At 37.4% G+C, this 72,089-nt stretch overlaps 5 protein-coding genes across 54 annotated transcripts in view; 3 read left to right on the top strand and 2 right to left on the bottom strand.

Annotated features, from left to right (window-relative positions):
• Positions 1-13,391, top strand: part of LOC125075401 (probable serine/threonine-protein kinase clkA) — a 13,677-nt gene extending 286 nt beyond the window's left edge. Inside the window, exons 2-3 of the mRNA XM_047687141.1 lie at positions 11,461-11,491; positions 11,845-13,391. Coding sequence (XP_047543097.1) covers positions 11,880-13,391 — 1,512 coding nt within the window. The 5' untranslated portion in view covers positions 11,461-11,491; positions 11,845-11,879. The remainder of the gene's footprint in view (positions 1-11,460; positions 11,492-11,844) is intronic.
• A 5,991-nt stretch (positions 13,392-19,382) lies between these two features.
• LOC125075206 (nascent polypeptide-associated complex subunit alpha, muscle-specific form-like) lies at positions 19,383-35,435 on the top strand. 50 transcript variants are annotated; one of them, XM_047686879.1, is made up of 40 exons: positions 19,383-19,436; positions 20,158-20,188; positions 21,100-21,132; positions 21,727-21,813; positions 22,257-22,469; positions 23,032-23,387; positions 23,826-24,033; positions 24,248-24,394; positions 24,499-24,579; positions 24,724-24,819; positions 25,045-25,068; positions 25,138-25,293; positions 25,366-25,413; positions 25,459-25,734; positions 25,780-26,256; positions 26,305-26,625; positions 26,698-26,946; positions 26,995-27,114; positions 27,160-27,363; positions 27,436-27,555; positions 27,652-27,771; positions 27,973-28,092; positions 28,342-28,461; positions 29,363-29,482; positions 29,732-29,851; positions 29,897-30,100; positions 30,149-30,364; positions 30,566-30,685; positions 30,911-31,054; positions 31,304-31,543; positions 31,577-31,786; positions 32,317-32,325; positions 32,806-33,009; positions 33,250-33,477; positions 33,550-33,573; positions 33,622-33,741; positions 33,814-34,041; positions 34,186-34,222; positions 34,619-34,809; positions 35,286-35,435. In XM_047686879.1, the coding sequence occupies exons 1-40, from the start codon at positions 19,395-19,397 to the stop codon at positions 35,399-35,401; spliced, it is 6,180 nt and encodes a 2,059-aa protein (XP_047542835.1). In that variant the 5' UTR covers positions 19,383-19,394; the 3' UTR covers positions 35,402-35,435. The 50 variants fall into 50 exon arrangements, with proteins under 50 accessions (XP_047542835.1, XP_047542848.1, XP_047542820.1 ...); XM_047686892.1 differs by lacking the exons at positions 25,138-25,293; positions 25,366-25,413 and adding an exon at positions 25,342-25,365 and having other exon boundaries at positions 24,724-24,795; positions 25,615-25,734; XM_047686864.1 differs by having other exon boundaries at positions 24,724-24,795; positions 24,889-25,293.
• Positions 35,436-37,283: 1,848 nt separating this feature from the next.
• LOC125075212 lies at positions 37,284-39,608 on the bottom strand. The gene is made up of 2 exons (XM_047686902.1): positions 39,564-39,608; positions 37,284-37,817 (listed from the first exon to the last, which is right to left on the bottom strand). The coding sequence occupies exons 1-2, from the start codon at positions 39,565-39,567 to the stop codon at positions 37,324-37,326; spliced, it is 498 nt and encodes a 165-aa protein (XP_047542858.1). The 5' UTR covers positions 39,568-39,608; the 3' UTR covers positions 37,284-37,323.
• A 7,128-nt stretch (positions 39,609-46,736) lies between these two features.
• LOC125075400 lies at positions 46,737-47,519 on the bottom strand. Its single transcript, XM_047687140.1, has one exon. The coding sequence runs from the start codon at positions 47,517-47,519 to the stop codon at positions 46,737-46,739; it is 783 nt and encodes a 260-aa protein (XP_047543096.1).
• A 1,225-nt stretch (positions 47,520-48,744) lies between these two features.
• Positions 48,745-54,524, top strand: LOC125075211 (PBAN-type neuropeptides-like). Its single transcript, XM_047686900.1, has 6 exons — positions 48,745-48,866; positions 51,873-51,973; positions 52,619-52,716; positions 53,318-53,456; positions 53,891-53,997; positions 54,393-54,524. Exons 1-6 carry the CDS (start codon positions 48,783-48,785, stop codon positions 54,458-54,460), a joined length of 597 nt encoding a protein of 198 aa, XP_047542856.1. The 5' UTR covers positions 48,745-48,782; the 3' UTR covers positions 54,461-54,524.
• Positions 54,525-72,089: the final 17,565 nt, after the last annotated feature.

Here is a 72,089-nt window from a genome sequence, read left to right as displayed (position 1 = left end):
TAATTACTTTTAAAATCATCAAATGTTTAAGTCAGTGGCGTAGCTAGGTGAGCAAAGGCTTCGGAGCGTAGAAAAATAATCGGGCCCTCACCCCCTCCTTTCAGACCCTCTTTAACTTATTTGCCCTTTAAAATTATAGATACGAAAAAAAACCTTGTGAACTGGGTCGAGGTTTTCTAACTTCAGGAGCTGGCGAGTTGGCTGACCCGCTCTTTTCAAAGCTTAAGTTACAGGGCCCCCTGAGCTCCGGAGGCCTGGTGCACTGCACCACCTGGCCCTACGATAGCTATGCCACTGGTTCAAGTATGGCTATGGCGTCATACGTATATATAGATCTTGATTAATCTGTGCCTTGTGGAATAAATTATAATGATACTAGCGATCCGCCCCGGCTGCGCTTGGGTGCAATGCTGATACTAAATATACTACAGAATGTCTTTATAAACAACGTTCACAACTTTTTCAGTCAGTTCAGGGCCATATTGATTTATATTAAATGCACAATGTATTAAATAAATATATAAACAATCGCCTTGAATCATTCTATCTATTAAAAAAAAAAGCAACTAAACGAACAAGTTTAACTTGTCAAAACGTCAATTAAAACACCAATGACGTGGCAGATCGAATACATATTAGCCAATCACGGGCGTTTAATTGTTAAATCATAATTTTATTAGCCAATCACAGGCGTTTAATTTGTAAATGATAATTTTGAGTTATGAATTTTTATTGTTTCCTTATTGTTATGTTCTAAATGTGAATGTTACGTCACTTCCTTATCTCTAACGTTTTCTTAAGTATCATATATGTTATGGAGCTCCGTAACCGTGACAAAGGCGAATATCCGAAATAAAAATTTAAATTTATCCAAAACAGTTATCAAATTCGATATATGAATTGTTTATTATGATTTATGTTTTTTTAATAGTTTTACGTCGCCGCGAATATTATTTAGCTGATAATTTTAATTATATTATACTCTAAATAAAATTATTGTGAATGTTAAAATGATTTTGTGGTTAAAATATGCACGGTATTGATTTTATAAGAATTGATTAATCGTGTAAATTAATTGTTAAAATTAATTATTTAGATACTAATTAGATAATGCCACTGCAACTCGGTTTAAATTACTCTTAATTGTTATCATTTAAAATTATTAATTATTTTATAAAAATAATTGTCAAAACCATTTTCTAATACAGTAATTTTATAACATCCGTTTGTTTAATAATGAACTGTTTCTGTTGTTGATGTCCGCCTCTGGTGGGGCGGGCGATTTAATAAAAGCGGGTTGATTTAAGTACGGGAGTCACTTTGCTACCGACTTCGGTAGAGACAACATTGTAAGTAAAACCTATGTTGGTTAAATAAGAAAAAGCTGCGTTCATTAAATAAAACTAACTATTTTGGACTGTTGCTTGTTTTGTTAATACTCACCTTTTTTAAATCAAATAAATGCCGTCGATATCTTAAAGTTGCTTTTCAATATAAACATAAAATTATTATAACTATAGCAGAGCCGATGACCAGAACAAGGTCAGCGGTTCTGCGTATTTTTTTTTTTTAAATAACTGTCTATCATAAATTCGATATGTATGTTATATATAAAAGAGTCGCTTTTTGTTTTGTTTCTGTGTGTATTTTTTGATTTAATTTACAAAATCCACAGGCTCACAGTTGCCAGTGACTTTTTTACATTTTACTGAACACCAGCAGATCTTCGCTGGACTTCGAGCTTGTCGTCTTCTTGGAAGACGTGGCCCACACTGACTTTTTATTTTTTATTTTAAAATAATATATAAACAATCCATAATAAATGATATATGATAATATATAAAAAAATACTGTATATAGTAGTTTTTTTTTATCCTATTTACTACAAACAAATTAAATACTAAAATATATACTACAAGATATGTCGTTTTTTATCTTTGTATAATTTTTTTTATGTTATATGTGGGCTACTTGATGGTAAGTGGTCACCACCGCCCAGAGACATTGACGCTGTAAGAAATAATAACCACTCCCTACATTACACCAATGCGCCACCAACCATGGGAGCTAAGGTGTTATGTCCCTTGTGTCTGTTACACTGGCTCTCGCCCTTCTAACCGGAACACAACAATACTGGCTACTGCTGTTTGTTGGTAGAACATCAGATGAGTGGGTGGTACCTACTCAGACGGGCTAGCACGAAGTTCTACCACCAAGAAACTAATTTCGTATTCGTAACCGTGTCTGAAATCGTTTAAGTATTATCTTAACTTTCTTCTACCTTCCGCCTATTAACCAAGGTTCAGCTTATCACCAAAATAATCTCGTGATATCCTCCACTAAGAATGTAGTAAACGTACTAACTTTAGTTTTCCGTCGAATTTCTTTGTTCGAAGTCAGATTTAGTCTTGAACAATGTCGCGTGTAAAAATTAGTTAACAGTTTGGAAAGCATTACTTATTGTAACAGCAGAAGAAGACCTTTTTTATGAAATAGTCTCACCACCTGATTGTAAGTGGTCACCACCAATAGACAATAGCTGTGATGGAAATAATAAGCATTTCTCACATGGCCAATGCGCTTTGGTAATTAAGTTATTATGCCCCTTGTGCCTGTAGTTACACTGGCTCACTCGCCATTCAAACCGGAACAGAAAATATTGCTGTTGAATATACGATGAGTGCGTGGTACCCAAACAGGCTTGCATCAAGTCATTGTTAGATATGTCGTCACGGCTCGGGGATGAAACCGACTCGTACGTCGTGACGGCAGACGTCATGATGTAATACTATGACGTCACTTCTCACCATCTGCTCTCTACTGTCCTGTGTGTCGCGTGTACTGTGTAAATATGTCGAATCAAAGTATAAAAATCTTTATTAAATATGGAAGTGTTACACTCGCTTATTGACACTCAAAAATCTACCACCGGTTCGGAAATTAACACCTCGGAACTGAGAAGAACCGGCGAAAGAAACTCAATGGTTTTTTTTTTTTATTTCACTTTAACAAGTATTGGTTTCATACAATACAACAACAACAATAATTTTTTGTTATTTGAAGTAGCCTGGACACGAACATCTTATTCCCAAAGTGTGTCCCAATCAACTAAGACTACATATTTAACTATATCCAGATAACTAAACATATAGGTCTTACATTAAAATTGTTAACTCGTCTTCTTGATTGAGGGGCCCATATCTTGTGGAGGCCCAAGAGCTAGCTCCAGTTGCCCTCTCCTAAATCTGGCCCTTGCTATGATTGGAGTAACAAGATAATTATGCTTATTTTATTAATTAAACTTTGATTTTATTAATTCTACTCCATATAAAATTTTTCTCTACGTATTAAACAAAGTCGTTTCAGTCTGTGCGTTTAGATCTTTTAAGCTGCGCAACGGATTTTAATGCGGTTTTCATAAAAACACAGAGCGATTCAAGAAGAAGGTTTATATGTACAATACACGCATATTATACCTAGTTGAGAAAAGCCGAGAATTTAAACTCTGAAGAAACAAGACTTTTGGATTAGGTTTGTTCAATTTAAAAGATGTATTATGACCCTTAATGGCCTCCTGGTGAAGGTACGGGAGGCTATTTAATAATTAATACATTTTAGAATTTTGACATTCACCGGCCATCTTGTGTAGGCCGCCATTTTGTTTAACATAGCACGGAACAAAACGATAATTCTAACAAAATTAAATACCTACTAAATCTTATTCAAGGAAACAACGTGAATTAATGCATTTAATCATAATTTAATAATAATAAAAATAATATTTTCCTTGTAGTTTAAAATAATTTATAAAGTATAACTTTAGTATAATTAATATTGTCATTATTTATTCCGAGCTAGATACTCGTTCCGGCTTTTCATGCTCAGAAGTATATAAAATAAAACTTTTATATCGTGATAAAGCACCGAGATGGCCGAGATGGTCCAGTGGTTAGAACGCGTGCATCGTAACCGATGATTTCGGGTTCAAACCCAGGCAGGCACCACTGAAATTTCATGTGCTTAATTTGTGTTTATAATTCATCTCGTGCTCGGCGGTGAAGGAAAACATCGCGAGGGAACCTGCAAGTGTCTAATTTCAACGAAATTCTGTCACATGTGTATTCCACCAAGCCTCATAGGAGCTGCGTGGGGGAATATGCTTTAAGCCTTCTCCTCAAAGGGAGAGGAGGCCTTAGCCCAGCAGTGGGAAATTTACAGGCTGTTAATGTAAAAAAAATATGTAAAAATTATAAATCACGCATGCGGAGCTGCGTAACCATAATCGAAACTATCAAATATCCGAAATTATAATATATCTGCTATTAACTGATTAAAAAAAATAGTTTAAACACAGTGTTGTACTTAGAGTAGGTAATTGTATTTTAAAGATATTATTGTTACGATTTTTTAATAATGTATACCTGAATTTATCCGAAACCAATTTCGTATCCGTAACCATATTTAAAACAGGTAAAATATTATTAATATATCCGTATTCATAACAAGACTCGGAATTGCATATTGCCTCAACGCGAGAAACCAATCCTAATTTTTTGTACCCCTGTAAGTATGACTAATCAAAGAATGTATCTTGGTACTCGCATCCAATGAATTGTAAAGAATTAGATAGATTTAACTCAGAAATAAGTGAATTAAAAATCAGTTTCCCTAATATATTTGAACCTTAATCGTTTAACTCGCTTTTTAAACGTTCAGTTTTCAATTACTTTTTTATTTAACTGTTATTTGTTTGTATCAATTTGATTGATTTTTGTTTTTCTTGTATTTGGTTTTATTTTATTAAAATGCGATATTATAATTGTTTGTTTCCCAAGTAAATAAATAATCATAACATCCCTGATATCGTAATGATTGAAGTCGTAATAACTTATTCTATTGTTTTAAGACAGACGGACTGTTTGCTTGAAATATAATATACATATCTTTTTTTAATATTAGGCAAGTGGCGCCATCTATTATCGTGTTAAGAAAGTTGATTAAGGAAATTGTTTACTTATTAAATGATAATAAGATAATGTCATTCGAGCGTTGTAAGTTAATTTTATTTACGTTGTTGTTTTATAAAATAATAGTCATATTAATATATTTATATAAAATTAATTTCGATTTGTAAGTAATCTTGCGACAATTTGAATATTAGTAACGCCATCTGTTGAAGATTGTCGGAACCTAAAAGACAATCAGAAGTAAGTTTTTGTTTAAACAAATTACGCTATTATCTTCGACTAGCTGCGCCCGCGATTTCGTGCGAGTTTGAATTTAATAAAAAAACGTGAATTTATTATTATTTTACATATAATTCTAAAATAAAAGTAGCCTAAGTTACTCCTTATTACATCAGCTCAGCCAGTGAAAGTCCCGTCAAAATCGGTCCAGCCGTTCCAGAGATTAGCCAGAACAAACAGACAGACAGACAAGAATTGTAAAAAAATGTTATTCAGGTATATGTACCGTGTATACATACATATGCATTTAGTGAAACGTGGTTATTTTAATATTACAAACAGACACTCCAATTATTATATGTATAGATATTTAAATATCAACATATAGAGATAGAGTGTCGCACTACAAAATAACTAAAACATACCAACCAGCCTTATTATCTATGTGTGCGTGACAGCTAATCTCGACACTCACTGAACGTCATACTATTTTACTAGTGTGCGTGTAAGTCAAATGTTCCGCCTTTTTTTCGACGCGTTCTCAGCTTTAATAGTCAATCATAGTATAAAATAAAGTCGCTTCCCGTGTCTGTCCCTGTGTATGCTTAGATCTTTAAATTACACAAGGGATTTTGATGCGGTTTCTTTCAATAGATAGATTCAAGATAAAGTTTTTTATGTGTGCACTGATAGTTTTAGAGGTTTCTAATGTGATGTCGTAAATAAGTACACTTTTTTCGCCTACATTGCAAAATAATGTACTACAATCTTGTACACCTTAAAAAGGCCTACAAAAAGTCCGCGATGGTATATGTCTATCTCTTAGGGATAACCCACAATAACCATTTTTTATCCTCTACTTTTTACGAGAAATAATGGCTTATTTTCGAAGCGATTTTAAGCAAAACAGCATTAATTCTTATCCAATAAAGTACCTTAAATACATTGTGCATTTAATATAGATCAATATGGCCCTTTACAGCGTGCGATTTAAATGAATATTTTCGAAGATATTACAGATTTAAAACGCAGGGACACAGCGGTTTGTATTGTCTAACGACTGAAAAACTGTGAACGTTGTAAGACATTCTGTAGTATATTTAGTATCAGCGTTGCACGCGTGCGAAGCCGGGGCGGGTCGCTAGTTACCATATAAACGTGCTATGTAACCTTATTCTTTAGCTAGTATTAATTATAGAGTCACGACTTCGAAGACCCCATATAATATTTTCTAGTCGTTTCGCACACGTTTTAAAGGGGGAATTGTTATTTTGTACTAACATACCTTAACAGGCGATTATTAAAAAAGAAGACCGTACGAAATTGATCCGTCAATGCAAGTTGAACGGAATTTATTAAAAAACATCGGTTTCATTTTTAATAAAATAAACAAACTTTTTTTTGTTGTCCGTACTCTTAGTCTTTTCACGCACACTAAGATATATTTTAAGTACGAACGTCACTCGTACTAATGCACGTTAAGTGTCAAATAAAAAACAATTGACAGCGAATTGACGTGATGAAAATATTCCTTTAAATTAAATACTGTATAGGGACCATATCGATCCATATTAAATGCACCATGTATTTAAGGTACTTAATTGGATACGGATGAATACAGTATTGCTTGAAGTAAAGGATAAAAAATGCTCATTGGGGGCTATCCTTAAGAGATAGACATATACCATTGGGGACTTTTTTGAAGACCTTTTCAAGGTGTACAATACTGTAGTACATTTTTTTGATCTATCTTGTACGGTTAGCCAGCGTTTGCAAAGTAAGCGCAAAAAAATGTGTTTATTTACGACATCACATCAGAAACCCCTAAAATTACCAGTGTTTCTCAACTATATTGTGCATGTATTATACACATAAAACTTCCTCTTGAATCAATCTATCTATTAAAAAAAAACCGCATCATAATCCGTTGCGTAATTTTAAAGATCTAAGCATACACAGGGACAGACAGACAGCGGTAAGCGACTTCATTTTATACTATATAACGAAGCTCCATGCTATTTAATCATCTTGTGTTGAATACGCCTTATTTAATAATGTTTTTTTAACGGACGATTTAATTGAATGAATCGGCAAATTTAAAAATACTTCTATAGATCTAACACGCGTGGGCGAAGCCGCGGACGTTGATTAGTACATCAAATGTTATTTATACGTTCAAAGACTTTCATTTAAGTGAACGTATTAACCGCAATGGACTTTCTACTTTACGTAAATCGTCTAATCTCTTCGCCTTCGCAGGAATAATCACATTTGATCACTTCTCTGTTCGATTCTTTTTAATCCAGCGACTCCCTTCCATCCCAAAGAGCGTTGCAAGCTCCTAAGGGAGATTCACAAGCGCACGCTTCGTTCGGATGAGAATTTAATACTCTCCATTCCTCCCCACTTTTCTTATTACTAAGCCCTTTCAAATATAAAAAATCAAAATCAGTTTATCTAAGTAAACTTCACAATGAAGCGTTTTTGAATCGTCGATATTTAAATACTCCAGCGAGAAGAAACGGCAAGAAGCTCGCATAGTTGCTCTTTTCAAATAAACAGATTCACGATGCTGTTTTTTTTACAATAATTAGTGTCCTGTGATGGTACCCGAGCCTAAATCCAGGTGTTTTTTTTCTAAAAAGTATTCTTTTAATGAATAATAAGATTTGTTTATTAATTTAGTCTTAATAAACTTTTTAAATTTAGTAAACGGTAAATTGATTATATTTCCCGGTATTTTATTTTATATGCGTATACCATTGCCCAAATACGTTTTCTGCACCGTATGCAAACGGAAAGTAGGGGATACAAGTTTACTGTTGAAGCTTCTCGACTTCGGAATACGTTACCATTAGCTAAAAGGCGCGCCCAATGATTGTTTAAAGGTTTTGTGGGCAACTTAGGAGGTCCGTGGCAGTACAATAAAACTGATTTGTAGAGAGCAATATTGTTGAATGCAATGAATGAATGAATGATAATGAGTGTTTATTTAGATAAATGTTTCGGGTATATTTACAGAAGTTTCGGTAGCAAAAACGACCCCTTCCAGAGTCTCTAAACTGTTTCAAATACGCAGTTTTTTGGGCATAGATGTGGTATGCGCTAGGAGTAGCCTGTGGAGTTATTTACGACGTAATGGTGGCGTGCAGATGTTTTATACGCTTGGAGTGGCTGCCCTAGTGTGCTGCTACAATTAGCTAGTTTTAAAAACTATCATGGAAGACTTTTATTTGTCGCTTTAATAAAATAAGCAATTGTTTTCGTTGCTTCTTTGTCTTTTTATTTATTTTAGTTTATCGTGTGTGTGTGTGTGTGTGTGTGTGTGTGTATTTATTTATATTTATAGTTATATATGTATTGTTATATTTTATATACAGTATATATAATATCAAAATTATTGCACGCCGAGATGGCCCATGGTTAGAAGGCGTGCATCTTAACTGATGATTTCGGGTTCAAGGGGCAAGCACGACTGATTTTCATGTGCTTAATTTGTGTTTATAATTAATCTCGTGCTCGGCGAAGGAAAACATCGCGAGGAAACTTGCATGTGTCTAATTTCAACGAAACTTTGCCACATGCATTTTATAAACCTTCCTCTTGAATCAATCTATCTATTAAAAAAAAACCGCATCAAAATCCGTTGTGTAATTTTAAAGATCTAAGCATACATAGGGACAGACAGCGGTAAGCGACTTTAAAAGTAATTTAAATGAATATTTTCGAAGATATTACAGATTTAAAACGCACGGGACATAGCGGTTTGTATTGTCTAACGACTGAAAAACTGTGAACGTTGTAAGACAATCTGTAGTATATTTAGTATCAGCATTGCACCCGTGCGACCACAAAAGAGAACCCTATTACTTACTTTTAATCGACTTGATCTAGGCTTCGAACTCAGGACCACAAGTGTAATAATATATTCACTTAGCACACAGTTTAAATAAATAGATTTATCATTAGGGCAGTGGGGCCGTTGGGTTTATTCAGTTGTGGCTGTGAACACAAAGCGGAGCCATGTTCTGTTTGAAGAATATTTGTTATTTTCAAATAATGTTATGCGTATGTATATATTAGAAATTCTAGTTATTATTATTCAAGTATATTGACTAGTGAGCCAGTGGAATTACAGGCATTGGGAATATATACTTAGGGATAGTGATATTTAGTTATTTTAGAAGTATGAACCGAGATGGTCCAGTGATATGCGTGCTTAACAGATGATTTCTGGTTCAAATCCAGTCAAGAACTATAGATTTTTCATGTGTTTAACTTGTGTTTATAATTTAATCTCGTGCTCGGTGAGGAAAATATCGTGAGGTACCTCCAGTTGTCTAATTTCAATGAGATTTTGCAACACGTGTTACCAACTTGCTTAGGAGCCTCGTGGTGAAATAACCTTTTCCTCGAAGAGAGGGGAGGCCTTAGACCAGTATGGGGACAACAAACTGCTTCTCTAAGCTACGTAAAAGTTTTCTTAAGTAGGTAATTTTTATTGGAGACAGTATTTTGATGAGCGATCGTTTGCTAAGGTACTGGTACAGAACAATGCAGACCGTTCTACGGAGAAGTCTTTGGTTTGATGGTGCCAATATGAGCAGGTATTCAATTGTCACAGCTCTTTTTTATGGCATTGGTTGGCGGACGAGCATTTGGCTACTTGATGGTAAGTGCTCACCACCGCCCATAGACAAAGGAGCTGTAAGAAATATTAACCATTCCTTACATCACCTTTGCGTCAGAAACCTTGGGAACTAAGATGTTATGTCCCTTGTGCCTGTGATTACACTGCTCTTCGACTTCGCTCCCGTCACATTCCAGTAGATAACTTTTGGTTTTCTTATGGGTAAAATACCTTCAACTAATTGCAGAAGACACGTACCTTGTAATAAGGGATGGCGTGTGCTTGGAATGTAGCTGATAGAATATCTCTTTAACGGTTACTCAACTATTGCGGAGAGGTGGCATGTAATAGTGTCCTGACATCAGAACCAGCGCAAGTTTTGTACAAATTAGTGAATTGTCTTTAAAAGAACTGATGTTATTAAGTTTAATGTTCTATTTACTATGAGTTCCGCATTTTCTTGAAGAAACAACCCTCTTCAAAATACATGATAAAAACCTAGGTTATATTACAGTATTACTCTGTTACGGTGTGAAGGGTGAGTGTGCCAGTGTAACTACAGGCACGAGAGACATCTTAGTTTCCAAGTTTGGCGTGTTGGCGATGTAAGGAATAGATAGTATTTCTTACAGCGCCACTGTCTATAGGTGGTGGTGATCACTTACCATCAGGTGGCCCATTTGCTCGTCCGCCAATCTATACCATAAATAAATAAGGATAAGCTTATAACACCAAGTATTCGTCTCCAGAAAGTCAATAAATCCTTCTAAGGGCAAGATGTCCTTAAAACCTTACTCTTAAAACTCCTTCCCATACTTCTTCCTTTTTTACTAAATCCTTCTCTGTCCAAGCAGTACGCTTGTGGAACTCCTTGCCCATAAATACAAGACGTGCACAATCCGTTGCTGCTTTTAAGAGGCTTGTAAAACGCTATTATTTGTCATTGTAAATCGTTGTACTTTTATTTATGAAATATAATAATACTTTATATATATATATTGTATTTTTATGTATTTGAATTTATTTATAAAACATATGTATTATTTTGTTTATACACGTATTTATATATTATATATAACATGTATTAATCGTATGTATGTATGTTATGTAGATACTTTATGTTTGTGTATATATGATTTAAAAGGTGTACACCTCCGAACCCCTTTCTTACAGTATTCAATGTCCTCTATCCAAAGGTTGTCTGGAAGAGATCGCTCTTTTAGCGATAAGACCGCCTTTTGTACAGTGTTTTCTATTTTGTTGTGTTGCTTCTTGTATTTTTTTGTTTCGGTGTACAATAAAGTATATTTATCTTATCTTATCTTATGTCCGTTTTTATGATAAAATTCTACAGAGATTTATAGCTTTGCCAAATAGCTGTTATTAATTTTAAGATTAAAATCATACTCTCGGTTCTCATATTATCTAAGGAACCTGCGGTATCAAAGCGACTCTTAATCTGTGGTCACGCAGTTTGCCTACGACGAAGGCGTACTGTTAGACGTTCCACAACAAAATTAAATTGTTGGTGACTTTCTGAAAATATGCAGAACAGTTCGAAACACGTAAACGTCAAACTATTTTGGTCCAAATGGACCATCATGTAATTGTATTCGTTTTGTAATTTTCTTTTTTATTCGACAGGTAATAGGCGCATTTGGATACCCTGCATCAGGTAATTATGTCATTGTAGGCGAAGTTAAAGGGCAATCTAATGTTAAGGGTCCCCTTACATCACCAATGCGCCACCAACCTTGGGAACTAAGATGTTACGTCCCTTGTGCCTGTAGTTGCATTGGAGCACTCTCCCTTCAAACCGGAACACAACAATACGAAGTGTCGCTGCTTGGTGGCAGAATATCTGATGAGTGGGTGGTACCTTCCCTGACGGTCTTGAATCCACCAACAATAAATCCAATAAAAAGGTTTCTTGTTCATTATTTACCTTCTCAACATTATATTACGAAGTTGTTAAATCTAACAATAAAGTATTTAGACCATAGATTAAACAATACATTTTCATTCTAGATCAAGAGACAAGCGAAGAAGATAGTTGTCTACAGATGACCACGGATAATGTAGAGAAAATAAATGATTTAGTCGATAGGATTTCGTCTTTTATAAACAAGATTAGCACGAAGTACGATGACATCGATTTGCGTTTGGTGGAAATCGCTGTTGATAAACATTCATTGGTTGAAAATAAAAAGAGTACTACAGTACATGTTACGATAAGTGATTGCTTAGAGGGTGTAAAGCGCACTGAATACATCGCACGAGATTCTAAATTTGAAGTCAATGATGATAACGATGTCAGTGATAACAAACGAGAAACAAATGAATACAGAGACGCTGCTAAAGGATTTGATGTAGAAGAATTCAGCGAAAGAGATTCTAAATTTGAAAATACTGATGACAATGATTTTAATGATAGCAAACAAGAAACAGATGAATACAGCGACGCTGCTAAAGTATTTGGTGAAGAAGAATACAACGCACGAGATTCGAAATTTGAAATTAATGATGACAACAATGTTAGTGATAGCAGACAAGAAACAAATGAATACAGCGACGCTGATAAAGGATTTGATGAAGAAGAATACAGCAAAAGAGATTCTAAATTTGAAAATAATGATGCGAACGATTTGAATGATAGCAAACAAGAAACAAATGAATACAGCGACGCTGCTAAAGGATTCGATAAAGAAGAATACAACGCACGAGATTCTAAATACGAAAATAATGATGACAATGATTTTAATGATAGCAAACATGAAACAAATGAATACAGCGATGCTGCTAAAGGATTTGATGAAGAAGGATACAACGCACGAGATTCTAAATTTGAAATTGATGATGACAACGATGTTAGTGATAGCAGACAAGAAACAAATGAACACAGCGACGCTGATAAAGGATTTTATGAAGAAGGTAATAAAAATAAATATGAATTTGATTCTGACTCTGTTGATACAGAAACTTATAATGATAAAGACACACTAAGCGATGATTTTAGTTCTTCGGAAGATTTAAAAGCCAGAAAAAATTATGATGACTTAACTGATATTAATGAGAGTATTAACAACGAAAACTTCAATAACGATTCAAAAGATACCGATGAATTCATTAACGAAGACTCTGATCGTTATTCTGGAAATTCTAAAGAGATTTTAGATACTAATGATGATATATTCGATACGTTTGATGATTTTGAAATTATTGGAGATGAAGATGATGATAATGACCCTAAAATAAATAACGATAAAACAATAAATAACAATAACGACTTAATAACTAATGATGAAACTATGAACAACCAAGATTTTGAAAGTAGTGAAGTTGAAACTGAAAATTCAGCAAAAAATAACACTGAAATCATTAAATTCATTAATTTCAACGAAATCAACAACTCAGACAACTGTTTCAAGAAGAGAAATAACACAAACGAAGAAGTTTTGCTTCTAAACGAAGATGATAAAGTCTTTTTTAGGGAAATAGAAAAGATACGCGGTTCGAAGCCGTTCTTTTTATATCAGCGTTTCTTTAACAATACTTTACAATTTTGGTTCGTGTAATGAATTCTAATCGTAATAAATAATTTCATTTCCAGTATTGTTTTATTTAAATTGATTTTTAACACGCTTATATCAGCTTCACTTGTAACTATGTATGTAAGAAAATCTTGGAATCTTAATTCGACCCACTTGCCGGTCTTCGATTAGGATGACATTTTGCACACGCTCCGAGTTCTGATGACAATACACGACTAGCTAAGAAACGTCATTCCGAATCCAATATGGCGGCCTCTCCAAGATGGCGGACTGGCTGTTATATGGATATCAAATGAAAGGGCTTGCTGTCAGGAATACGAAAAAAATAGTCATTTTGTAATTTTTAGTGCGTGCTAATAGCGTGTTTTTTAGTTTTTTAAAGTATTATTTTGTTATCATCAAAATCAAAATATGTATACAAGAAAAACTGATTTTTTAGTTTTGCCCGATTACGAGTTATTCAAAACAAGATTCTAGATGATTAAGAAAGCGTGGAACTAAACTTTTCCACTACCAGGCACGACATATTATGTAGATATGAAACTCTATTTAACTAACATGAATTTGTATTTTGAAAAAGAGTAACTACTGAGTTCCTTGGCGGTTCTACTCGGTGGAATCTACATTCTCATCGGTGATAGCTTCACTTAATATAGTTTGGAAAATGACGATTCAAAAGTGCTCGTGAAAGCGTGCTTGAATAAGGTATATTTTTAATAGTTGTTGAATACTAGTAATGTTCCGGCGATTTCCCTTCCTAAAATCATTTTCAACAGAAATTCTGAAGCAAATCGATGGTCAGCAATTAAGACGGGCGTCTGAGTTCTTATGTCTTAATATGGATAGTATTTGGTAAAGGCTTTTTGGCAACTGATGTTGTAATCAATCAGCCAAGTGGCGGACTATGCCAATCAGAGGCCCGGGGCGGGAAAGTGGAATGAGGCCCCCAGCTTTAAACAAATGTAGCACTTTGCAGTGTTCGTGGTCACGGGCAGAAAGTGCTCGAAACGTCGGGATGTTAAAATAATTAATATACGCGATTAAATCCGTTAAAAACTAGTTTTATTTCAATGTGTAATAATCGCGAAAATCTAAGACAACATTAAGTTTAATAAAATTTGGCATGACGAAAGGAACTCCAATGAAGGACATAGGTTTTTAAGTCTGTGTTTATTTTTTATGGCATTGGTTGGTGGACGAGCATATGGGCCACCTGATGATAAGTGGTCATCACCGCCCATAGACAAAGGCGCTCTAATATTAACCATTCCTTACATCACCTATGAAAAATATAATTAGTATAAAAATAATCTACATAACCTCTTATAGCTTGTATTACCAAGACATGATGTCAGTTGATGTTCCACTGTTGGGCTGAAGCAGACTAACTCTCCCCATTACCGTCTTTACACGGGGCACGTGCCCAGGACCCCCTGAGGGGGCTCGAAGAAAAATTCAGATTCCTTTCATTTAAATCCAGAATTTACGAAAATTACCGCACCGTTTTTTTTAAACTAAAGTTAAGGATGTAATCAATTTATTTCTACATGGTAGACGATTTTTTAAAATTAAAAATTGATATATTAGTAACTTCTAGCAAATGGCCCCAACATAGCTTGAGACGGCTCTGACTCTCCGTTTAAAGCTTTTCTTTTAAAGATTAGTAGCAATACCCCAAATTCATTAAGGAATTACTAATATTATCATTTACCCTTCTAAGCTTATCACTTGTGTTAGGAGGGGGTACGACATACAACAAGGCGATCTATTGACGCTTATAGTCTATTCCAATGGCAGTAGGACAAAAGATAAACAAATCTTAGATTCACGTATTTCATGCGATTTGTTAAAAACTCAGCTATATTGTGCACTACTAAGAGTTTATGATTAATATATCTCTATTTAAAATACAACACTATTACACTTTACCACTTATATCAACTTTAATTTTACTTCCAAAATTCCGATAACTGTTTCGTCGACGTTCGAAACGCCATTTTTTCGTAAGTCCATAGTGAATATCATAGACTAATCAAGCTCTCGACCAATGATATCGCGTCAATTTGCTCTCAAGTGTTGTTTATTTGGCCTTTCTCCTCTTATAGAGTTTATATATATTATTATGTTTTATTACACTGCTGGCCTAACGCCTCCTCCCGTTAAGAAGGTTTGGAGTTTACCACCACGCTGCTCAAATGCTATCATACACACGTAACAGAATTTTATTGAAATTAGACACATGCAACCTCACGATGTTTTCCTTTACCGCGCACGTGATGAATTATCAACGCGAATCGAAAATGAAAATTCTTTTGAAAGTGTGCCGGAGTTTGAACCCGCAATCTATTTCAATATAATTCAATCGCTAAGAATCCTGTTTAACTGCTGAGCCGTCGTGTTTAATTTTTTATTTTTACATTTACATTTCATTAGCAGCCGGTAAATTTCCCACTGCTGCTCTAAGGCCTGCTCTCCCTTTGAGAATAAGGTTTGGAGCATATTTCACCACGCTCCAATGCGGGTTGGTGGAATACACATGTGGCAGAATTTCGTTGAAATTAGACACATTCGCCGCCGAGCATGAGATTAATTATAAACACTAATTAAGCACATGAAAATTCAGTGCTTGCCTGGGTTTGAACCCGAAATCGTCGGTTAAGATGCACGCGTTCTAACCACTGGGCCGTATCGGCATTGAATATTCGTTATGTAACGATAAAAATAACTGTAAATTTCGTTTGTAACATAACATTATTTACGTAAAAACAGTTAATATTTGTACTGTTCGTGCGCAACGGTTAATAAAACAAAAGAAACACGTTATTATAATAAAAGATACGTGTAATTTATTAAACACCTGTTATAATATAATAATTAAATAATAGTTCGTTAAATATTATTTACGGATTGGCTCGAATGTCCGAGAAGCTATCTGGTAACCGATGGCTGGGTATGGGCATGTTATGCGGAGGAATGAGGACCATGTTGTGAGAAAGGTTCTGAGAATGGATGTGGATGGATATAGAGGTAGGGGACGACCCAAGGAACGATGGATGGATTGTGTGAAAGACGATATGGTTAGAAAGAATGTAACTTGTGAGATGACGTCTGACAGAGAAGTATGGAAGAAGACATGCTGCGCCGACCCCAAGTAAAATTTGGGTTAAGGGCAGGAGGATGATGAGGATGATGATGCTGGATTCGAACCCCTTTCATTCATTTAAGGGTTGGTTTAATTTGACGTATTCTACGAGACTGGAATGTTATGTAAATAGTAACAGTTTGAACAAAAGTTCGCTGCAGCGATGAATCTTTATGATGTCATCTAATCTAACGATTGAATTTTGCAGCTCTAGACCGCTTAAAGAGAATATTTTCTCGCGACCGAAACGTCGTAAGCGCCGGGATTTTCATGGCGCATACGCGTTTCGTTCAACGTACACGATACAATATTTCGGCCCATATAGATTTGACGGATTGTCGATTGGCGCCGTCTTTAAATAAATATTATTTGACATTGCAGCGTGACTGTATTTTTATTTTATATATAATTCTAAAATGAAAGTAGCCTTAGTTACTCCTCATTACATCAGCTATCTGCCAGTGGAAGTCCCGTCCAAATCGGTCCAGCCGTTCCAGAGATAAGCCGGAACAAACAGACAGACCGACAAACGAAAATTAAAAAAAAATGTTATTTTGGTATACATACATACTTTTAGTAATAAGCGGTTATTTTAATATTACAAACAAACACTCAAATTTTTATATATTATAGTTTAAAAAAAAAGTATTATAATTCTCATCTCTAAGCATTGATTACGTTTAATTTATATTTTTAATACATATTGTGTTACGTGGTTTCGCACGAGATAATATTTAAATATATTTTTGTTTCCTTCATGTAATACTGTATCTGTTGGATGTCCGGTTGAAATTAAAAAAAAAACTAAAAAGATAACCACCGTGAAGTCTTAACGGACTGTCGAAGTGTCAAACACATCCAATACTGATCAACCACGCGGAGTATCAGTCAAGAGCGATCGATTCTTTACTAAACATATTAAGAGCACTTATTCCAATAAATATATATTTTACGTAGTGGGTAGATACCACCAATACAGATATTCTACCACCAATACAGTACTGGTGTTATTGTGTCTCGGCTGAAGGGTGAGCCAGTATAACATGCACTGAGGACATAACATCTTAGTTCCCAAGGTTGGTTTTACATTGGCCACGCAAGGAATGTCTAACCTAACCTAAACCATAAAAAAAATTGCCTCCTGTCAATTTCTGACGTTTCTATGCGTGTGTGCGTGTTACTGTGTATACATGTATAATCACTACTACAGTCAAGCGAATCGTTATAAAGCATAGTGTTCTTAATTATTTTCTAAAGGCCTCTATTTTCAATTGTATAGAAAATAAAATGACGTACGAATATCATAATAAATTAGTCCGAACGCCCCGACTTCGCACGAGTGCGACGCTGATACTAAATATACTACAGATTGTCTTACAATGTTCACAGTTCTTCAGTCGTTAGACAATACAAACCGCTGTGTCCCTGCGTTTTAAATCTGTAATATCTTCGAAAATATTCATTTAAATTACGCGCAGTAAAGGGCCGTATTGATCTATATTAAATGCACAATGTATTTAAGGTACTTAATTAGATAAAGATTGATGCTGTATTGCTTAAAATCGCTTCGAAAATAAGCCATTATTTCTCGTAAAAAGTAAATGATAAAACATACATATACTAAAACCTATGGCAGGTTTTGTTTTTACTACTAGAGTAACTTGTTTCCGCTTTCTAAAATTAATTATTTGTTAAATCGTAACAATTTAGTAAATCGCAATCAAGAATCCTCTTTAATTTTCTGCACATCTACGGCTGGAGCTTCAAAATGAGACCGTAACTGATTCTTTACGTGCAGCCATCGTCCCATAATCACTGATAAGAACATTTTACCGTCAAAACTTTCAGTCCAACCTTTGTCTGACGCATAAATTGTACAAAAAACGATTAAATACAATAAATTTAAGATACTAAGTTCTTTTTTTTAATTAAACGAAAGTAACAAATGCGAGGTACGAAGTTCTGAACAAACAATAATGAAAAAAAACTACAATTGAATTGAGGAAGTCCGTTTTTTGAAGTATTGTCATCAGAAAAATATATACTTTAAGGCTTTGTGCTAGCCCGTCTGGGTATATTAATCTACATCAGATATTCTACCGCCAAACAGCCAGAGTGACCCAGTATAACTACAGGCACAAGGGACATAACATCTTAGTTCCCAAGGTTGGTGGCGCATTGGCGATGTAAGGAATGGTTAATATTTCTTACAACGCCAAATATGTGGTAATGACAAGTTATCGATTCTATTACGATCCAACTTCGACTGTTTTCGATTCGATTGCGAGGAACTGTCGATTTGTTACAAGAATTGGGATCCTGATCGTTAGCCATAAAAATCTTGTACCTATACGAGTGTGTCATACCTTCCGCGTCTCTCAAACTTCAGCCGGAACTCAATAATACCTACTGAAGTTTGGTGGTAGAATATCCGAAGAGCGAGTGGCACCTAGCTAGACTGGCGAGTGGCACCTAGCCAGGTGGGCTTGCACAAAATCCTACGACCAAGTTACTGGAATCGACGCTCAGCATCACCCGCTGCAAAGTGAGGAGGTCTCGCGCATTGACATCATTCGACACAAACATGGCGTCGAATATATTCCCAATTAAAATTAAAAATTTAAAACATTCGAAAACAATACACAGACTATACAAACGAAGGTTGTCTGAAAAACCAGAAGTTTATTATTTTCTATATAATGGTTATATTTATACAGATGTAATTGATTATTTATTACCCATTATATACATATATTTGTTTTAACGTTAATAATGATGTTTGTACAAGAATCGTTTCGGTATAAAACGGCGGCCGCAGACCCAGGACATCATAGTCTTGTTGGACAATTGGTCTTTTAAGGATATTAAGTCCTAAGACCAAAGATATGATGAAGGCATCGTATCTTTTGCTGCTCTGCGTCATTGGCGTAAGTCCTTTTTTACATTTTGAATATAATTCAGTTTTGCCATAATTTTGCCATCATTATATATTTCCGATTCCCGGCCGAGTCGATGTAGAAAAAGTTTTCTATCTTGTCTTGGGTCTGGGTGTTTGTGCGTTACTTCTGATTTTCCATAACGCAAGTGCTTTAGCTACTTACATTGGGATCAGAGTAATGTATTTTTTTATGTTCTGCCATTAGTAATAAATACTATTTTTTGTGTTTAAATGGTGAATGAGGCACGAGAGACATAACTTTTGCCAAGTTTCGAAGGTCGGTAGCGTACTGGTGATGTAAGGTATGGTTCATATAGAGTCTAGGGGCGGTGGTGAATTACCACCAGGTTCCATTTGCCCGTCCGCCAACCCATTCTGTAAAAAAATATCAGCAATGAATTATGGTCGAATTTCTATCAATAGACCAAGAGTAATATTGACCGCCATGCGATGGTACTTTGATGGCCATACGTGAAATGTCTTTGTGGTAATATGTGGTCACCACATAGTTCACCGGAACAAAAATATAAAGTAATGTTGCTTAGCGGTAGAAATAATGGGTGTGTGGTACCTACCGACTACTTGCTCAAAGCCCTACCACCGTAACGACCGATTGAAACGACTGAATTACACCACTAAATTTTTATCGGCTCGAATTTATTGAAATATGCTCAATGTTTTATTTTTTAATTCATATTATTTTGTCACAGGTTCTGGATGCGCTGGTCGCTCCAACACAACGTAAGTATTTATTTAATTCCACAATGATATTCTCTCGATCGATATAGCAACGGTAGCCATTTTGTAGCGAGACTAGCCAACTGTGCAGGATATACAGTATAATGCACAAGTGTATGTGCAAACACAAATTCACTGCCTATTTTTTCATTTATAATAACAAATTGTACATGACACGACAAAAGATAGCCCATTCCACTAGTCGAACTCCTAGGGAACAAAATACTCGTACCCCATTGGTCGCGCGCTGCGCGTAAGCGCGTGAGACCATCCTCAGAAATGATTTGGCCAATGAGATTTATCCGCCTTAACCAATACAATAGCGCCGGCCAAGGACAAATTCCTGTACACAGAATCATAAAATAATTCTCAAATGGGGGTTATGTTATAAATTCTCCTACAGAGGTCAATGATTTAAATGACTCAAATTTATAATTTAATTAATTCGGAATTGTAACATTAGATATTAAAACAGAGGCAAGTCAATTTGACTGTCAGTTTGAGCAATGTACGAAAACAAAACACATTCAAATGTCAAGCAGCGCCACTGACCGCCATATCTCGTAATATTGTTCATAAACATCAACATAGTATAAAACCATGTCACTTCCCGCCATCTGTGATGCAAGGGGAAGGTTTATATGTGTAAAACTTATATATGCTAGTAGAGTAAAGCCGAGCGATACGATAGCAGACCAAGGGCAAATTATTTTGGGAACTCGATTCGTGGAATAGACTTTCTTAAAGTGAGTCTGTGTTAACTTACACACACATGCACTCTAATATACGCGTGTATATATACTATGTGTTTGCTAAGTTTACTTTGAGTTGTTATGAATTGGGGGCACTTAAAATAATGATTGCTTTGTGTACTTATAAATACATTTTTAAATAATGTTAATAATTCTTTACAGACGATGGAAAATTCATAAAACTCGACCTTCCTGGTAAGATATAATTATAATTTATAATATCTTAAGAAACTTGTTAAATCTTATTATTAACTTAGAATCTTTATAACCGCGACTGTTTAATAAATAATTTATTAATAGTCATATTAACAATTGATTTTAATCTTAAAATACAATTAAAGTATGACACAGTTACGCAATAATTCATTACATATATGACAATTCATTTACACGTTACTTTCAATCACCAAAGTTAACTTTCACCAGCAGTTTAGACTAACTTGACATTATGAAATAGTCAGTTGCCCTTTTAACTCTTCGAATTTCTTAAACATCGATACGGTCGACGTATAAAATCGTATCTAGAAATAAGATAAATACTTCTCTCATTCCAATAATATCATTGGACCCCTAACACAGAATACCAAGTTGAAGTAAGGGTTCAAAATCTAATTTATATGATTTGAATGACAATGGTTCAAATCAAAGTTAAATTGAGATAGATTAGAGAATTAAAATAGACAAAAATAATCGCTATAATTCTGTTAATCTCGTCACTAATACGCGTAACCCACTCATCCCTAATACAACGTCGATGGCAAGTGGACTGACAACGTCAAAAACTTGCAGATGACGGTAACGAATACAAGTTCTCCGCGGACAAGAAGTTGGACAAGTTTGGTAAACAAATCATTACACTGACACTCGAGCCTGTTGGTAAGTTCGTAAGCACAGAACAGCGTGGCTTGCAACTACACACACACATAAAATAAATTCTCAGATAGGGGTTATGTTGTAAATTATCGAATCGGGGCTAACGATGTAAATAATTCGAATTTGTAATTTAATTAATTCGGATAAAAGTCAACTGGGCTGTTAATTTGAACGATGTACCGAACGAACAAACCTAAACACTAACCACGTCAAGTAGCACCACTGACCTCCATACCTTATATGTTCATAAACATAGTATAATACCCGCCGTCTGCACACTTTGATCTTTCAAAACTTCGCAGCGGACTTTAACGTAGTTTTTATCAATAAACAAGAGAAAAATTTTATATGTATAAGAGAATTTTAACTTTCCTAGTAGAAATTAGATAATAATTTTTCTTTCTATGTTTGTTATTGTATAATATCTGATATGTTTTTCTTCGCAGACGATAAAAAAGATGGATTGACATCTGGATTGAACCAACAGTCCTACTGGAAGAACGTTGCTAGTTCATCGAACGCGGCACAAAATTCAAAAAGTAATCGTAACGAATTTGCTGGTCAAATAAATAACGGAAACGAAAACGCTTACTTTACATCAGTGTCTGACTCGAAGGAATCATCCTCAAGTTCGAACAGTAACTATAATTATAATGAAGGTACGTAACGTTATTCCTAATATTCTATTGTTATTTTAGATTTAACGGATCATTTTACGATTTGGAAGTTTAAAAGTTTCGTTGCTGTTTCTGAAATCTCGAAATGGGGGATTTTTTTGCTCCATCGAAAAAGATTATTACCAGTTCTTAACTTGACCATCATTGACATGTCGTTACCCAGTTTTTCAATGGATTAATACCACCCTGAATTAACACCTGGAGTAAGAACACCCAATTGTTACAGGAGCATAAAATCTGATGATTCATGAATTTTATATTTAGTTGCTTGTTCTGTAACTACAGGCATAACATCTTAGTTCCCAAGTTTGGAATTGGTAATCTTTCTTAAAGCTCCACAAATGTGGTGCTGTCGCAGTGTGCACACCCATTTCTAATAATAAAAAGTATCTGTGTCTTATAATTCTTTATTATTTTAATTCATTAAGTTGCGCGTTCAGTGATATGATGCTTTATGTGTTAGTAACTTGACAGAGAGTAGTTTTGAGAAAGTGACTATTGTAAATTTTAATGCGAATACTTATTCAAGTGTATTTTGTTACAGGATACAACGTTAATAGCGTTCCATCGAGATCGTACCCAGCACAATTACTACCACCAAAACCCCGACCATCGGTGTATTATCCACCACACAGATATCCACCACAGTTCTATCCACCACCAGCGTATTACCCTCGTCCAATTTATCCAGAACCCATTCCTTACGTGCAACCTGCGTTTGTAAATATTCCTTCATCTGAAAATTATAAACGCGGATTTGTACCCACCAATGGAAACGGATACTTACTCCCGCCTAGACCATTTGTCAATCAATACCCCGTCCCTCTTGCTTTGCCATCAAAGCAACCAGTAAGGCCTATCGCTCCAGTTCCAGTAAACCCGATTAACATCTCAGGTATATATACTCGTATAACTAATTTTAACACACATAACACTTGAACAAACGGAAACACATTCACGGAACGCAATTAAAATGATAATTTGAAAGATCATTTTCGTCTCGATGTGAAAATTTCGAAAATGCTTCTGTAGTTGACGCTTGCTTGAAATAAAAAAAAATTAATGTCGCCTGAGATATGACATATTTTATACTTGATCTTTATTTAATACTTGACCGTTAGGAGAAAGGATTTTGAAAGAATAGATTAAATATATATGTTTAAGTAAGTATATATGTATATGACAAAGTAAATAACTTAATTCACTTAGTTTCGTTTTCTACTATTTTTCACACCTAAATACGTTCATGTACATCTTAAGTTTGCTGCTCTGCTAGTGTTTATATTGTTTTCTTTATTTAAAGGTAAACCAATTGCACCCCCAGTCAGTGTGCCCGCTCCAATAATTGCACCAATCAGTGTGCCGAGCATTCAACCAATTAGTGTGCCGAGCATTCCACAAATCAGCTTACCTCAAAACGCTCCTGGTTCCGCCAGCTACATTAAATCTGTTAGTGGTAGCAGTACAGGCAGTTCGTACTCAAACAATAAACAGGCTTTCTCAAGCACATGGAATCAGAACGTCGGAGGATCATCCTCATTAACAAGTAAATAATACGTTTTTATTCTACTTTTATTTCATTGTTCAAGTTGGGGAAATAGGACTATACTCAGTCAGTTAATCTCTTCAATTTGCAATGAGAGCCAATTTTAAAATATAAAACAGCCTAATATTTAAGCCAATAAAACATTGTTTTGTCATAATTTTAGCTTTGAACCAAAAATTATACGTTTTCCTATAATTGACATAATTTTTAACAGCCCCACAGAATGACTCTCCTAGTACTATCAGCTCAAGTTATGGCCAAACATCAAGTGGTAGTAACACTGAAAGCTCATACTCAAGCAATGAACAAACTTACTCCAATACCTGGGGACAGAATGAAATTGGATCTACTACCGCTACGGGTAAGTTGCACAATGCGATCTATCGGAAAATAAATGATTTTATTATGGAATTCTCCAATTCTCGAATTTTCAATTCCAATGAAATTTTTGGGTTTTTTTTACAGGCCCACAAGGTGGATCACCTATTGGACCTCAAAATGGATCACCTACTACCCCACAAGAAGGAAAACCTAACCAACCGCAAGGCGGATCACCAACCCAACCACAAGGCGAATCACCTGACCAAACACAAGGTGGATCACCAACCCAACCACAAGGCCAATCACCTGACCAACCACAAGGCGGATCACCAACCCAACCAGAAGACGATTCACCTAAGCAACCACAAGGCGGATCACCAACTGGACCTCAAAATGGATCACCTACTACCCCACAAGGAGAAAAACCTAACCAACCACAAGGCGGATCACCAACCCAACCACAAGGCCAATCACCTAAGCAACCACAAGGCGGATCACCAACTGGACCTCAAAATGGATCACCTACCCCACAAGGAGGGTATCCGACCGGCCCAGTGAATGGAACCCCCGGTTCAAGTACTACAAGCTTCACAAGTACGTCGACTGGTAGCAGTGCGGTTATCTCACCATCAGGACCTCAACCTGGATCACCAACCCAACCACAAGACGATTCAACTAACCAACCACAAGGCGGATCACCAACCCAACCACAAGGCCAATCACCTAAGCAACCACAAGGCGGATCACCAACTGGACCTCAAAATGGATCACCTACCCCACAAGGAGGGTATCCGACCGGCCCAGTGAATGGAACCCCCGGTTCAAGTACTACAAGCTTCACAAGTACGTCGACTGGTAGCAGTGCGGTTATCTCACCATCAGGAACTCAACCTGGATCACCAACCCAACCACAAGACGATTCAACTAACCAACCACAAGGCGGATCACCAACTGGACCTCAAAATGGATCTCCTACTACTCCACAAGGAGAAAAACCTAACCAACCACAAGGCGGATCACCAACCCAACCACAAGGCCAATCACCTAAGCAACCACAAGGCGGATCACCAACTGGACCTCTAAATGCATCACCTACCCCACAAGGAGGGTATCCGACCGGCCCAGTGAATGGAACCCCCGGTTCAAGTACTACAAGCTTCACAAGTACGTCGACTGGTAGCAGTGCGGTTATCTCACCATCAGGACCTCAACCTGGATCACCAACCCAACCACAAGACGATTCAACTAACCAACCACAAGGCGGATCACCAACTGGACCTCAAAATGGATCACCTACTACCCCACAAGGAGAAAAACCTAACCAACCACAAGGCGGATCACCAACCCAACCACAAGGCCAATCACCTAAGCAACCACAAGGCGGAACACCAACTGGACCTCAAAATGGATCACCTACCCCACAAGGAGGGTATCCGACCGGCCCAGTGAATGGAACCCCCGGTTCAAGTACTACAAGCTTCACAAGTACGTCGACTGGTAGCAGTGCGGTTATCTCACCATCAGGACCTCAACCTGGATCACCAACCCAACCACAAGACGATTCAACTAACCAACCACAAGGCGGATCACCAACTGGACCTCAAAATGGATCACCTACTACCCCACAAGGAGAAAAACCTAACCAACCACAAGGCGGATCACCAACCCAACCACAAGGCCAATCACCTAAGCAACCACAAGGCGGATCACCAACTGGACCTCAAAATGGATCACCTACCCCACAAGGAGGGTATCCGACCGGCCCAGTGAATGGAACCCCCGGTTCAAGTACTACAAGCTTCACAAGTACGTCGACTGGTAGCAGTGCGGTTATCTCACCATCAGGACCTCAACCTGGATCACCAACCCAACCACAAGACGATTCACCTGACCAACCACAAGGCGGAACACCAACCCAACCAGAAGACGATTCCCCTAAGCAACCACAAGGCGGATCACCAACTGGACCTCAAAATGGATCACCTACTACCCCACAAGGAGAAAAACCTAACCAACCACAAGGCGGATCACCAACCCAACCACAAGGCCAATCACCTAAGCAACCACAAGGCGGATCACCAACTGGACCTCAAAATGGATCACCTACCCCACAAGGAGGGTATCCGACCGGCCCAGTGAATGGAACCCCCGGTTCAAGTACTACAAGCTTCACAAGTACGTCGACTGGTAGCAGTGCGGTTATCTCACCATCAGGACCTCAACCTGGATCACCAACCCAACCACAAGACGATTCAACTAACCAACCACAAGGCGGATCACCAACTGGACCTCAAAATGGATCACCTACTACCCCACAAGGAGAAAAAACTAACCAACCACAAGGCGAATCACCAACCCAACCACAAGGCCAATCACCTAAGCAACCACAAGGCGGATCACCAACTGGACCTCAAAATGGATCACCTACCCCACAAGGAGGGTATCCGACCGGCCCAGTGAATGGAACCCCCGGTTCAAGTACTACAAGCTTCACAAGTACGTCGACTGGTAGCAGTGCGGTTATCTCACCATCAGGACCTCAACCTGGATCACCAACCCAACCACAAGACGATTCAACTAACCAACCACAAGGCGGATCACCAACCCAACCAGAAGACGATTCCCCTAAGCAACCACAAGGCGGATCACCAACTGGACCTCAAAATGGATCACCTACTACCCCACAAGGAGAAAAACCTAACCAACCACAAGGCGGATCACCAACCCAACCACAAGGCCAATCACCTAAGCAACCACAAGGCGGATCACCAACTGGACCTCAAAATGGATCACCTACCCCACAAGGAGGGTATCCGACCGGCCCAGTGAATGGAACCCCCGGTTCAAGTACTACAAGCTTCACAAGTACGTCGACTGGTAGCAGTGCGGTTATCTCACCATCAGGACCTCAACCTGGATCACCAACCCAACCACAAGACGATTCACCTGACCAACCACAAGGCGGATCACCAACCCAACCACAAGACGATTCACCTGACCAACCACAAGGCGGATCACCAACTGGACCTCAAAATGGATCACCTACTACCCCACAAGGAGAAAAACCTAACCAACCACAAGGCGGATCACCAACCCAACCACAAGGCCAATCACCTAAGCAACCACAAGGCGGATCACCAACTGGACTTCAAAATGGATCACCAACCCAACCACAAGACGATTCACTTGACCAACCACAAGGCGGATCACCAACCCAACCACAAGACGATTCACCTGACCAACCACAAGGCGGATCACCAACCCAACCAGAAGACGATTCACCTAAGCAACCACAAGGCGGATCACCAACTGGACCTCAAAATGGATCACCTACTACCACACAAGGAGAAAAACCTAACCAACCACAAGGCGGATCACCAACCCAACCACAAGGCCAATCACCTAAGCAACCACAAGGCGGATCACCAACTGGACCTCAAAATGGATCACCTACCCCACAAGGAGGGTATCCGACCGGCCCAGTGAATGGAACCCCCGGTTCAAGTACTACAAGCTTCACAAGTACGTCGACTGGTAGCAGTGCGGTTATCTCACCATCAGGACCTCAACCTGGATCACCAACCCAACCACAAGACGATTCAACTAAGCAACCACAAGGCGGATCACCAACTGGACCTCAAAATGGATCACCTACTACCACACAAGGAGAAAAACCTAACCAACCACAAGGCGGATCACCAACCCAACCACAAGGCCAATCACCTAAGCAACCACAAGGCGGATCACCAACTGGACCTCAAAATGGATCACCTACCCCACAAGGAGGGTATCCGACCGGCCCAGTGAATGGAACCCCCGGTTCAAGTACTACAAGCTTCACAAGTACGTCGACTGGTAGCAGTGCGGTTACCTCACCATCAGGACCTCAACCTGGATCACTAACCCAACCACAAGACGATTTACCTGACCAACCACAAGGCGGATCACCAACCCAACCAGAAGACGATTCACCTAAGCAACCACAAGGCGGATCACCAACTGGACCTCAAAATGGATCACCTACTACCCCACAAGGAGAAAAACCTAACCAACCACAAGGCGGATCACCAACCCAACCACAAGGCCAATCACCTAAGCAACCACAAGGCGGATCACCAACTGGACCTAAGTCTCCACAAGGAGGATCACCAACCCAACCACAAGGTGGAAAACCAAATCTACCACAACTAGGATATCCGACCGGCCCAGTGAATGGAAACCCTGGTTCCAGCAGTTCTACCTACATTAAATCGACCACTGGAAGCATTGCAGGCAGCACATACACAAGCACTGGATCGACTTACTCAAACAGCTGGGGTCAGACTGAAACTGGATCCAGTTCTTCCACAGGTTAGTTTTCCCATGAAATCTAAATACAATATTAACTTTTAATTAAAAAGCGAAATATAATTTTGATATTGGCTATCGACAATGACAGCAATAGTATTTTTATCCTGGTTCTGCAGGATTCATTATTAAGGCGACCTCTCCTCACATTGAGAGTAAGCAGAGGATCAGTAATGGATGGGGCTTTTACAAGCTGTTACTTTAGTTAATTTAATTATGGCTGAATTTTTTAGATACTTATATTTAAATGGCCTCCCTTCAAAAGGGTAGGTGTTACGTAACCAGTGACTTTTTCTAGACAACTGTCAACGAATATGGACATTTTTTTTGAATACTGATTTGTTTGTTAAGGCTTGAGTGTAACAACAAATAAATAAACAATCTAACATTGGCCTTTACAAAAATTGTCGTGAAAAAATGGTAGCGATGAGTTGATTAATACATCTTAATAGAGAATATGAATTTGGAGTTTATTTTTTTTTATTTTTGTATGAAAATTACAATAATTAAATAATTGTTTAAACAAATACAGGCCCACTAAATGGATCACCTACCACCCCACAAGGAGGAAAACCTATCTCTCCACAAGGAGGATCACCAACTGGACCTCAAAATGGATCACCTACTACCCCACAAGGAGGATCACCTACTACCCCGCAAGGAGGATCACCAACTGGACCTCAAAATGGATCACCTACTACCCCACAAGGAGGAAAACCTATCTCTCCACAAGGAGGATCACCAAACAAACCACAAGGCGAATCACCTAAGCAACCACAAGGCGAATCACCAACTGGACCTCAAAATGGATCACCTACCCCACAAGGAGGGTATCCGACCGGCACAGTGAATGGAACCCCCGGTTCAAGTACTACAAGCTTCACAAGTACGTCGACTGGTAGCAGTGCGGTTATCTCACCATCAGGACCTCAACCTGGATCACCAACCCAACCACAAGACGATTCAACTAACCAACCACAAGGCGGATCACCAACCCAACCAGAAGACGATTCCCCTAAGCAACCACAAGGCGGATCACCAACTGGACCTCAAAATGGATCACCTACTACCCCACAAGGAGAAAAACCTAAGCAACCACAAGGCGGATCACCAACCCAACCACAAGGCCAATCACCTAAGCAACCACAAGGCGGATCACCAACTGGACCTCAAAATGGATCACCTACCCCACAAGGAGGGTATCCGACCGGCCCAGTGAATGGAACCCCCGGTTCAAGTACTACAAGCTTCACAAGTACGTCGACTGGTAGCAGTGCGGTTATCTCACCATCAGGACCTCAACCTGGATCACCAACCCAACCACAAGACGATTCACCTGACCAACCACAAGGCGGATCACCAACCCAACCACAAGACGATTCACCTGACCAACCACAAGGCGGATCACCAACCCAACCAGAAGACGATTCACCTAAGCAACCACAAGGCGAATCACCTAAACAGCCACAAGGCGGATCACCAACTGGACCTCAAAATGGATCACCTACTAGCCCACAAGGAGGAAAACCTATCTCTCCACAAGGAGGATCACCAACTGGACCTCAAAATGAATCACCTACTACCCCACAAGGAGGAAAACCTATCTCTCCACAAGGAGGATCACCAACCCAACCACAAGGCCAATCACCTAAGCAACCACAAGGCGGATCACCAACTGGACCTCAAAACGGATCACCTACCCCACAAGGAGGGTATCCGACCGGCCCAGTGAATGGAACCCCCGGTTCAAGTACTACAAGCTTCACAAGTACGTCGACTGGTAGCAGTGCAGTTATCTCACCATCAGGACCTCAACCTGGATCACCAACCCAACCACAAGACGATTCAACTAAGCAACCACAAGGCGGATCACCAACTGGACCTCAAAATGGATCACCTACTACCCCACAAGGAGAAAAACCTAACCAACCACAAGGCGGATCACCAACCCAACCACAAGGCCAATCACCTAAGCAACCACAAGGCGGATCACCAACTGGACCTCAAAATGGATCACCTACCCCACAAGGAGGGTATCCGACCGGCCCAGTGAATGGAACCCCCGGTTCAAGTACTACAAGCTTCACAAGTACGTCGACTGGTAGCAGTGCGAATATCTCACCATCAGGACCTCAACCTGGATCACTAACCCAACCACAAGACGATTTACCTGACCAACCACAAGGCGGATCACCAACCCAACCAGAAGACGATTCACCTAAGCAACCACAAGGCGGATCACCAACTGGACCTCAAAATGGATCACCTACTACCCCACAAGGAGAAAAACCTAACCAACCACAAGGCGGATCACCAACCCAACCACAAGGCCAATCACCTAAGCAACCACAAGGCGGATCACCAACTGGACCTCAAAATGGATCACCTACCCTACAAGGAGGGTATCCGACCGGCCCAGTGAATGGAACCCCCGGTTCAAGTACTACAAGCTTCACAAGTACGTCGACTGGTAGCAGTGCGGTTATCTCACCATCAGGACCTCAACTTGGATCACTAACCCAACCACAAGACGATTTACCTGACCAACCACAAGGCGGATCACCAACCCAACCAGAAGACGATTCACCTAAGCAACCACAAGGCGGATCACCAACTGGACCTCAAAATGGATCACCTACTACCCCACAAGGAGGATCACCTACTACCCCGCAAGGAGGATCACCAACTGGACCTCAAAATGGATCACCTACTACCCCACAAGGAGGAAAACCTATCTCTCCACAAGGAGGATCACCAAACCAACCACAAGGCGAATCACCTAAACAACCACAAGGCGGATCACCAACCCAACCACAAGGCCAATCACCTAAGCAACCACAAGGCGGATCACCAACTGGACCTAAGTCTCCACAAGGAGGATCACCAACCCAACCACAAGGTGGAAAACCAAATCTACCACAACTAGGATATCCGACCGGCCCAGTGAATGGAAACCCTGGTTCCAGCAGTTCTACCTACATTAAATCGACCACCGGAAGCATTGCAGGCAGCACATACACAAGCACTGGATCGACTTACTCAAACAGCTGGGGTCAGACTGAAACTGGATCCAGTTCTTCCACAGGTTAGTTTTCCCATGAAATCTAAATACAATATTAACTTTTAATTAAAAAGCGAAATATAATTTTGATTTTGACTATCGACAATGACAGCAATAGTATTTTTATCCTGGTTCTGCAGGATTCATTATTAAGGCGACCTCTCCTCACATTGAGAGTAAGCAGTGGATCAGTAATGGATGGGGCTTTTACAAGCTGTTACTTTAGTTAATTTAATTATGGCTGAATTTTTTAGATACTTATATTTAAACGGCCTCTCTTCAAAAGGGTAGGTGTTAGGTAACCAGTGACTTTTTCTAGACAACTGTCAACGAATATGGACATTTTTTTTTGAATACCGATTTGTTTGTTAAGGCTTGAGTGTAACAACAAATAAATAAAGAATCTAACATTGGCCTTTACAAAAATTGTCGTGAAAAAATGGTAGCGATGAGTTGATTAATACATCTTAATAGAGAATATGAATTTGGAGTTTATTTTTTTTTATTTTTGTATGAAAATTACAATAATTAAATAATTGTTTAAACAAATACAGGCCCACTAAATGGATCACCTACCACCCCACAAGGAGGAAAACCTACCTCTCCACAAGGAGGATCACCAACTGGACCTCAAAATGGATCACCTACTACCCCACAAGGAGGAAAACCTATCTCTCCACAAGGAGGATCACCAACTGGACCTCAAAATGGATCACCTACTACCCCACAAGGAGGAAAACCTATCTCTCCACAAGGAGGATCACCAAACCAACCACAAGGCGAATCACCTAAACAGCCACAAGGCGGATCACCAACTGGACCTCAAAATGGATCACCTACTAGCCCACAAGGAGGAAAACCTATCTCTCCACAAGGAGGATCACCAACTGGACCTCAAAATGGATCACCTACTACCCCACAAGGAGGAAAACCTATCTCTCCACAAGGAGGATCACCAACTGGACCTCAAAATGGATCACCTACTACCCCACAAGGAGGAAAACCTATCTCTCCACAAGGAGGATCACCAACTGGACCTAAAAATGGATCACCTACTACCCCACAAGGAGGAAAACCTATCTCTCCACAAGGAGGATCACCAACCCAACCACAACAAGTATATCCGACCCGCCCAGTGAATGGAACCCCCGGTTCAAGTACTACAAGCTTCACAAATACGTCGACTGGTAGCAGTGCGGTTATCTCACCAACAGGATCTCAACCTGGATTACCAAACCAACCACAAGATGGATCACCAACTGGACCTCAAAATGGATCACCTACTAGCCCACAAGGAGGAAAACCTAACTCTCCACAAGGGGAATCACCAACCCAACCGCAAGGCGAATCACCAACTGGACCTCAAAATGGATCACCTACTACCCCACAAGGAGGAAAACCTATCTCTCCACAAGGAGGATCACCAACTGGACCTCAAAATGGATCACCTACTACCCCACAAGGAGGAAAACCTATCTCTCCACAAGGAGGATCACCAACTGGACCTCAAAATGGATCACCTACTACCCCACAAGGAGGAAAACCTATCTCTCCACAAGGAGGATCACCAACCCAACCACAACAAGTATATCCGACCCGCCCAGTGAATGGAACCCCCGGTTCAAGTACTACAAGCTTCACAAATACGTCGACTGGTAGCAGTGCGGTTATCTCACCAACAGGACCTCAACCTGGATTACCAAACCAACCACAAGATGGATCACCAACTGGACCTCAAAATGGATCACCTACTAGCCCACAAGGAGGAAAACCTAACTCTCCACAAGGGGAATCACCAACCCAACCGCAAGGCGAATCACCAAATGGACCTCAAAATGGATCACCTACTACCCCACAAGGAGGAAAACCTATCTCTCCACAAGGAGGATCACCAACTGGACCTCAAAATGGATCACCTACTACCCCACAAGGAGGAAAACCTAACTCTCCACAAGGGGAATCACCAACCCAACCGCAAGGCGAATCACCAACTGGACCTCAAAATGGATCACCTACTACCCCACAAGGAGGAAAACCTATCTCTCCACAAGGAGGATCACCAACTGGACCTCAAAATGGATCACCTACTACCCCACAAGGAGGAAAACCTATCTCTCCACAAGGAGGATCACCAACCCAACCACAACAAGTATATCCGACCCGCCCAGTGAATGGAACCCCCGGTTCAAGTACTACAAGCTTCACAAATACGTCGACTGGTAGCAGTGCGGTTATCTCACCAACAGGACCTCAACCTGGATTACCAAACCAACCACAAGATGGATCACCAACTGGACCTCAAAATGGATCACCTACTAGCCCACAAGGAGGAAAACCTAACTCTCCACAAGGGGAATCACCAACCCAACCGCAAGGCGAATCACCAACTGGACCTCAAAATGGATCACCTACTAGCCCACAAGGAGGAAAACCTATCTCTCCACAAGGAGGATCACCAACTGGACCTCAAAATGGATCACCTACTACCCCACAAGGAGGAAAACCTATCTCTCCACAAGGAGGATCACCAACTGGACCTCAAAATGGATCACCTACTACCCCACAAGGAGGAAAACCTAACTCTCCACAAGGGGAATCACCAACCCAACCGCAAGGCGAATCACCAACTGGACCTCGAAATGAATCACCTACTACCCCACAAGGAGGAAAACCTATCTCTCCACAAGGAGGATCACCAACCCAACCACAACAAGTATATCCGATCCGCCCAGTGAATGGAACCCCCGGTTCAAGTACTACAAGCTTCACAAGTACGTCGACTGGTAGCAGTGCGGTTATCTCACCATCAGGACCTCAACCTGGATCACCAACCCAACCACAAGACGATTCAACTAACCAACCACAAGGCGGATCACCAAACCAACCACAAGGCGAATCACCTAAACAACCACAAGGCGGATCACCAACTGGACCTCAAAATGGATCACCTACTACCCCACAAGGAGGAAAACCTAAATCTCCACAAGGAGGATCACCAACCCAACCACAAGGTGGAGCCATCGGAAGTCCCAAAAACAGTGGTAAATGTAAGTGTTTTCTTATTTCACAATAATTTTATCATCATATAAATTCGCGAGCACTCGTTAAGGATGTTTTTACTACTTAAAAACAATTAAAACGCAAAATTTATTAAGTCTTTACTTCGTTTAAGTGAAATACTTCACAGGAAACCATCACCGCCGTCTGTACGCTCAGATCTTTTAAACTACCCAACGGATTTTATTATTGTATGCATATGCGGATGCATATTATTGTAGAGTAGAGCCGAGAATTTAAATTTGGCTCGTCGGAAAAGTCCATTTTTCGTTCTTTTACCTAAAAGATCAGTAAATACTGTTATTGTACCCGCGTGAATCCAGGAAGTGCAGCTAGTATATTATATAAAAGCATCATATAAATATCTGTGATTCGCACTTAAATTTAAACTATCCATTATTGAATCTTGAATTAGATTCCGTTGTAGATTTTTCAATGAGATTAATTTGTTCGTTTTGTATTACAGCACCGGTCAGACCAGGATTCTACCCCAACTCACCAGGGAAGAGTCGTATTTGTGTCTGCTTCAACAGCTTCTCAGAGATGCCTAAAGAACTCCAAGAACAATTCAGATATTACTAATGAGAAACGGGATTTGAATTGGTTGAATTTTAACGAAAAACGCATATGAAAACTGACCTTAATATTAAGAGTAATAAATTCAGCATTATAAAATACATTGTTTTATTTGTGACATTAAACATCGAACATCGAATTTACTTGGTGGTAAGGCATTTTGCGATCCCGTCTGTTGAGGTACCACCCACTCATCAGAAATTCTACCGCTGAACAGCAATATTTTGCATAGTTAGGATCTCGTTTGAAGGATTAGTGAGACGGTGTAACTTCAGGTCACTTCGGGCATAAGTGACGTAATCTTAGATCCCAAGATTAACACCGCAGTAGTGTTTTATAACGATAGTCCGAAAGTATCTATCGATAGTTAAGGTGCTAAAGATAGTTTCGACAGACTATCGATAGTATTGTCATGTGTCAATACTATTGGTAGTATCGATAGGTCCCCATGAGCAAAACAATTAATACTGTCTGTAGTATTCAAAAATCAAAATCAAAATATACTTTATTCAAGTAGACTTTTACAAGCACTTTTGAATCGTCATTTAACAAACTATTTAAAGTAAAGCTACCACCGGTTCGGCATGTACATTCTACCGAGAAGATCCGACAAGAAACTCAACTATTGCAAAAACAATTACTTTTAAATTAAACTATGGATATTATCGATAGTATTCTCTTAATAATAGTTTTGTACTATAGATAGCCAGTTGTTTTTCGATAGTATTCCCGTACCGCAGTACCGTATTTCAATAAGTTTAATTAAATTTGCTCCAGTTTAGAGTATAAGAATTAAAACGTTCAGTACTTTTTATCGCTTTATGAAAAAAACATTTAAGTATACCCTCAAGTTTAAAAATTGTGTGCGAAGTGTAAAATTTACATAGTTGCATACGTCCGTCGATGTCCAAAGACCAAGACCAAAATAATGTACTAAAGTATTGTACGTCTTTAAAAGATCATCAAAAAAGTCCGCGATGGTAATGTCTATCTCTTAGAGTCGAGATGGCCCAGTGGTTTCGGGTTCAAACCCAGGCAGGCACCACTGAAATTTCATGTGTTTTATTTTTATTTTGTTTCATTAATTTGTGTTTATAATTCATCTCGTGCTCGGCGGTGAAGGAAAACATCGTGAGGAAACCTGCATGTGTCTAATTTCAACGAAATTCTGCCACATGTGTATTCCGCCAACCCGCATTGGAGCAGCGTGGTGGAATATGCTCCAAACCTTCTCCTCGAAGGGAGAGGAGGCCTTTATCCCAGCAGTGGGACATTTACAGGCTGCTAATGTTAGGGATAACCCACAATATCTTTATATCCTTTACGTTTAACGAGAAATAATGGCTTATTTATGAAGCGATTTTAAGCGAATCTACCATTAATCCTTATCCAATTAAGTGCCTTAAATACATTGTGCATTTAATATATATCAATATGGCTCTGAACTCACTGACAAAGCTGTGGACGTTGTAGACATTCTGTAGTATATTTAGTATCAGCATTGCACCCGCGCTTGTCTTATAAAGTAGTATTAAAAAGGTATTTAAAAGTCAAAAGCACTATATTACTTAGTGGTAGGGCTTCGTGGAAGCCCGTTTGGGTAGGTACCACCCACTCATCAGATATTCTACCGCCAAACAGCAGTATTTTGTATTACTTTTGTTTCGGTTTGAATGGTGAGTAAGCCAGTGTAACTACAGGCAAAATTAGCTCCCATGGTTAGTTGCATAGGTTTGCTGTAAGGATTGGTTATTATTTCATACAGCAAAAATGTCTATTGGCGATGGTGACCACTCACCATCAGGTGGACCCTTTGCTCATCTGCCGACCCCTTACATAAAAATGTCAATAATAAAAGTTTTCCGTGGGAATATAAATAATGCCATACTTCAGAAATTAAATGATTTATTTGCATCTTCGAGAATGTTCTACGAGTTTTCGATGGCCGCAATTTCTGAGCTACGAATGACAGCGTCGATTTTTTGCCGCGTCACGAAAATGTTTTTCCGCAACACATAAGTAATCTGATCCGCGGTCTCGTCTGTCACATTCGGTAGTTCGTTCTTGATACATTTCTTTATATCTTCGAACGTACTATCAGGTAAACCGTCGTTCACCGTCTCGATCGCTCTGACCTGGTCGATGTTCTCGACGATGTCTTTCAAATCCCTTGCGAATCTGTGGCAGAACTCCTCCAAGTGACCTTGGATTTTTTCCATATCGTTGACCGTCAAATTTTTGTATTGAGATTTCACGTAGTCGGCCATCATATTCCTGAAGTTTGTTACGTACGAAACGTCGTTCAACATTTTCTTTAAATCGACAATTTCCTTTGTATCTTCGACTTCGATGACGGCCTCCTCATCTTTAATCGGGTACGTGTTTATCGTTGATAGCAGAAACCCGAAGAGAAACAGACGTACTGAAAAAGAAAATAACAAATTTATAAATACAAGCTGACTAGACAGACGTCCTTTGCTATGAATATTCAATTCGAATTGGTACAATTGAAAAAAAAAAAATTGATGTCATAAATGTATCGTTTAAATTTAAAGATCTAAGCATACACAGGGACAGATAGCGGTAAGCGTCTCTGTTTCATACTATGTAACGTTTCCGACATCCGTTTTAAGCGACATCTGCAGTGAGCTTCTGTCAACTGCACAACTGACAAATCTGTCAGTTGTTTGACAGTTGGTGCATTATCTTGATCGCACATGACATTAGCGAAATAATCTGTGCCCTCTTGGCACAAATAAAGCCAGAATAAAATAAAAAAAAGAAGTTTTCTTGAATTTTATAATATTACGAGCAACTTACTAAATTTTCTCTTGTCGGTTCAGTGGTATTGCCGTGAAGCAACGTACAGACAGATAGTTACGTCGTTAATCGCGACATTTGTATACTCTATTCCAATCATAACAGGATAAAAGCCAAATAAACAACACTTGACAGCAAATTGACGCGATGTCATTGGTCGAGAGCTTGATTGATCTGTGATATTCACTATGGATTTGCGATTGGCGTTTGAACGGCAACGAAACTGTTATCGGAATTTTGGAAGTAAAATTAAAGTGGATATAAGTGGTTAAGTGTATTATAAATAAAGATATATTAATCGTAAACTCTTAGTAGTGCACAATATAGCCGAGTTATTAGCAAATCGCATGAAATACGTAAATCTAAGATTTGTTTGACGTTTCTCTGTCTTTCTCTAGCCCTCTGTCGCTTTCTATTTTATAGGGTTTTATGAAACATATTTTTTTATTATTGGATTGGATTTTTAATGACGGTATTATTTCTTATCCTTTTATTACTCTCAAACCCTGTTGATTTATTTAATTGTGTATTTTATTTAATACGTATTATAAAGCGTGTGTTTGAAGTCATACGACCAGCTGGAAATTCAGCAACACGAAAGCTATGATGTCACAGACTACAACCCAATTAAATACAGTAGGTTAATAGAATGTTGTAAGCTGATATGATTACTCTGTTTAGTCTTATGTATTATTTGTTATACAGGAAAATACACATGAAAAATTTCAAATCAAAATCAAATCAAAATATACTTTATTCAAGTAGGCTTTTACAAGTTTTTTGAATCGTCATTTAACAAACTATTTAAAGTAAAGCTACCACCGGTTCGGAATGTAGATTCCATCGAGAAGAACCGGCAAGAAACTCAGTAGTTACTCCTTTTCAACGTCTAAAAATACAGTCATGTTTGTTAAATACAATTATATATGTTTTGTCTCCTGCCTGGAAGTCGACAAGCATTAACTCCACGCTTTTTTATCATCAATATAATCATGTATCGAATAATATTACCCCTCTTTACCGATGTACTTTTTACAATTGACTTGAAACTATGAAACAGCAAAGTTAGAACGCGTGCATCTTAACCGATGATTGCTAGTTCACAGCACTGAATTTTTATGTGCTTTATATGGAAAACATCGTGAGGAAATCTGCATGTCTTCAACGAAATTCTGACACATGTGAATCCACCAACCAGCTTTGAAGCAGCGTGGTCCAATATGTACCCTCAAAAAAGGAGAGGAGGCCTTAGCACAGCAGTGGTAAATACCGGCTGTTCCTAACTATCTTTTAAATACTAAATCAACAATGTTTTTATTACGTAAAATTAATATTAAATATGACTTACGCATTTTACGTTGGGTTATATCTGTGGTCGAATGCACAATGAAATCATTCGACATCATCTTCGTAAGTAATAAATTGTGTAACGCAAGAGTGAACAAGTCAGGAACATAACAATTTTTAAATGAATGTAGATTCTACCGAGAAGAACCGACAAGAAACTCAGTAGTTACTCTTGTCCGACATAGTTTAGAAGGTGATTTAGATAAAAGATGCCGTCTCCTTACAAATGTCAAAACGTTGATAGCTTGTGACAGAGTTTATAAAAAGGCCCGTAAATAATTCTGAAACGCACAATGTATTTAAGGTACTTAGTTGGATAAGGATTAATGCTGTACTGCTTAAAATCGCTTCGTAAATCCGCCATTATTTATCGTAAAAAGTAAAGGATAAAAAATGGTTATTGTAGGCTATCCATAAGAGATAGACATATACCATCGCGGACTTTATTGAAGACCTTTTTAAGTTGTACAATACTGTAGTACATTATTTTGATCTATCTCGTAGGGTTCAGCCAGCGTTTGCAATGTAAGCGCAAAAAATTATGTTTATTTACGAAATTACCTTAGAAACCTCTAAAACAATGTTTCTCTATTAAATTATGTATGTATTAACATATAAACCTTCCCTTTGAATCAATCTATCTATTAAAAAAAACCGCATTAAAATCCGTTGTGTAATTTTAAAGATCTAAGCATACACAGGGACAGACAGACAGCGGGAAGCGTCTTTGTTTTATACGATGTAGTGATTATTTTCGATCCACGACTTAAATAGTTATTATTAATAGAATTATATTACATATTGCGGTCAAATTCAGTCCATTGTTATTACAGACAGACAGATTTACTTCAGCGTTTATAATATTAGTATAGATCACGAACGTTTTTAACACGCTTATGTTAGCTTCACTTGTAACTATGTATGTAAGAAAATCTTGGCATCTTAATTCGACCCACTTGCCGGTCTTCGATTAGGATGACATTTTGCACACGCTCCGAGTTTTGATGACAATACACGACTAGCTAAGAAACGTCATTACGAATCCAATATGGCGGCCTCCCCAAGATGGCGGACTGGCTGTTATATGGATATCAAATGGAAGGGCTTGCTGTCAGGAATACGAAAAAAATAGTCACGTGACTTAAATCGAAGATGGCGGATTGGCTATTTGAACAATTCCGTTGATATGGGTATCAAATGAAAGGTTTGCTTTTGTTATTTTTAGTGGGTGCTAAAAGCGTGTCTTTTAGTTTTTTAAATTTTATTTAAATATATTCTTAGTACGATACATTTGATGGCGAGTTCCGCATAACACCGTCCAAGCGGAGAGCACTTACGAGATGCCCCTGATTGGCTTTGTTAAGACTCGACGTGTCATAGATACTTGTATTCTTAATGCTTAACTAGTGTATGTCCTGGTTTTGCGCGTGCATGTAACTTTGGCGGTAGGGTTTCGTGCACCCGTCTGGGTACCTCACCCTCATGAATTATTCTACCACCAAGCAGCAATGGTTAGTATTGTTGTATTTTGGTTTGTAGGAAGTGAGACAGACACAAGGGAAGTGACGTAGTTCCCAATGTCGGTGTTGGTAGTGTATGAGATTGTTTTTTTCTTTTTAACGGCGACAATGTCTGTGTTAATCGTGAGATTATATTATAGATAAAAAAGCGTGTTTTTACATTTTTTACATTAACAGCCTGTAAATTTCCCACTGCTGGGCTAAGGCCTCTGCCTTTGAGGAGAAGGTATGGAGCATATTCCGCTACCACGCCGCTTCAATGCGGGTTGGTGGAATACGCATGTGGTAGAATTTCGTTGAAATTAGACACATGCAGGTTCCCTCACGATGTTTTCCTTCACCGCCGAGCACGAAATGAATTATAAACATAAATTAAGCACATGAAAATTCAGCGGTGCTTGCCCGGATTTGAACCTGAAATCATCGGTTAAGATGCACGCATTCTATCCACTGGGCCATCTCGGCTCTGCTCTCAAAAAAGCGTGTACTTAGTATTTATTTATTTCTAAGCGGGATGTATAAAAAAAAAATTAATTGTTCTATACTGACATACTCTGTAACTCAGGGCCGGACCGTAGTTTAGGGGGCCCTGGGCTAACACTACTTAGGGCCCAATCTAAGACATTTCTGTTTAATTTTATAAATTTGGTAGATCCGGCCTTGCTGTAACTAGTGAGTTTCTTGGCGGTTCTTCTCGGTAGAATCTACTTTCGGAACCGGTGGTAGTTTTATGTTAAATCGACACTGTTACATTACGATACAATTGCATCTACGAGTCTACTTGAATAAATAATATTTTGATTTTGAAGTCATTATTATCTAATTATGTATATAATAACTAGCGACCCGCCCCAGCTTCGCACGGGTGCAAATATACTACAGAATGTTTCAGAACGCTTACAGTTTTTCAGTCGTTAGACAATACAAACCGCTATGTCCCTGCGTTTTAAATCTGTAATATCTTCGAAAGTATTCATTTAAATCACACGCTGTAAAGGGCCGTATTGATCTATATTAAATGCGCAATGTATTTAAGGTACTTAATTGGATAAGGATTAATGCTGTATTGCTTAAAATTGTTACGAAAATATGCCATTATTTCTCGTAAAAAGTAAACGATAAAAAATGTGTAATGTGGATTATTGATAAGAGATAGACATATACCATCGCGGACATATTTGAAGATCTTTTTAAGGTACACAATATAAAAATACAATACTGTAGTACATTATTTTGGTCTATCTCTTAGGGTTCAGCCAGCGTTTACATATTGCTAATAAAATGTCACTTTATTCAGGTGAAAGTATCTCGACGATGCAGCCTTGAGGAAGGCCTTTGGCAATTTAAAAAAAAAACGTAGCACCAATAAAGTATATGATTGATAAGTTCGAAATTTAAAATAGAACAATGAAAATGTTTTGTTTACATTCAAACGTTGAACGGAAAGATCTGTCGATAATGGCATATTAATGTAGATTAAATGAATTTGGATATTTAACTAATTACGTTCTCTACAGCCGTAGGACTAAAAAAAGCCAAAGATTTAATAATTGCTTTAATTAAACTGAACTATTAGTTTGAGAAAATGTTAAATACAGATATTAAATGATTAATATCATTACACAGTCTCTGTTTATGCTTAGATCTTTAAAATTATACAACGGATTTGGATGCGGTTTTTTATAATAGATAGATTGATTCAAGAGGAAGGTTTAAATGTGTAAGGCATGCACAATATAGCAGAGAAACACTGACAATTTTAGAGGTTTCTGAAGTGATGTCGTCAATAAATCCTTTTTTTGAGCTTACATTGCAAACGCTGGCTGAACCCTACGTGATAGATCAAAATAATGTACTACAGTATTGTACACCTTAAAAAGGTCTTCAATAAAGTCCTCGATGGTATATGTCTATCTCTTAAGGATAGCCCACAATAACCATTTTTTATCCTTTACTTTTTAAGAGAAATAATGACTTATTTACGAAGCGATTTTAAGCAATACAGCATTAATCCTCATACAATTAAGTACCTTAAATACATTGTGCATTTAATATAGATCAATATAGACCTTTACAGCGTGTAATTTAAATGAATATTTTCGAAGATATTACAGATTTAAAACGCAGGGACATAGCGGTTTGTATTGTCTAACGACTGAAAAACTGTGAACGTTGTAAGACATTCTGTAGTATATTTAGTATCAGCATAGCACCCGTGCGAAGCCGGGGCGGGTCGCTAGTTAATTTATAAATAATTACGAAAACTATATTCCCATGAAGACTCGTCGATCTGGATCGCATGTGGAACTGGCGGCTCGTAACAGCGATTCCCCCACAGTCGTCTCTTGTAATAAGCTAGTATAAAAATACACATAAACACATTGACATAACTTTGTTACTAAAATGTAGGAGAGTACTTTCTCCTGACTAACTACTTCACGTTAGAATCAAAATTCCGAACCAGAGGCTTAGAAATTACTAGCCGTCTGCAGCTTCGCTCGCGTTTCAGTACCTGATAAAAATAACCCTTGGAGTCTAACCTTGATTCAAAAACTACATCAAAATCAGTACAGCGGTTTTTCAATGAAAGCGTGACAAAGTTACTTTCGCTTTAATTAATAGTTCATGAGATGTTAGCGAACAAACCGATAGACTTGAGCGAGTTTGTTCTATATAGTTTAACGTGCAAACATATAAGGAAGATGGCGTATTCTCCTCATAAGTAGGATGTTGTTTATTAGTATCATATTACGAAGGTTAAAGACGTCACGTGGATCAGAATTCATCAGTGACATTTCATAGACCAACCAGAATTACTATGTTACTAGAAATACAGTCAGGACGACATATGCTAGACGTTGATCACAGTACACAGCAACAGTAGTTTTCCCACTGCTGGACTGAGGCCTACTCTCCTTTGAGGATGTGGTTTGGAGCGTATTCCACCACTGCTCCAATGCGTGTGGCAGAACTTCTTTGAAATTAGACGCATGCAGAGTCCTCACGATGTTTGCACAAGCATATGAAATGTTTAATTGGTGTTTATAATTCATCTTGTGCTCGGTTAAGGAAAACATCGTGAGGAAACCTGCATGTGTCTAATTTCAACGTAATTCTGTCACATGTGTATCTAGTTACTCGAATTGGAGCGAGGTGGAATATGCTCCTAACCTTCTCCTCAAAGGGAAAGGCCTTAGCCCAGCAGTGGGAAATTTACAGGCTGTAACTATTATATTATTATTGTGAACCGATGTGAAAAATACCAATAATGATCCTGACCCCTTGGACCTTGGACTATTGTCATCCCCACTCCTAATACACTTAACCTTAACTGGAGGGGTGAATAATAATATTAGTAACTCCTTATAATATATTTGTGACTATTCTTAAAAAAAATTATGGCTCTCCCGCGAAGCTTCGCGTCCATTCAAAAGATTATTTAGGAATTTCGATACCCATGACAGGTTTAGTTTTGATTTCATTTCATTGTGAACTCAAGGAAGTCACTCGCCCACATTTGGCGCCAAAATGATGAAACCTCATTTGAATCTATTTTTTAATGGCAAATAGTATACATTAGTTAGAATTGGAGTCTGTCGATAACAATCTAATTTAATTTTTTTTTATGGCATTGCTTGGCAGACGAGCATATGGTCCACCTGATGGTAAGTGGTCACCAACACCCATAGACAAAGGCGCTGTAAATATTAACCATTCCTTACATCACCTATGCGCCACCAACCTTGGGAACTAAGATGTTATGTCCCGTATGCCTGTGATTACACTGGCTCACTCACCCTTCTAACCGAAACACAACAATACAGAGTACTGTTATTTGGCGGTAGAATATCTGATGAGTGGTTGGTACCTACCCAGACGGGCTTGCACAAAGCCCTACCATCAAGTAACTTTAATTTTGTTTACGTTTTTAATTTTTTTCCGTACCGTACTAACCGACCAGTAACTTGTTTCCGCTCTCTAAAATTAATTCTTTGTTAAATCGTAACAATTCAGTAAATTACAATCAAGAATCCTCTTTAATTTTCTGCACGTCTACGGCTGGAGCTTCAAAATGAGACCGTAATCGATTCTTTACGTGCAGCCATCGTTCCAAAATCACTGAGACAAACATCGGCTAACGTGAATACATACGATATTACGCAATAAGTGATTCCAGGGCCCCCAGGCCCCTAAACCCCACCCCGTTTTCGATATATCGTACAGAATCGATCCACTAATATATATGTCTCTCCGTACATATGTATTTATATAAATAGTCCGAATCAATCTAATAGAATCTATTCGCTGCCAATTTAATCTTTAGACATTAATTTCAATTTGTTCTAAGACTTTAAGCTTAGGGGAGGTCGGGGTTTAGTGGAACATTGCAATTTATTTTTTATTAAAACTGTATATTTTTAAATATACTAAACGTAAAATTATTTGATAATGGTTAGTGTGTCTGTTAGAATTTAATTCATCGTACAGTTATGACCTATTTTTTTGGAACGTAGTTCTTTAACGCCGCTTACAGTAGAGTGAACTGGCTGACAACTGTTTTTTTTTAATAGATAGAGAAATTCAAGAGGAAGGTTTATGTGTATAATAAATGCACAATATAGTACATAAATGCTGATAATTTTAGTATATGTCTTATCTCTTAGGGATAACCCACAATAATCATTTTTATTCTTTACTTTTACGATGAAATAATGATTTATTTTCGAAGCGATTTTAAGCAATACAGCATCAATCCTTTCCAATTAAGTACCTTAAATACATTGTGCGTTTAATATAGATCAATATGGCCCTTTACAGCGTGTAATTTAAATGAATATTTTCAAAGATATTACAGATTTAAAACGGAGGGACATAGCGGTTTGTATTGTCTAACGACTGGAAAACTGTGAACGTTATAAGACATTCTGTAGTATATTTAGTATTAGAATAGAACCCGTGCGAAGTCGGGGCGGGTAGCTGGTATACTGATAGTCGTAACTGAAGGTGTACGAAACAATCGGTTACTTTTTTATGACATAGCTTGGGAACTAAGATGTTATGTCCCTTGTGCCTAGTTACTTGTACAAGCCGGTCTGGGTAGGACTATTTGTATCGACAAACAGCAATGTTTTGCATTGTTGTTTTCCGACTTGGAGTATGAGTGAGCCAGTGTAACGGGACATAAAACTTATCTCCCAATGTTGGTGGCGCATTGGCGATATATGCAATGATTAGTATTCCTAACAGCGCCAATGACTAAGTGTGACCACTAAATAAAGTTGAAAGTTCCCGTCCGCCTACCTATTACATAAAAAATATATATAGTAATAAGCTTAACTAGTATTTTAGTTACTACTCGCCGCTAGATGGCGCTGCGGCACATATTTAAAAACATCGTTATGAATATATTATTTGCATACATATATTATACTACCCGGCACGAAACTTGACCTAACATGGCGTCCTCTGCGCAGGTACAGTCCTTGCGAAAATCACGTACTATCTAAAAAGCTTAAAATAAATATTTAATATATTAAAGGGTAGGTACGTAATAAAACACAACGGGTTAATTATTGTATATTTAGTAATTATTGTATCAATAAATAAATAAAAAGAAATAAAAATAAAATTTAGAAATATTATTAGAAAATAAATTAATCACTATCACTCAACGGTGTGAAACCCTCAAAATCAGCAAATGAAGTCGAAGTCCTTGGATTGGTACTGGGGTTGGTACTGGTGCTCAGACCGGGTTCGTCATCATCAAAGACTTCCCAATCGCTACTACAGCTGCTATCTGAATCTCCCACTTGAATAACAAGTTGGTCTGTCAACTGGTCCACTACATGGTCGCTTTTGCAATAGTCGTCTTCAATAGACCTTACTTTTGAACATAACTTTTGCCATTCACTTGATCCCATGGCATCTACCTTCTGTTTCACCAGTTCCATAACGCGTGTGACGTTCCACGCTACGTTTTTGCTGCTAACGTAACCTTTGATTGCGGCCCACGCCATTTCAATGGGGTTCAGATCCGGATGATAGGGCGGCAAGCGAAGGACACTATGATTGTGTTGTGCTAATAATCTATCGATATTATAATTTTTTAAATTTTCTTTGTTCGTTTTTATTAGTTCGTACAACTGTGGCTTGTACATTGTTGGATCAAACGAAATTCCTTTTTCAGTCAGCCAGGCTTGCATGTCGCATTTCTTGGAGTTTGAATTTGGGGCCAAATTATATTGTGTATTATGGTAGGATGCATTATCTACTACGACGACGGATCTCGGTGGTAGGTTTGGTATTAATTGTGAAGTTAACCATTTGGAATAATTTTCATAATTCATGTCGTCGTGATAGTCGCCCGTTTTGGCTCCGGATTTAAACATTAATAAACCATTTGGTATAAAACCGGCTTCAGACCCTGCATGTACCATAACTACCCGTTGACCTTTGGATATCGGTTTTTTTAAACCTTTTTTTGAACCGTCCGTCCACGCCTTGGAACTTGTGTGCGAAGCGTGGACATATGATTCGTCAGTATAAATTATGGGCCTTCCTTCATGTCTGTACTTTTGTATTGCTTCTAAATATTTGATTCGCTGTAATCTTATACTGGTTTTCTCAATAAGAACTTTTCTATTATTTTCTGTTGCTTTCCATTTAAAGCCTAGATCCTTTAAGATGCGTCGAAGACTCCGTTCAAATCCTTGATAATTTATATCCGATCGCAGTTTTGTCAGAAGTTTCGTAACTGTTGGGATTTCATTATTTGTTAAATGAAAATTATGAATGCATCTTTTGATAACTCCTTGATCGAAATTGTCTATACCAGTTACAGGTTTCGATCTAGCATGTTTTTTTCCAGGCGTCCGGAATACTGTGAGAAATTCTGACTGCTCAGCTTCTTTTACGATTCTCCGAACAGTGCATAGAGAGGTTTTTGTTGCTTCAGCTGTTCTCTCTTTAATTTGAGTATCACTTCTGCCATTAGCTTCGTTTTTTAAAAAACAGTAAACATCGTAAATCATTTTCCGAGCTTGTCTTTTTAGAACTATATTATTTTTTCTTGGCATTTTAGTATACTTCGTTAAAATCTTACTATAATAACAAAAGAAACAACCCACAAAATCAACAATACAAAAACAAAGTTAATAATCAAACACAATTTTACACAATAAAACCGTTATATAATAATATCACTTATGTTAATGAGCGTACACTAAGACAACACAGGAACATGCGCGGGCGACGGGAGACGCGGTGGCACTGCGCGGGGCCACGCATCCACCCGTTGCTATGGTTACTAGTAATGGCGGCCTTGTTTTCTATAGTAACGCGCTCCTCGCCTCAGACCGCACCTCAAACGACATCTATTTTTTGTTACTGCGCAGAGTCAAGATTCGTGCCGGGTATTATACATTATATGTATATGTAAGCGTATATAGTAATTATGAAATTAATGTAAAATTTTGTTATGGTATCAATATCATAATTTTAATATCATTGTTATAACAACAAGTAGACACAGCAAATAAAAAATAAAAAAATAGTCCAACTAACCCCATCCTCCCCATCTAATTTCCATGACTTTTCAATTTTCTTGTATATAAAAAGGACGCTGAGCTTTTTCAACATCAGTAACAAACGACTCGTCCTAAACACAAATTGAAACAAGTATATAAATAAAATTTCAAAATATGTCTTGTTTTGTGGACGTTACTTTTATATTTATCGTATTTCTGTCATGTGTACACACGATGGCCGCTAGTGACATTATTAAGGTGAGTTTACAATCGAAATCGAGATGAAAATATTCTCTATTCAAGTACTAACAGTTTGAGTGAACCAGTGTAGTCACAGGCACAAGGGACATAACACCTTAGTTCCCAAGGTTGGTGGCGCATTGGCGATGTAAGGAATGGTTAATATTCCTTACAGCGCCTTTGTCTCTGGGTGGTGGTGACCACTTACCATCAGGTGGCCCATATGCTCGTCCGCCAACCAATGCCATAAAAAAAACTAAAAAAGCACTTTTAGAACTGGTGGTGGTATGGTAACATCACCATTCTTATCACAGATAAGGAAATCAATAAATACTTACTAAGTCCAAGCTTTTTTATCTATACATATAATAAAATTGGAGTGTCTGTTTGTAATATTAAAATAATCAATTTTTACTAAATGCATATGCATACACGGTACATATACCAAAATAACATTTTTTTACAATTTTTGTCTGTCTGTCTGTTTGTTCCGGCTAATCTCTGGAACGGCTGGACCGATTTCGACGGGACTTTCACTGGCAGATAGCGGATTCAATAAGGAGTAACTTGGGCTACTTTTATTTTAGAATTATATATAGAATAAAAATAAAATCACGCTACAATTTCCAAATAACTAAATTCAAACAACGCGCACGAAGTCGCGGGCGCAGCTAGTCTCTAATATAATCTTGTATTGAGTCATATGCTTTATATATCAATATTTTTTTTTATATAAGGCTTCAGTCATAGGGATCTATCATCTTAATTGCCAAGATTAGTTGCGCGTTGGTGTTTTAAGGGACGGTTAATCTTATTACGAGCGATGGTGACCACTTGCCGTCATAAAATAAATATAAGCAATTTGATTTACATATTTCATACGAATTGCTAATAGCTCTGATATATTGTACAAATAGTGGATTAATATATAATAATATATCTCTATTTATAATACAACACTATTTAACATCGAATTAAACGGATGTTCACCGGTTCGGAAAGTACTACTTAAAAGAACCGGTATGAAAAATCGGTATTATTTGTACGTCTTACAAAAGAGAAATCAAAATCAAACTCAAACTCAAATTCCTTTATTCATTATGGAATCATTACACTTACTTATTGATAGTCGAATCAAACACCACCGGTTCGGAAAAGGAAACACCCTGACCTTAGAAGAACCGGCGAAAGAATGTCAGCGGGTTTTATTGTTTGTTTTTTTTTTGTCAATCTAATTAAATACATATATTGAATATGAATTCAAATACATTCGTTTTCACGTTGTCATGGCAACCAAACCGCCTTGTAAAATATCAACTCCATAGGATAAGATCTGCTTCAAATCATCTTGCAAGATTTGTTTTAAACATAAAATATTATTATAATGTAGGCTCATAGACAGCGCTGTAAGATATATCAACCATCAAGGAATGGTTCATATCCAATGCCTACATTTGGGGAACTAAGATGTTACGTACCTTGTATGTGTTACACCGGTTCGCTCAAATTCAAAAATACTAAGTATTTCTGTTTAATCACCAAGTTACAAAGTTTGAAATCAAAACCGGTATTTAAGTAGGTTTTTAATTTGATAAACGAAAAAAAAACCGTCTTCAAATATAACAATTCCAAAATAAATTAATAAGCACTAAAAAAAGTAAAAAAAAATTACGTATTCTTCTACAGCTTAATAATGAACGTACTTTTTCTACCCATCAATATGTGGGTACGATCTATGAGTTTACCACGCGAGAGGTACCCACTTTAAATCTAACTCAACACGTACGAATAACAAACAATGACAAAATATTATTTATTATGACAATAACAAAATATTATTTAGAGTTCTCCTAAAATAAAATAGTTTCCTAAAGTAAAATATTAGAATACTTAAACTGAACCAAATTAATGGACCACAATAAATAAAGGGACCACACGGGAAGCCCTAGCTTTCAAATAAAAAAAAAATCATCAAAATCGTTTCACCCAGTCGAAAGTTCTGAGGTAACAAACATAAAAAAACACAGATAACCTCCTCCTTTTTAAAGTCGATTAAATAAGAAAAGTTTTGAATCGGAATCAATCCGACACCGGGTATTATATTTGTTTCTCTATCCGGTTCAACTCATTTCTTTACTATATACTATTTTTATCAATCAAAAAATAATGTACATTTACATAACGATCTTTATATATGTACAAACGTGGGACAAACACTAATAAAAAACGAAAACAATAACAAAACAAAATTATGTATTGTTATTAGTTTAATAGTAATGAATATTCAATGTTATTTAGATAATTAATTGCTGTAATTTATTAATTTTTGATTATTACATAAAATAGTACCAGACTGCATTGATATATAATTGATACGAGCATGCCGTGTACACATGCTTAGGAATGTAGTCTAGCTCAAAATTGTGTAATTCCATAATTTTAATGTATGTTCTGATTGTATTCTATTTCTGTACCTATGAATAAATAAAATAAAAATAACTTTGGATATTATTAGATAGAACGTTATACAAGAGACAGAGAGGGAAAGGAAAATCCTTTTCCTTACGTGAACCAACAGTTATAAGCGTGACAATCTCTGTTCATATCCGATAGACATTACCTAAGTTATCAATCTTTAGTAATATTTCTGAACACCCGATTCTGAAACGTTCGTAACATCAGATAAACTATTAACGCTGTAATCTCAACGCTCATTGGTCGGCCATCACGTCATCGACTACCGCCGACCAATGGCCGGATTAATCAGCGTTTCGGAATTATTTACGGGCTTTTTTATAAACGCTGTCTCAAGCTATCAACGTCTTGACATTTGTAAGGAGACGGCATCTTTTATCTAAATCACCTTCTAAACTATGTTGGACAAGAGTAACTACTGAGTTTCTTGCCGGTTCTTCTCGGTAGAATCTACATTCATTTAAAAATTGTTATATTCCTGACTTGTTCACTCTTGCGTTACAATTAGTGGTATTATTTGTGTTTTTAACGTTTGCGTTTGTTCTCAAGGATGACGAACTAGACAAGGGCGCTCATAGTGAACGGGGAGCCCTGTGGTTCGGTCCGAGGTTGGGCAAGCGGTCACTTCAATTCGTCGATGAAGATAACAGGTATTTTAACGTGACAATAATAATGATTCTTATTATGATACTCGCGACCCACCCCGGCTTCGCGTGTGTGCAATGCTGATACTAAACATACTACAGAATGTCTTTATATACAACGTTCACAGCACTTTTGTCAGTAGACAATACAAACCGCTATGTACCTGCATTTTAAATCTGTAATATCTTCGAAAATATTCATTTAAATTACACGCTATAAAGGGCCATATTGATCTATATTAAATGCACAATGTATTAAAAGTACTTAATCGGATAAGGATTAATGCTTTATTGCTTAAGATTTCTTCGTAAATAAGACATTATTTCTCGTAAAAAGTAATGATAACCCATAATAACAATAAACCTAAGGGAGAAATATACCATCGGACTATTTTGTAGAACTTTATAAGGTGTGTACTGTTGTACATTATTTTTGATCTATCTCGTAGGGTTCAGCCAGCGTTTGCAATGTAAATATAATTGTTTTATACTATGTACTGATATGTAAAAAAATAGGTATAATGAGAGCCGTCGCATCTCTATACGTGATTACCAGAAGAAGTTAGGAAATATTCCTTACCATAAAAAAATATCAGACAAAGTTGTACCTTATAAGCGGGTTTCGCTGAAATATTTTCTTTCCTCTTGCAGCCAAGCCATTTTGAAGCTGCTTGAAGCGGCTGACGCTGTCAAATATTATTACAACCAAATGCCGTACGAGATGCAAGCTGATGCTCCACAAGCTAAAGGTACGCTACAGACTTTTGGATTTGGGCAAATGTGGACCAAAAAAGGTCTACTATACATACGTACATTAACAGCCTGTGAATCTCCCACTGCTGGGCTAAGGCTTAACATTGAGGAGAATATTTTGGAGCAAATTCCACCACGCTGCTCGAATGCGGTTTGATGGATACAGATGATGCAGAATTTCGTTGAAATTAAACACATGCAGGTTTCACACGATGTTTTTTTTCATCGTCGAGCACGAATTATAAACACAAATTAAGTTCGTGAAAATACAGTGGTCCTGTCATAATTTTTTGATTTTTTGATGTTTGATTGAATTTGATTTCGTTTGATTTGTCTTGATTTGGTTCTAGCAGCCTAAAGGATGAATGAGTAGCAAAGGTACAGGAGATATAGGTAACGTCTTAGCTTCCAGAGTTGGTGGTGGATAGGCGTTGTATCGGAATTGTTGGCATTGCTTAGAGCACCAATATTTATGGACCGTCATAAACTAAGCAGTGCTAAAATGTTTGTATGAGTCGTGGTCACCAATTTTTAAATGGTTTTGGGGTGTTTCTTCTATTTGAATACGTCTTATTAATAAGTAATTTTCAATGACAGTTACAAAGAAAGTCATCTTCACACCAAAACTTGGACGGACAACCGATAACCAAGAGAAGAGATTCGAAAACGTGGAGTTCACTCCAAGATTAGGGAGGAAGTTAGCGGAGAAGATGGCGGCCACGTCTGACGATGAAAGGTACTGAGTATAATAGTTACAGCCTGTAAATGATCCGCTGCTGGGCTAAGGATTCTTCTCCCTTTGAGGAGAAGGTTTTCTAGCAGACTGCTCCAATTAGGGTTGGTGGATACTCTTGTGGTTGAATTTGATTAGACACATTCAGGTTTCACTCTATGTTTTCCTGTATAATTACCATTCATCGTATTTTCTACCGCCAAATAGGAATACTTTTTTGTATTACGGTTTTAAATGTAACTACAGTCATGAGACAATGTCTCAGTTGCAAAGGTTGAAGAGATATTCATGGGTGGTATTTACACACCTATTTGAAAACGTAATTCTTTTGTAGGATAATGGCTTATCTTTTAGGAATTGTTACCAAAACCTATTAATCAAAAGTTTAGCTTGAAATTTCCCAAAAGTGCATGTTCAATTCTTCATTCTCATTTCAGCTACTATCCAGAATCTGTCAGATTGAACACGCGTTCCAATTATTTCTCACCGAGACTCGGAAGAAACTTCAACTTGGCTAACAAACTTCCACGAGAACTCATTTATGGTAAGTGTATTTTATGTTTCAGCTTTCGTTTTTTTTTTTACGTGACAAAAGATATTGGTGCTTTGAAAAATGTCAATCTCACTTACAAACCAAAGCAGTATGTCAAAAGATTTTAACCCTTTTATATAGTAACAATAGTAAGAGCTTGTTGATTTCCCACTGGATTCACATCCATACGATGTTTTCCTTCACAACTGAGCACGAGATGAATTATAATCAAAAATTAAGGACATTAAAATTCAGCGGTGCTTGCCTGTTTTTGAAACCATTCGTTCTAACCACTGGGCCATCTCGGCTCTTGAACCCATTGAACAAGTGTAATCAGCCCAACAGTTGGACATATAGTATAATTATATATCTTATATAGTAAGTAATTATTTATTATCTGTTTTCAGATATATATTCAGAGCCCCAAATAAGAGTCGCGAGAAGTTTGAACAGGACAAAATCGTCGAAATTGTAAATAATTTTAAATTGATTGAATTACAATGTTTTGGACAAAGTGTATTTACGGTGCTAGCTAATAAAGATTATCACATATAATTATGTTTTTATTTAACCTCACCAATTGATTATCCCGACCATTCTCGAAATATCCGTAATAATTCTCATACAAAAAAAAAATGATTTTGCCAAAAGTAACTGAAAAAAAATATCCGCATTAGTCTGGATTTGTTTTCATTTTAAAAAACTAGATTTTACCAAGATTAACAGCAAAAACCTCTAAACGATGCTAGGATCTCGTTAAGTAAGACTTTTCTATTCTGAAAAATTAGATTTTGCCAAAATTAACTGAGGAAATGCTAACGCATCTCGTTAAGTTCGATATTATTCATTTTAAAAAAAATAGATTTTACTAAGATTATCTAAGGGTAAAACTCTCAACGAAATGCTCTATCATCTCACTAAGTTAGATTTTTATCCATTCTAAAAAATCAGATATTACAAAGGTTAACTGAGGCAAAACTCTAAACGAAATGCTAACATGTCGACAGCGAAAAATTCTTAACGAACAGTCGGATCTATCCGCATTCGTCGTGATCTGTCCGCATTAGTTTAGATCTATCCGCATTTGTTTGGACCTATTAGCATTCATCTGCATCTAACCGCATTCGTCTGGCTCTATGCACAATCGTCTGAATCTATCCGTATTTGTCGGACTGTATCCTCATTCGTCTGGACTTAGCCGCAATCGTCTGACTCTATCCGCAATAGTCTGGACCTACCCACATTTGTCTGAATCTATCCGCCTTCGTCTAGCTTTAATTTAACGAAATAGATTTTGCCAAGATAGTTAATCATATTAATTTTTCTCAGTTAGAGAAACACTCTAAAATAAATGCTATTGTCTCGGTTAGTTATCCCATCAAAAACATAAATGTAAAAATGAGAGCCAAGTTAAATATTATGATATATACCTTGGTTGTTGACTTCAACGACAAAAGAAGTGAGATCTAAATTTGTGCCAAGTTAAATAGTCCTTTCTGAAATTTATTTATAACTACATAAAATATCATTTCTTCTTATAACTTGGGATAATATATTGTTGCCTAAGGTCTGACTTGGCTAGTTCTTATATGTTTATAAACACAAATTGTAGTTTGTGTTTAGAATAACAAATTATAACTCAGAACATTTCAAGAACATCAGAAGAATTCAGTGTCCTGATTTTTTTTACGCGTTTTATGTTTATACTTAATTTGGCCAAGTAGGGGTGGTATAACGTGCGCAGACGGTTGTACTCTACAATAGAGCTCTCTTGTGTCTTGATTTGACTTGGACCTAAATTGATAAGATGTACTCCATCTAAGGTTTGAACTCTGGAGAGGCCAACGTAAGCCTGCTCTTTACTTAATATAGAGGAGCCTATGTCGAAAAGAGCACCGTCAAGGCGAAGGCCTTGTGATTTGTGTATAGTAGTAGAATATGCTTAGCAAATAGAGAATTGTTTCCTTTGAACATATATGTACATTACTTAATATCTGTAACTTAGTTTTGACTTCTAGTTCGCAAATTAAAATATGTTTAAATTGAATCGTTATTTTACGTGTGCTATTGCTGTTGTCGACGTCCCCAATGTACCGAAATGCGTATTATTATTTTTTTTTAAGTATAATTATTTTGCACCATTGATGTGCGCTAAATGCTAGTTAATAACGTAATAAATACGAAAGTCGGCTATACTCATAAGTACTAAAACGGAAATATTTGGATTTAAAAAACTTAAGGGTGGTAAGGCCGTAAAGGCCGGCAACGGACCTGTTACCCCCCTGGTGTTGCAGATGTCCATGGGCGGTGGTAGTCACTTTCCATCAGGTGAGCCTCCTGCTCGTTTGCCCCCTATACCATAAAAAAAAAAAAAAATTCAACTTGTTATATATTCACGTGAAGACCTTAAAATCCACATTAAGACCGGCTGTCATAAGTTTTGATTGCTGGTTCTTACATTATTTTTTTTATTACAGTTATTACAGGAACTAAGTATATAAGTGTTCCTAATAGACCCAATAATTGAAAAATTATAATAAAAGATAAAAAATTACCAGTTTTAGATTTTTTCCTTTATATTAGCCTAATTATCTACCTGCATGCCAAATTTGAACTTTCTAGGTCACCTGGAAGTAGGATATAGTTTTGATCTATAGGTCAGTCAGTGATAAAAATGACGATTTTTAGACGTTAATATCTAAATAACCGTTTGAAATGCGTTTATGAAATTAGGAACACATATGTATCTCGCGAGTCTCAATATATGAGCCTTGTGAATTTTGACTCGTTTATGTCAAATAGTTTTTGAGTTATGAGGAGGTCAAAAGTGGCTCCAAATGGTTCGTGTAATATTACACACGGTGCTGCACGCCAGTTCTGCTACTAGAACTTGGCTGACACGCTACCGCGTGTCTAGATTGAACTAGTTGCTAGTTATTTTAAATGAAAACTATCGAGTTTTCAATTAAAATAACTAGATTTTTTCCAAGATTAACAGCGAAAAACTCTAAACGAAATGCTAACATCTCGTTAAGTAAGACTTTTCTATTCTAAAAAAATAGATTTAGCCAAAATTAACCGAGGAAACCTCTAAACTAAATGTTAGCATCTCGTTAAGTTCGATATTTTTCATTCCAAAGATAGATTTTGCCAAGATTATCTGAGGCAGTATTCTAACAGAAATGCTATAATCACGCTCAGTACGATATTATTCATTCTAATCAAAATAGATTTAACTAAGATTATCTAAAGTAAATCTATCTACGACATGCTCTCTATTCATCTCGCTAAGTTAGATTTTTATCCATTCTAAAAAATTAGATATTACAAAGATTAACTTATTCGAGGCAAAACTATAAACGAAATGCTAACATCTCGCTAGATTGTTGTCTTTTCCATATTAAAAATTTTGATTTTGCTAAGATGACATAAAAAGTCCTAACGAACATTCGGATCTATCCGCATTCGTCGTGATCTGTCCGCATTAGTCTGGATCTATCCGCATTAGTTTAGATCTATCCGCATTTTTCTGAATCTATCCGCTTTTGTCGAACTCTATCCGCATTCGTCTGGACTTACTCGCAATCGTCTGACTCTATCCGAATTCGTCTGTTTCTATCCGCAATAGTCTGGCACTATCTGTTTTTGTTTGGACCAATCGGCATTCGTCTGGATCTATCCGCATTCGCCTGGCTCTAATCTAAACAAATAGATATTACTAAGATTAACTGAGGCAAGACTCAAAACGAAATGCTAGGATTGATGCTCAAAGCGGGATCGCTTAGTTCGATATTATCCATTCTAAAAAAATAAATTTATCCAAGATTATCTGAGGCAGAACTCTAAACGCATCGCATCGCATCGATCTCTAAATGCATCAGATCTCTAAACAATCTAGCATCTCGCTTAGTTCGATATATACCATTTAAAAAAAAAAAATTATCCAAGATTATCTAAGTCAGATTTCTATATGAAACGCTAGCATGTCTTGCGTCCTGTATTTTAAACTAACATCGTTTGAAAATAGCTTAATGACAATGAAAATATTGTTATTAAAACACTGGAATGAGACAGGTACAAAGAGAAAGAGAGGTCATGCTTAACGCTGTTTCCTTACTTGACGATTTCAGTCAGTTCATTCTACTGTAAGACCCATAAAAGGATTTCGTAGCAATAATTTTTAATATGATACGATTTTAAAAATATAAATTATTATTAATCTCTTAACAATTCAAACCAATTATGCTTGTCTTATGGAATCTAAAGTTAATTAAGATTCGACTTATAACTACTGTAACTTAAGATTTTATTCTCTATGGAAAAAGGATGAATAGTGTTGATGAGGTTTTATAAAAAAGATTAAATTGGAGAAAAATAAAAATGGCGTGTGTTTTTCCTATTGACTTAAAAGCTAATGTATTTTTAATTAATAAGTTAAAACATAGGATCGATTTTTGTTACAATATATGTATAAAAATTTAAATAACTTGAGCTGTTCAATTATATTCGAAAATAAGTCTGTCTGTTTGTTATCCTTTTACGGTCAAACCATTGAACCGAACTTGGTGAAATTTCGTATGAAGTAAGCCCGAAACACAAGGGAGAACAGACTTCTTTATGCCTCATTTCAGACAACCAACCCTGAAACGCGAGGAAATCCGGGAGCAAAAACATAAAATATTTTTTTTAAGAAAACAACAGTTTATTAACAAAATACAATTGTGTCTTCAATTAAAAACCCTGATATTTCATTCAGCTATCCGCATTCGCCTGAACTTACCCGCATTCGTCTGAATCTCTTCGCATTTGTCTGCTTCTATCCGCATTCATCTTGCTCTATTCGCATTTGTCTGGATCTATCTGTTTTCATCATGATCCTTCGCATTAGTCTGGCTCTGTCCGCAACAGTTTGGATCTATTCGCAACAGTCTTGAACTATCCGCAAGAGTCTGGATCTATACGCAAAAGTCTGGATATATCCGCAACAGTCTGGATCTATCCGCAACAGTCTGGATCTATCCGCAACAGTCTGGATCTATCCGTAACAGTCTGGATCTATCCGCAACAGTCTGGATCTATCCGCAAGAGTCTGGATCTATACGCAACAGTCTGGATCTATCCGTAACAGTCTGGATCTATCCGCAACAGTCTGGATCTATCCGCAAGAGTTTGGATCTATCCGCAACAGTCTGGATCTATTCGGAACAGTCTGGATCTATCCGCAACAGTCTGGATCTATCCGCAACAGTCTGGATCTATACGCAACAGTCGGGATATACGCAACAGTCTGGAACTATCCGCAAGAGTCTGGATCTATCCGCAACAGTCTGGATCTATCCGCAACAGTCTGGATCTATCCGCAACAGTCTGGATCTATCCGTAACAGTCTGGATCTATCCGCAACAGTCTGGATCTATCCGCAAGAGTCTGGATCTATCCGCAACAGTCTGGATCTATTCGTAACAGTCTGGATCTATCCGCAACAGTCTGGATCTATCCGCAACAGTCGGGATCTATCCGCAACAGTCTGGATCTATTCGGAACAGTCTGGATCTATCCGCAACAGTCTGGATCTATCCGCAACAGTCTGGATCTATCCGCAACAGTCTGGATCTATCCGCAACAGTCTGGATCTATCCGCAACAGTCTGGATCTATACGCAACAGTCGGGATATACGCAACAGTCTGGATCTATCCGCAAGAGTCTGGATCTATCCGCAACAGTCTGGATCTATACGCAACAGTCTGGATATATTCGCAACTGTCTGGATCTAACCGCAACAGTCTGGATCTATTTGCAACAGTCTGGATCTATCCGCAACAGTCTGGATCTATCCGCAAGAGTTTGGATCTATCCGCAACAGTCTGGATCTATTCGGAACAGTCTGGATCTATCCGCAACAGTCTGGATCTATCCGCAACAGTCTGGCTCTATACGCAACAGTCGGGATCTATACGCAACAGTCTGGAACTATCCGCAAGAGTCTGGATCTATCCGCAACAGTCTGGATCTATCCGCAAGAGTTTGGATCTATCCGCAACAGTCTGGATCTATTCGGAACAGTCTGGATCTATCCGCAACAGTCTGGATCTATCCGCAACAGTCTGGTTCTATACGCAACAGTCGGGATCTATACGCAACAGTCTGGAACTATCCGTAAGAGTCTGGATCTATCCGCAACAGTCTGGATCTATACGCAACAGTCTGGATATATCCGCAACAGTCTGGATCTATTCGCAAGAGTCTGGATCTATACGCAACAATCTGGAACTATCCGCAAGAGTTGGAACTATCCGCAAGAGTCTGGATCTATCCGCATTCGTCAGACTCTACCCGCATTCGTCTGAATCTATCCATATTAGACTGGATCTATTTGAATTCATCTGCATCTAACCGCATTCGTCTGGCTCTATCCACAATCGTCTGAATCTACCCGTATTTGTCGGTCTGTATCCTCATTCGTCTGGACTTAGCCGCAATAGTCTGACTCTATCCGCAATAGTCTGGACCTACCCACATTTGTCTGAATCTAACCGCCTTCGTCTAGCTTTAATTTAACGAAATAGATTTTTTTTTTTGAAGATAGTTAATCATATTAATTTTTCTCAGTTAGAGAAACACTCTAAAATAAATGCTATTGTCTCGGTTAGTTATTGAACTAGTTGCTAGTTATTTTAATTGAAAACTCGATAGTTTTCATTTTTTAGATTTTTTCCAAGATTAACAGCAAAAAACTCTAAACGAAATGCTAACATCTCGTTAATTAAGACTTTTCCATTCTAAAAAATTAGATTTAGCCAAAATTAACCGAGGAAACCTCTAAACTAAATGTTAGCATCTCGTTAAGTTCGATATTTTTCATTCCAAACATAGATTTTGCCAAGATTATCTGAGGCAGTATTCTAACAGAAATGCTATAATCACGCTCAGTACGATATTATTCATTCTAATCAAAATAGATTTAACTAAGATTATCTAAAGTAAATCTATCTACGACATGCTCTCTATTCATCTCGCTAAGTTAGATTTTTATCCATTCTAAAAAATTAGATATTACAAAGATTAACCGAGGCAAAACTATAAACGAAATGCTAACATCTCGCTAGATTGTTGTCTTTTCCATATTAAAAATTTTGATTTTGCTAAGATGACATAAAAACTCCTAACGAACATTCAGATCTATCCGCATTCGTCGTGATCTGTCCGCATTAGTCTGGATCTATCCGCATTAGTTTAGATCTATCCGCATTTGTCTGAATCTATCCGCTTTTGTCGAACTCTATCCGCATTCGTCTGGACTTACTCGCAATCGTCTGACTCTATCCGAATTCGTCTGTTTCTATCCGCAATAGTCTGGCACTATCTGTTTTTGTTTGGACCAATCGGCATTCGTCTGGATCTATCCGCATTCGTCTGGCTCTAATCTAAACAAATAGATATTACTAAGATTAACTGAGGCAAGACTCAAAACGAAATGCTAGGATTGATGCTCAAAGCGGGATCGCTTAGTTCGATATTATCCATTCTAAAAAAATAGATTTATCCAAGATTAGCAGATGCGATGCGATGCGTTTAGAGCAGAACTCTAAACGCATCGCATCGCATCGATCTCTAAATGCATCAGATCTCTAAACAATCTAGCATCTCGCTTAGTTCGACATATACCATTTAAAAAAAAAAAATTATCCAAGATTATCTGAGTCAGATTTCTATATGAAACGCTAGCATGTCTTGCGTCCTGTATTTTAAACTAACATCGTTTGAAAATAGCTTGATGACAATGAAAATATTGTTATTAAAACACTGGAATGAGACAGGTACAAAGAGAAAGAGAGGTCATGCTTAACGCTGTTTCCTTACTTGACGATTTCAGTCAGTTCATTCTACTGTAAGACCCATAAAAGGATTTCGTAGCAATAATTTTTAATATGATACGATTTTAAAAATATAAATTATTATTAATCTCTTAACAATTCAAACCAATTATGCTTGTCTAATGGAATCTAAAGTTAATTAAGATTCGACTTATAACTACTGTAACTTAAGATTTTATTCTCTATGGAAAAAGGATGAATAGTGTTGATGAGGTTTTATAAAAAAGATTAAATTGGAGAAAAATAAAAATGGCGTGTGTTTTTCCTATTGACTTAAAAGCTAATGTATTTTTAATTAATAAGTTAAAACATAGGATCGATTTTTGTTACAATATATGTATAAAAATTTAAATAACTTGAGCTGTTCAATTATATTCGAAAATAAGTCTGTCTGTTTGTTATCCTTTTACGGTCAAACCATTGAACCGAACTTGGTGAAATTTCGTATGAAGTAAGCTCGAAACACAAGGGAGAACAGACTTCTTTATGCCTCATTTCAGACAACCAACCCTGAAACGCGAGGAAATCCGGGAGCAAAAACATAAAATATTTTTTTTAAGAAAACAACAGTTTATTAACAAAATACAATTGTGTCTTCAATTAAAAACCCTGATATTTCATTCAGCTATCCGCATTCGTCTGAACTTACCCGCATTCGTCTAAGTCTCTTCGCATTTGTCTGCTTCTATCCGCATTCATCTTGCTCTATTCGCATTTGTCTGGATCTATCTGTTTTCATCATGATCCTTTCGCATTAGTCTGGCTCTGTCCGCAACAGTTTGGATCTATCCGCAACAGTCTTGAACTATCCGCAAGAGTCTGGATCTATACGCAACAGTCTGGATATATCCGCAACTGTCTGGATCTAACCGCAACAGTCTGGATCTATCCGCAACAGTCTGGATCTATCCGCAACAGTCTGGATCTATCCGTAACAGTCTGGATCTATCCGCAACAGTCTGGATCTATCCGCAAGAGTTTGGATCTATCCGCAACAGTCTGGATCTATTCGGAACAGTCTGGATCTATCCGCAACAGTCTGGATCTATCCGCAACAGTCTGGATCTATACGCAACAGTCGGGATCTATACGCAACAGTCTGGAACTATCCGCAAGAGTCTGGATCTATCCGCAACAGTCTGGATCTATACGCAACAGTCTGGATCTATTCGGAACAGTCTGGATCTATCCGAAACAGTCTGGATCTATCTGCAACAGTCTGGATCTATACGCAACAGTCGGGATCTATACGCAACAGTCTGGAACTATCCGCAAGAGTCTGGATCTATCCGCAACAGTCTGGATCTATACGCAACAGTCTGGATATATCCGCAACAGACTGGATCTATTCGCAAGAGTCTGGATCTATACGCAACAGTCTGGAACTATCCGCAAGAGTTGGAACTATCCGCAAGAGTCTGGATCTATCCGCATTCGTCAGACTCTACCCGCATTCGTCTGAATCTATCCATATTAGACTGGATCTATTTGAATTCATCTGGATCTATCCGAATTCGTCTGGGTCTAATCTAACAAAATTGATTTTGCCAAGATTAACTGAGAAATACTCCCAACGAAATGTAAGCATTTCGTTAAGTTCGATATTATTAATTCTAAAAAAAAATAGATTTTTCTAAAAACGTCTAAGGCACGATTATCTAAGGAAATGCTGTAGCATCACGCTAAGTTATATTTTTTGCATTCTAAAATAATCAGATATTACAAAGATTAACTGAGGCTACACTCTAAACGAAATGCTAACATACGGCTAAGTTATATTCTTTTCCATTTTAAAAATTTAGATTTTGCCAAGACTGACACCGAAATAATCTTAACGAACAGTCGGATCTAACCGCATTAGTCTGGATCTAACAAGATTATTGTCAAAAATCAAATTTTTTACAGTTACTTTTGGCAAAATCATTTTTTTTTGTATGAGAATTATTACGGATATTTCGAGAATGGTCGGGATAATCAATTGGTGAGGTTAAATAAAAACATAATTATATGTGATAATCTTTATTAGCTAGCACCGTAAATACACTTTGTCCAAAACATTGTTATTCCATCAATTTATAATATTTATTTACAATTTCGACGATTTTGTCCTGTTCAAACTTCTCCGGACTCTTATATTGGGGTTCGGAGTATATATCTGGAAGGAATGATAAATAATTATTTACTATATAAGATATTATAGAATCCATCTCCATACTATTTTAATACTATAAATGCGAAAGTAACTCTGTCTGTCTGTCTCGCTTTCACGCCAAAACTACTGGACCGATTTAAATGAAATTTGGTACACAAATAGTCTAGAGCCTGATAAATGACATAGGATTTACTTTTACTTTTTAATTGGAAACAAGTGCTGTAAGGGTTTGAAAAGAGGGATGAAAGGTTGTAAGTTGTTGAAAATTTTTAGAACTAGAAGCTAAATCTTATGTTTTATGCTGAACACTTAGAAACTAACATATATGACACCCACTAAGGTGGGTATTTTGGAGATTCTACCTCTAAAAGAGTGAAACGAGGGTTGAACGTTCCGTCAATTTTTAAGTCGGAATCATAATACTTTATTTTTAGTACACTGATTAAAAATGAGTACATAAATATTTAAGCGTATTTGCCTTTTCTTCTCCTAAGGGGGTAAAATAAGGGATGGAAGTATGTATGAAAACCCGTAATTTTTTAAGTTAAAAACATTAAATGTTATTTTAAGGATACTGATTAAAATGACTAGATATGTATGTTAGCGTTTCTATATAATCTACCACAATGGGGATGAAATAAGGGTTGAAAGTTTTTATGGGAGTCAGTCATTTTTTAAGTTAAAACCATGAAACTCTATTTTTGGTATACATGTGGTTCATAGGGGTTGACAGTTCTTATATAGATTAGTCTGGAAGTCCGTCATTTTTTAAGTTAGAAGCATGAAAATGTATTTTTGTGTTACTAATTTAAAAAATGAATAAATACTTATCTAAGCGTTTCTGGATATTTTACGCCTAAGGGGAGAAATAGGTGTTGACATTTCGTATACAGGTTAGTCTGAAAGTCCGTCATTTTGAAGTTAGAAGCATGAAATTTTATTTTTGAGCTACCGATTAAAACTGACTTCATTCGCATTTAAGCGTTTTTGGATATTTAACGCCTGAGGAGGATACCGATTAAAAATGACCGATATTAAGAACAAGGAAACTTTTGCTTAGAATTATTTTTTCCACTAAACAATATCTTATTGTTTCTTAGTTTGGTTATTTGAAAGCTTCGTAGAGACTGATGAGATATGAGACTTCGTAGAGTGCTAATGATCACTTATCTTAGAATTGGAAATATCCAAATTGCCAGAATTTCGCTGAAAGTTTTGCATCAGTTAGTGGCGACAAAATCTTAATATTCAAAATATGAAAAATATCGAACTTAGCGATATGTCAGCATTTCGTTTGTTTTTCTCAGTTAATCTTGGCAAAATCTATTTCGTTAGATTACAGCCAGACGAAGGCGGATAGATGCAGACGAATGTGGATAGAGCCAGACTAATACAGAATGTACAGACTGTTGCGGATAGATTCAGACTATTGCGGATAGATCCAGACTGTTGCGGATAGATCCAGACTGTTGCGAATAGAGCCAGACGAATGTGAACAGATCATGATGAAAACGGATAGAAGCAGACAAATGCGGATAGACCTACACGAATGCGGGTAAGTTCAGACGAATGCGGATAGATGAATGAAATATCAGGATATTTCATTGAAGACACATCTTGTATTTTGTTAATAAACTGTTGTTTTCTTTGAGAAAAATGTTTTATGTTTTATGCCCCCGGATTTCCTCGCGGCTTCAGGGTTGGTTAAGTCATAAAGAAGTCTGTTCTCCCTTGTGTTACAAGCTTACTTCATACGAAATTTAATCAAGTTCGGTTCAATGGTTTGACCGTAAAAGGATAACAAACAGACAGACTTATTTTCGAATATAATTGAACATCTCAAGTTATTTAAATCTTTATATGTACATACATTGTAAGAAAAATCGATCGATACGCCTATTTTTATTTTTCTCCAATTTAATCTTTTTTAAAAAACCTCATCAACACTATTCATCCCTTTTCCACGGATAATAAAATCTTAAGTTGAGTCATAAGTCGAAACATAATTAACTTTAGATTCCATAAGACAAGCATAATTGGTTTGAATTGTTATGAGATTAATAATAATTTATATTTTTAAAATCGTATCATAATAAAAATTATTGCTACGAAATCCTTTTATGAATCTTACAGTAGAATGAACTGGCTTAAATCGTCAGGTAAGGATGGAAGGAACAGCGTTAAACGTTTCTCTATGTACCTGTCTCTTTCCGGTGCTTTAATAACAATGTTGTCATTGTCATTGAGCTATTTTCAAACGATGTTATTTGACATGTTATGACATGTTTTTGCGCACGCACTTGTCCACTATGTCCACGTGTTGGCTGGTCTACCTTGAGATCAGCCGCCGTGACCGCAATCACTAAAGACGACATCATAATTGTTTTTTTTTAGGATAAATAACTTTTAAGATTCAGACATATGCTGAAAGATCCCGCCGAATGCATGTATAGCCAGATAAAAAGACCCTGACGAATGCCGACTAATCTCAACTGTAAGATTGATGCAAGCATTTCGTTTGAGTTTTTATCTGTTAATCTTGGCTTTATCTATTTTTTTAGATTAGAGCCAGACGAATGCGGATAGCTCCATACTAATGTCGATAGATTCAGATGAATGCGGGTAGGTCCGGAATATTGCGGATAAAGCCAGACGAAATCAAATAGATCCAGACCAATGCGGGTAGAGCGAGACGAATGCGGATAGAGCCAAACGAATGCGGAATGAGTCAGACGATTTCGGGCTATTCCAGGCGAATGCGGATAGAGCCAAACGAATGCGGAATGAGTCAGACGATTTCGGGCTATTCCAGACGATTGCGGATAGAGTCCGACGAATGCAAATAGATCCAGACTAATGCGGATAAAGCCAAACGAATGCGGATAGAGCCAGATGAATGCGGATAGGTTCATACGAATGCGAATAGAGCCAGACGAATGCGGAGAGATTCAGACAAATGTGGATAGATTCAGACAAATGCGGATAGTCTTTTTAGATAGCGAGAAAAACTGTAAACCAAATTCTCGCATCTCGCTAAGTTCGACTTTTTCCATTCTTAAAAATTAGAAATTGCCCAAATTATCTGAGACAAAACTCTAGACGAAAGGCTACTAATTTCGATATTTCTCATACTAAGATAAATTATAAATGGCACTCTACGAAGTCTCATATCTCATCAGTCTCTACAAAGTTCCAAAGAATTGAAATAACCAAAATAAGAACCAATCAGATATTGTTTAGTGGAAAAAATAATTTCAAGCAAAGTTTGCATTCGCCTGAATTTCCTTGTTCTTAATATCTATTGATAATTCATCTCACAATGGATGCAGAAAACAATCTGCAACCCGCACATAACGGTGGCTTACTTGGTGGTAGGGCTTTGTGCAAGCCCGTCTGGGTAGGTACCACCCACTCATCAGATATTCTACCGCCAAATAACAGTACTCTGTATCGTTTTTTTTATATAAATATTGGACAATATCACATACATTACTCTGATCCCAATGTAAGTACCTAAAGCACTTGTGTTATGGAAAATTATAAGTAACGACGGTGTTGTGTTACGGTTAGAAGGGTGAGTGAGCCAGTGTAATCACAGACACAAGGGACATACCATCTTAGTTCCCGAGGTTGGTGGCGCATAGGTTATGTAAGGAATGGTTAATATTTCTTACAGCGCCTTTGTCAATGGGCGGTGGTGACCACGTACCATCAGGTGGCCAGTATGCTCACCCACCAACCAATGGTAAAAAAAAAAACTGAAGTAAATTTGCGATATGTGATCCAACAGCTTCGGACCAACGTGCTCGAATTACGATATATATTTTTTAAATCCATTTTTATTTCCGTTTTATTTACGTTTTCATACCCAACCATATTTTAACTGGCAGTTAAAATAAATATAAAATGTAAAATAAAACGACCGATAACAATCGTAATAGAAAACCAAAAATGTTTTATTTAAAGCATTTTATCCGTGTATGTAAGTATTGCAATAAATCACTTCAAGATTAACGAAAAGTTAGATAAAATTTAAAAAATAACCAATAAAAAAAATAAACTATTTAATACGTTTATGTCAATGTATAATTGTAAATATCGTTAGATTGTAATCTATCTCGCGAGATTGTGAAGAAAGGCCGACAAGAAACTCAGTAGTTACTCTTTTTCAACAACCTAACCTAACCTAACCGAAATATCATAAACTATCGAAATTTACGACGATTTATTTTAACTTAAATCACCGGTCACAATATTACGGCAGCTTACAATCTCGCGAGATAGATAACAATCTAACGGTATTTACAATTCTACGGTGATATTTGTATCGATATTATTTGATAGCAGTCAAAGTTCAGAACGCTTTTTATGTAATATATGTTGACAGCCTAGCTAACGGACCATTTGATGGTAAGTGACCACTGCCCATAGACATTGATACAATTAAAAATATTAATTGTTCCGTATCACCTACACGGTATCATCTTGCGAACTAAGACGCTATGTCTCTTGTGACTGTAGTTACACTTCTTTTTTTATGGCATTTGGCGGCGACCATATAGGCCACCTGATGGTAAGTGGTCACCACCGCCCATAGACAAAGGCGCTGTAAGAAATATTAAACATTCCTTACCTCACCTATGATGTTATGTCCCTTGTGCCTGTGATTACACTCGCACACTGGTGGCACCTTTCTAACCAGAACACAATAATGCTATGTATGTAACAGTTGAGGGGAATATATTATGAGTGGGTGGTATTTAGACGGACTTGCACAAAGTCCTGCCACCAATCAAAGCCTGTGTGTTCGTAAACGGGGTTGTGATCGAATAGCCCTGTAGTTTATTTTTGCTTGCCACACAACGTGATGGGAAACTTATAGAAGCCACAACAGGAACGTGAGCTGATTTTTTGATTAATAAGTATTTTCGTTCCTATGCATAATTTTTTATACCTTGAACTTGACATAAAAAACTTGAACATAATAAATAATACACAGGTATAAAAAACAACTACCGTACAAATTATAGCTAAGTGGATTGGTGGCAATACTATCAACAATTTGATTGATACGAATCGGAATTGTCCGATTTAATAGATAGATAATCAACCAGCCCTGATGTCATTGGAGACATATTTTTACTACCATTTTCGTATTTCAGGTGTGTATTTCTCGACACTCGTCAAGCTATTAAGCGGTTATCTTCTATTCGCTGCAAATTTCGAAGATTTCCATACGATCGCTAAAAAATTAGCTACCGATAAACGACCTGTAGTTTCCACGAGAAATAATCAGGCAAACCCAGATAGCTATTACGAATACGAAGACGATTACGAGAGATCATATGAAAACAGACCGAAGAACAATCACCAGTTGAATAAAAAACGCCAGAAAGCCACCTCAGACACAGATACAGATCCTCAAATAGATTTCGAAGAATTAGTCGAAAGAGTCAAGAAAAGAATTGAGAAGGAACTTAAAGATAAATATTTGAAGAATATAAAACAAGACGATGAGAACAAAGGCGACATTGACGATAATAATGAAATGGTAACTAATAAGGAAAATAATTCTGAAACTTTAAAACATAAAAAAGAAAATAAACAGAAGAAATCAAAAGTAACGGAAGGAGTTGAAGAAACGTCACCACCAGAAGACGACACGGAATTTATCGATGAAATCACAGATAAACCTCAAAGACTTAATTCGAATAAAACTCAAACACAAGAAGTTAGATACGAATACGCTGATGCAATGTTTGAAACGACACCATCGAACAAAAGAAATAAAAAGAATCATATTTATAAAGAAAAAGGTTTTATAGAAACTCCCGCGGAAGAGAAAAACGATGACTTGCCCTTTAAGAAAATCATCATGACTAAGAAAGACAGCTACGAAGATTACAAAATGCCAGAAAAGGAAACTGATATTTACTCGAGTTCAGAGAAGGCGCGTCAGAAATATGAGAATACAAATAAAAGATTCAAAATCGAACAGAACAGACAACAGAAACGTCACAGCAATGACAGTTCCGAATCTACGTCACGTCAAACCAGAGCCAGCACGAAGAGACTCAAAAGTCATGGTAAAATTAAATCTAGAACGAGAAAAACAACGCCAAACTACGATTACAAGGAGAAAACAAATTCCGACGAGCTTGAAACGAAAACAAAGAAATTCGAAATGGTCGATGAAACGACCTTAACATCGAAAGAAATTACGAAAAGAGCTAAATCCGGTACAATGCTACCAACACGCGAAAGATATAAAACTGTAACGCCAAATTACAACGCAAAACTGCCAACGTTAGTCGAGAAATATGATTTCGATGAACCTTTACCGGAGAGGGATCGCGAAAGGGAGGATTTGAAATACTACGGGAACCCTCCCGCTCGTATCAATAAAAAAATACGTCTAGTATAAAGTTTTCAGTTTATTAAATTACAGAACTCAGAACTGTTATATAAATTCAGACCCTGAATATTTTCTATTCAAGTAGGCTCTTAAAAGCACTTTTGAATTATGATACGAAAAGTAGATTCTACCGAGAAGAACCGGCTAGTAACTCTTTTCTACCGTGCTAGTTCTATGTCAATAAAGTGCAATTTTATTTATAATTATAAATAAAAATAAACAAATTTTACGCACGCTTTTTTATAATAAATATAATCTTGTATTGAGTAATATTCCTTAGCTATCAATGTTATTTTGACATGAGCTTTAAATTTATTAATAGGTCAGTTTAAAACTGAGGTATCTTATGATAGGATATTAACTTTTCCAATTCGGAAACGGTATGTTATAACTACAGATTCTCTTGCCGGTTCTTCTCGGTAGAATCTACATTCCAAACCGGTGGTAGCCTTACTTTAAATAGTTTGTTAAATGAACATTCAAAAGTGCTTGTTGTTGCCTTCTTGAATAAAGTATATTTTGATTTTGATTGATTTTATACTTAATATTTTTGTAAACACATTGTGTAGCGACTATAGGGTATATCCACTTTATTAAAAACATCCCAAGGAGAGTCTCGAACTCTAGCCTGTTAAGATTTTTCCAAAGCTTCCAACCTACATATACGATTTTTTTGACGACCTCTGTGATCGAGTAGTGTGTACACCGGTTTTCATGGGTACGCCACTCCGAGGTCCCGGGTTCGATTCCCGGCCGAGTCGATGTAAAAAAAAATTCATTAGTTTCCTATCTTGGGTCTGGCTGTTTGTGGTACCGTCGTTGCTTATGATTTCCATAACACAAGTGCTTTAGCTACTTACATTGGAATCAGAGCAGTGTATGTGATGTTGTCCAATATGAATATACCAATAATTTTAAATTTTTTAACGAACTACATTTTTGACTAGATCTTTGGAGTGGTCAAAATTTTCGCAGCCAACGATTTATTGATTGCACATATTTTGGAATCAGTGATACCTACTAAACTCCATTCCAACCATAACAGGAAAAATGCCAAATAAACAACATTTGACAGCAAATTGACGCGATATCATTGGTCGAGAGCTCGATTAATCTGTGATATACGCTATTGGCGAAAAAAATGGCGTTTTGAACGTCGACGAAAATGTTATCGGAGTTTTGGTAGTAAAATTAAAGTGGATATAAGTAGTTAAGTGTAATAGTGTTGTATTATAAGTAAAGATATATTAATGGTAAACTCTTAGTAGTGCACGATATAGCCGAGTTATTAGCAAATACGTTAATCTGAGGTATGTTTATCTTTTTTCCTACTTCCATTGGAATAATATAATATTAGTATCTTTTCAATACGATTCCATTTTTATGACATTTATTAATGTTACAAACTAGCTATGCCCGCGACTTCGCGTGCCTTTGAATTTACCAAAAAGGTTATTGTTCAGATCGCAGATTTTACTATAACTTATTAATTCTGTGTTTGGCAGCTTTTATGATATTAAGTCGTTGGTGGGAGGCACCCGACGTGACGGCGGAGTGGTGGCATACGCGAGGGCTGCGCCTGGTACTGGACAGCATTTGAACATTGCAGCGTGACTTTATTATAGCCTAAGATACTCCTTATTACATCAGCTATCAGCCAGT

This window comes from Vanessa atalanta, chromosome 30 (assembly GCF_905147765.1).
Source record: "Vanessa atalanta chromosome 30, ilVanAtal1.2, whole genome shotgun sequence".
In the NCBI taxonomy this organism is placed as follows: domain Eukaryota; kingdom Metazoa; phylum Arthropoda; class Insecta; order Lepidoptera; family Nymphalidae; genus Vanessa; species Vanessa atalanta.
The sequence above is the reverse complement of the archived record's forward strand: the minus strand, read 5'-3'. Positions and strand labels throughout refer to the sequence as shown.

Bases quoted from the DNA above. Each gene is read 5' to 3' on its own strand.
- LOC125075211 (XM_047686900.1), top strand. From the start codon at position 48,783: ATGTCTTGTTTTGTGGACGTTACTTTTATATTTATCGTATTTCTGTCA. The intron at 48,867-51,872 runs GTGAGTTTACAA...TTTGTTCTCAAG, and splicing joins CCGCTAGTGACATTATTAAG to GATGACGAACTAGACAAGGG. The intron at 52,717-53,317 runs GTACGCTACAGA...TTTCAATGACAG, and splicing joins TGATGCTCCACAAGCTAAAG to TTACAAAGAAAGTCATCTTC.
- LOC125075206 (XM_047686847.1), top strand. From the start codon at position 19,395: ATGATGAAGGCATCGTATCTTTTGCTGCTCTGCGTCATTGGC. The intron at 25,414-25,458 runs GCGGATCACCAA...CTACCCCACAAG, and splicing joins ATCACCTAAGCAACCACAAG to GAGGGTATCCGACCGGCCCA. The intron at 31,055-31,255 runs GCGGATCACCAA...ACCAACCACAAG, and splicing joins ATCACCTAAGCAACCACAAG to GCGGATCACCAACCCAACCA.
- LOC125075400 (XM_047687140.1), bottom strand. From the start codon at position 47,519: ATGGTACATGCAGGGTCTGAAGCCGGTTTTATACCAAATGGTTTATTA.